Raw genomic sequence first — 72,089 nt, 5'->3', positions numbered from 1 at the left:
GGAGCACACAGCCGGGGACACCATCAGGTCCCATGGATGCTGTGTTTTTTGCTTTGGAGAGAGCAGTTCTCACTTGCGCGTTCGAGATGTTTGGGGGCTGCAATCGTTTGGTATAGATATCTCTCCTTTTGGGGAGGGGAGAAGTTTGCACTGAACCTGTCAGCCAGTATGTTGGCAATGTCTGTAGGATCAGTAATCTTCACATCATTTTGAACTAGTTCTGAGCATATCTGGGAGTTTCCTCCCAGGTTTCTAACGTAGCTAAAGAAGGCCTTATGATTGTCTTTTGAGTCTTTAGCTATTTTTCTCTCAAAATTTGCTTTGGATGATTTTATGAGAGCTCTTAGTTTTTTACTTATAGTGATCAAGGGTGTCTTACCTTTTAAGGATTTTGCTCTATCTTGTAGTAGCTTCCTCCTTTTGTTGTAGAGTTTGTTTATGGCTGGGGTCCACCAGACTGGACGCTTGCCTTTGGTACAAAGAGTCTTTGTTTTGCTTGGGATTGCCTTATCCATGCAGTCCTGCAGGTGCTGGTAGAAGGCATTTGTAAGTGATTCAGCGGCTTGGTGTTAGATTGGTCTTACCCTCCTATGGTCAGTTGCATATTACCCCTAGTGACTGTAAGTGAGATCATACCATAGATAATTTGAATGGACCCATGCATGAGACAACGCTTTTAGGAACTGCCATTGTCTATTGGTAGTAGTAGGGCAGACCTCGGGTACATTTTCTGTTTCCCATCCATAGATTCAAGTGCTTGAATATGGACAGCGAGGAGCTTTGTTTTATGTGGATATGGAGTCTGTTGCAGAGCAGCAGTATCCTCTGCAGGATAAACCATTCAGTTAATGTTGAACAACAGATTTAAATCCCTACACTGTGTGCTTCTGATGTCTTTTTACTTGCTGATGTGCAGTAAACCCATCAATATTGGATCAGAGGATACTTTGTATGGCAGACACATGCCACCTATTAGCAGTCTGTAGGATAGTATTGTATAGTGACTGGGCCTTGAGACGATTAATGTAGGACATGTTTATGCCTAATACCCTTCTATTAAGGTATCTTTGTGGTTGTTCCAGTTGTTGCATGTGTCTGGACAGATACTTGCCAAAGGGGATATTATATTCAGTGACTGGCCTAGTGAGATCTAATTAAAGCAGGACAATGACATCCATAAATCTAGACACATTCCGTTTGTTTATAAACTGCTCAATATAGTATAGCTTTCTTATGACAGTGGACACATGTTGGAATAAATTTAGGTTACTGCCCACGTAAGTTCACAAATCCCAAATATCTGTGTCATCGCTCAGGGATGTATTGTCAATGTGGTAGTTCTCCAATATATATGACTTCCCAAAGGATATGATAATGCATTTTTTTTGCATTTAGTTTCAGGTCATAATTTTGTCACCAGTCATTAATTTGGGCCAAACCTTCCTGTAGGATGGCTAAGCCAATGGGTATTTGATGACTGATCCTAGCTTGCAGTCATCTACAGACTTAGTCAAGTCAACCACAGCTCTTTGGTATTGACTTTAATGTCAGAAAAGTAGATGCCAAACAGGAGATGTCCCATAACAGAACACTGGTAACTGGTCTCTTTCAGGAGATGGCTTCCCCTATTTTGATTTCTTGAGTTGTATCTGCGAGCCAGTTGGCCATCCATCAAGTGACATTCCCAGTTTTAGCTTTTCTACTATGCCTATATTTATATCTGTCTGTCTGCATGTTTGTGTGTGTGTGTGTGTGTGTGTGTGTGTGTGTGTGTGTGTGTGTGTGTGTGTGTGTGTGTGTGTATATATATATATATATATATATATATATATATATATATATTATATGAAAGTTAGAGCAGAGGGGAAAGAGTACAGTGGCAGGGGCATCTATAGAGTCTTAGGTAGGCACTAGGCTAGCTGCTCTTGTAGGCTGTTTTAAACCTAGCCAGTTTTTCTTTCAAAGGTGAGAATCAAATGCTGTGCTTTTTGTCTGTCAGGTAAAGACCTTAACCATTATGGCAACCCCATTTATTATGAAATAATAAAATATCTGAACTTGTACAATGTCTCATACACATCTTTAAGAGGAGACCTTATTCGGGTATATAGGGTATTTAGGCACAACTACTTGAGGGAAAGCTTGGGGTTATCTGAAAGAAGTAGAGGATTATCAGACAAGTAGCGCAGGAGATTACATAACAATGAGAGATTTACTGATTGGTTCTCTGACAGAGAAGCAGACATCTGTAATAGACCATTAAATTCTGTTCAAGGAAGCACTAGCTTAGATATTTTAAAGAACATCTTGGAGAATTATAATGGGGATGACTGTTTTGGCATATTGTCAGGCTAGAAGGACATTATTGGCCATGCCTGAAATACTGGCATGTTCGTATGTATGTAGTGGAGCAGTGGTGCAGTGGTTAATATTGTTGCCTCACAGCAAGAGGTTCTCTGGTTTGATTCTCGGCCGGGATGCCATTTGTGCAGAGTCTGCATGTCCTCCCTGCCTTTGCATGGGGTGCTGTGGTTTCCTCCCACACTTGCTGACATAATGGTTAAGGTGTTTACCTTACAAACACAAGGTGCAGGGTTTGATTCTCACATGGGGTAATTGGCTAGGCTTAAAATGGCCCACAAAGGTAGTTAGCCTAGTACTAACCTATGAACTATGAACTCTAAATATGTGTATCTATAGCATTTCTCCCTGGGCCTCTGCTGAAAATGGGCTCTGTCCCAGTCAGACTTTCCCAGTAAACAAATGTTAAATAAATAAATAAAGTATCTTTTATAGGATTTTTTTGAACACTTAAATGAAGAACACTAAATGTACAGTGGATGAGGTAGTTATTTTTGCTATTTACAGAAAATATGGGCAGAGAAGTATATGGCTGTTTGCATAATAAAAATGACATACAAGATAATTATTTCAAGAAAGAGAAATGCTTTTTCAGTTTATTCTGAATTAATTTTTGTTATATATTTTGATTTTAAACTTTTTCTACTTTTTCTAAATGTTATGTTAGGAAAAATCCCTAATCTTCTAAAGTGCCTTGTGATCTTGTACTTCAACACGAACTACTACCAACTCAGAATGATAGATCCTCAGTTAGATAGGTCTCCTGAGCTTCTTAACCTAAATTCTTGTTGGCGGTGTTGGCGGTCAGCTGTTTTTGAGTGGTTTTTGTTTGTTCAATTTGAGCTTCATAGGTTTATAGGTGTGTACTAGGCTAATGACCCTGGAGCCTTTACAAGCCTAACCAATAGGATTACGCTGGCATCCTGCCACCCGACCTTAATTGCCAGTGCCTCTGTCGAGTAGAGCCACTGGAATGATCCCTGGGGTGAATTTTCTATTTCCCATCCACTCATCAAGATTTCTGTTGATGAGGGCCAGTGAGTTGCTCTGTTTGACATGTATGGGAAGTCTATTCCATAGCATGGGCAGTCTCTGAGTTATGAACCTGTCCCCACAGCTTGTTCTGTTGATTGTGGAAATGAGGTTGAGGTCTCTGGAGCGTGTGGTGTGGGGGATAGGGATTTCTTTAGATGTAGCATTTCTAACAGAGCGGGGTCAGACATGGCTTTGTAAGTCAAGCAGAGATCGCCTCTAAGTAGGTGATATGAGATAGAGAATAGTTGGAGTTTTTTGAGTCTGTCCATATAGGATAAGTGTTTAAGGCCTAGGATGCTCTTTGTGAGGTACTTGTGCGACCTCTCCAGTTGCAGGTGTCAAGTGAGGTACATGCCAAATGGGGCATTGTATTCAATGATTGGCCTAATGAGGGAAGAGTAGAGGAAGACAATGACCTCTTTCTTCCTGGATGCAAAACCCTTAGTAATGAGATGTGCCACATAGAAGGACTTTCTGACCACAGTGGCAATGTGGTGGTCAAAAGAAAGGTTGCTGTGAACCTTTGTTTCCAGATCTCTTGTAACGACGTCTGTGTTCAGTGGACTACCATTGATGTGGTAATACAGGGGAATCAGGTTTTTCCCAAAGGGGATGATGACACATTTTTTGTCATTGAGCTTAAGGCCATGGTTCTCACACCAGTCATTGGTCTCAGTGAGGCCTTTCTGTAGGATGTCAACATCACTTGGGGAGTTAATAGCTCCCAAATAGCAATCGTCTGCAAACGTTGTCAGCCATAGTCCCTTCGTGTTGGCCTGGATTTCAGAGAAGTAGATACCAAATAGGAGAGGACCCAGGACTGAACCCTGTGGGATTGCACTCGTGACTGGTTGGCAGTCTGACTTGGAGTCAGCTATTTTCACACTTTGGGTTCTATCTGTGAGCCAGTTTGCAACCCCCCTAGTGATAGAGGGGTTGATGCCTAGCTTAGTGAGTTTTTCTATGATTCCTGAGTGGGGAATAGTATCAAAGGCTTTGGCCAGATCAAGGTAGGCTGTATGAACCACCTTGCCTTCATCCACAGCTCTGGTGACTGACTCAAAGAAGACGACCAGGTTGAGCAGGCATGATCTACTCTTCACAAAACCAGACTGTGTGGGATCCAGAGTTTGGAGATTCCCTATATCCTTGTTTATTAGGCATGATGATGCATCCCATAGCTTTGCATATTAGACTTGTCAGACTAATGGGGTGATAGTTTCCAGGGTTTGTAGTTGCTCCTCCTTTGTGGAGAGGGTTAACTGTGGCAGTGTACCATTCGGTAGGGACAAAGCCTGAGTTGAGGCTGTAATTGAACAGGGCACACATGTGAGGTGCCATTTCACTCTATAGTTCATGTAGAACACAGCCGGGGATATTGTCAGATCCCATAGATGCTGTATTCTTGACCTTGGACAGTGCTGTTTTAACCTGTGCAGCAGTAATACTGGGTGCCTGGCAATCTACTGGTATTGTGATTGGTCCTTTGGTGGGGAAAGAGTGGTAAAGTTGGCACTGAATCTGTCGGCCAGTATATTGGCAATATCTGTTGGCTCGGTATAGGAGGTACCATTGTGCAGTAGCTCAGAGCAAATATGGGTATTGCCATGGAGATTCTTTACATAACTATAGAAGGCCTTGTGGTTGTCTTTACTATCTGCTGCAATTCTGTTTTCATAGCTAGCTTTAGAGGATTTGATGAAGGATCTCAACTTTTTGTTGAGGCTGTTAAGGGAGTTTTTACAATCTTGGGACTTCACCTTATTCTACATCATTTTCCTCCTTCTGTTGTAGAGTTTGTTTATGGCAGGGGACCACCAGATTGGCTTCCTTTTTTTGGACGAGAGCATCTTGGTTCTATTGGGTATGGCGAGATCCATGCATTTGTGTATGTGTTCGTACAGTGCATTAGTGTATGACTCGGCGGTCATGTAACTATTCTCCATTTGCATGGGTGCTGTGAAGTTAGCCACCTCTGTTTTTAGGAACCAAAAGTTAGCTTTGGAGAAGTTTTTCATGGTGGCTTCCTTTGAGGGGCAGGTAGTTGGGATGTGGATTTCCAAGGTGATTAGTTTGTGGTCCAATCTAACCAGGGAGGAGTTGATAACTGGTGTAGAGCAACTGTCACCCATGTTAGTAATGATCAGGTCAAGGATGTTGCTACCTCTTGTGGGGATAAGAATGAACTGGTCCAGGGCATTGGAATTAATGAATTCCAGGAAATGTTGGGCAAGTGTATTGGTACACGAGTAGTTTTCTCAGTTAATGGAGGGGTAGTTGAAGTCGTCCAGTATGAGAGTGTTAGGTTGGACCCTAATATTCTTCAGGGTGCTTAAGAATGTGGAGTGTGAGTCTTGGGACATGGTTGGGATCTATAGCAGGCTATGACCTGAATCGCTGTCTTACCCAGTGTTATCTGCATCTGAAGTATCTCTAAAGCATTATGTTGAGCTACCAGTCTGGAGGTGTGCTCAACCTTTATGAATATGGAAACACCACCACCTGTGGAGCTTCAATTCAAGTTCTGGGGCCGAAAGGTGTGGAATAAGTTATAGTCTAGTAGTGCAGGTGTGATTTCTGCTGCCTTGAACCGGGTCTCTGTTACAGCACAAATGTCAATGTTCTCCATTTTAAAGAGTGCTTCAAGCAAGTGCATTTTTAGATTTAGTCTTCTAGCATTGAGCAGCATGACCCTCCGATTGCATTTGTTTGTAGCTGTTACGGTGGTAATTTGGTCTTTGGAACACCACCTAAAAAAGGCACTATAGGGGTGGCAAGAGCCTTGGCTAGTATCCAGAAGCCCAGGGGTGACAGATGCAGGCCATCTCTGGCAAAGCATCGAGGTCTGTCAATCATGTTATCCCAGGCAGACAGATACTGGATCCCCTTAGAATGACACCAGAAACTAAGCCAGTTGTTGAAATCGATCATTTTCTGATTGTACTATGGTATCATTCTGGGTGATAGGTTCATAGGTGGGTACTAGGCTATTGGACCTGGGGCCTATATAAGCCTAGCCAAAAAATATTTTCCTGTGCCACTGTCAAGCAGTGCTGCAGAAGTGATCCCCGGGGTGAATTTTCTATTTCCCATCCAGTCGTCAAGATTTTTCTCAAAGAGGGCCAAGGAGGAGCTTTACTTGACATGAATGGCTAGTTTATTCCAGAGTATGGGAAGTTTCTGGGACAGCAATCTATTCCTCCAGCATGTTCTGTTTATTGTGGTGACAAGGTTTAGGTCCCTGGAGCATGTAGTTCAGAGAGATTGGGATTTCTTTAAGTGTAGCATGTCCAACAGCTCTGGGTTTGACATAGCTTTGTATGTTAGGCAGAGATCACCTCTGAGTAGCCGATATGTGACAGAGTAGAACTGAACTGGAGTTTTTTGAGACAGTCTGCATATGGCATCTGTTTGAGGCCGGTAATACTCTTAGTGAGGTATTTCTGTTGTCTTTCCAATTGTTGTAGGTGTCTTGTGAGATACATACCAAACAGGGCATTGTACTCTATAATGGGTTTGATGACGGATGAGTAGAGAGGAACAATGACCTCCTTTTTTCTAGCGGAAAACCCTTTTGTGATGAGGTGTGCCACATAGATGGATTTCTTCACTACTGCGGCGATGTGATTATCAAAGGAGAGACTACTGTCCATTTGTGTCCCGAGGTCTCTTATTACACTTTCAGTGTTTAGTGAGCTACTGCCTATGTGGTAGTTCATGGGTACCGAGTTTTTCCCAAAGGGGATAACAATGCACTTCTTGGCATTGAGCTTGAGGCCATGACTTTGACACTAAGCATCTGTCTCTGTGAGGTCCTTTTGTAGAATGTATACATCATTAGGTGATTCTATTATGGCTCCCAGTTTGCAGTCATCTGCGAACTTTGTTAGCCAAATACCTTCTGTGTTGACCTGCACTTCAGAGAAGTAGATGCCGAACAGGAGAGGACCCAGGACCAAACCCTGTGGTACTCCACTCGTCACTGGTTTGAAGTTGGACTTGGAGTTGGCTACTTTTACTGTGTGGGTTCTGTCAGTGAGCCAGTTGGCCACCCATCTTGTGATATAGGGATTTATGCCAAGTTTAGTGAATTTATCTATAATTCCAGAGTGGGGGATGGCATAGAAAACCTTGATGAGGTCAAGATAGGCTGTGTACACTACCTTGCCCTTGTCAATGGCTCTAGTGACTGCTTCAAAGAAGTCAATCAGGTTGAGTAGATATGATCTACCTTTTACATACCCAAACTGAGTGAGGTTCAGGGTTTGGAGGTTATCTATGTCTTTGTTTATAAGCTCCAAGATGATACATTCCATCACCTTGGAGACCAGGCTCATCAGGTTAATGGGGCAGTAGTTTCCAGGGTCCGTGATGACATCCCCTTTGTGGAGTGTGATAACCCTCGCTGTGAGCCATTCAATAGGCACATAGCCTGAGGTGAAGCTATGCTTGAACATGGTACTTAGGTGGGGTGCCAGTTCGTTCTGTAGTTCGTGCAGTATGCAGCCTGGAATGTTTTCTGGTCCCATGGATGCTGTGTTCTTAGCTTTTTGGAGAGTGCAGTCTTTACTTGTTCTTTTATGATTACAAGGGCTTTGCATTCTTCCAGTATTAAGATGGGCCCTTTGGAGGGTGAGGGGGGAGTAAAGTTAGCACTGAACCTCTCTGCCAAAATGTTAGCAATATCGGCTGGTTCTGTATATTTAGTGCCATTGTGCTGTAGTTCAGAGCAGATCTGAGTGTTGCCATTGAGATTTTTGACATAGCTGTAGAATGCTTTGTGGTTGTCTTTGGAATCAGTGGAAATTTTATTTTCATAACTGGCTTTGGAAGATTTTATAAGGGATCTCAGCTTCTTGCTGAGGCTGACCAGGGAGTTCCTCCAATCTTGGGATTTTACTCTTTTTTTGCAACAGCTTCTTCCTTCTGTTGTAGAGTTTGTTTATGGCAGGCGACCACCTGATTGGCTTCCTTTTTTTGGAGAATAGCATCTTGGTTCTGTTGGGGGTGGCACGATCCATGCACTCGTGTATGTGCGTTTACAGTGCATGTCTGTAAGATTCAGCAGTCATATCTCTATTTTCCATCTGCATGGTTGTCATGAAGTTTGCCACTTCTGTCTTAAGAAGCATGAAGTTGGCTTTGGAGTAGTTTTTGATGGTGGTTGCCTTAATGGGGAGTGGGGGTGGGATATGGATGTCTAGGGTGATTAGCTTGTGGTCGGATCTGACCAGCAAGGAATTGACTTCTGATGTGGAACACCGGTTACCCATATTGGTAATGACCAGGTCAAGGATATTGCTGCCCCTTTTGGGGATGTGGACAAGCTGATCCAAGGCATTGGAATGTATGAATTCCAGAAAATGTTGAGCGAATGAGTTGGTACATGATAGTTTTCCGAATTGATGGTGGGGTAGTTGAAATCACCCGTAATTAAGGTATTGGGTTATACCTTAATATTTTCCAGTATCTTAAGAAATGAAGAGTGGAAATCCTGGGGTATGGTATGGGATCTGTAACAAGCTACAACCTGAATTGCAGTCTTATGCAGTGTTAGTTGCACTTGGATAATTATGGATGCATTATGTTGAGCAACTAGCCTGGAGGTGTGGATATCCTTAATGAATATGGACACGCCTCCGCCTTTAGTGTTTCCGTCCAGGTTAGGTGGCTGAAAGGTATGAATTATAGCCTGGTAATGCAGGGGTGCTCTCTGGAGCCTTGAAGCAGGTCTCTGTCACTGCACAGATGTGAATGTTCTCCATTTTAAGGAATGCCTCGAGTGAGTGCATTTTGAGGTTGGGACTTCTAGCATTGAGTAGAGTTACCCTCAGAGTTTGCTTGCTTGTACCTGTTATGGTGGTGAATTTAGCATTTGAACCTTGCCTAAAAAAGCCAGTATAGGGGTGGCAAGTGCCTTAGCTGGTATCCGAAATCCCATGGGCGACAGGTGCAGGTCATCTCTGGCCATCGTGGTCTGTCGACCATGTCGTCCCAGGCAGACACTGTATCCCCTTAGAATGACACCAGAAGCTTAGCCAATTGTTGAAGTCAGTCATTTTGCCCTTGTACTGTGGTATCATTCTGGGTGATGGCAGGATGCTACTCAGGGCTAGGGTCATACCTGCCTGGGCTACAAGATCCAAGAGCTCCTTCATGTCTCTTTTCATGTAGTCCAGAGAGGTACGTCTCAGGTCATTCCCACCAACATGGGCAATGACAGAGTCATATTTGTACTTGTTGTGGAGTGACCTGAGTGCGTGCATTATGTGGCGGATCCTTGCACCCAACAGGCAGCTGACAGTAACTTTCTCCTTGTTTAGGCTGGTGAGTGCAACATCAGTGTGCCTGACTATAGAGTCACCTATGGCTAGTGTGTTGGGTATGTTGTTTTACCTTACGGGCTGAGGTTGAGTGGCACACTGATTTTGTGGGCTATGTGTCATTTGGATAGTGTTTGGGGGTGGTGGCTGTTTGCGTTTCAGCTTGGGAGGTCTCTGTTGCTTGGGAAGATTTTTATTGAGAGCCTCCATGAATGGGAGTGTGTGCTTTGTGTTTCTATGTGTGGATTTTGGTAGTGTGTGGGTTTTCAAGGAATATGTGTTGAGTGTGGTGTGGTGCAGGTGTTAACCATCTTCTCTTGACTGTCTAGTCCTGTCTTGGCTGGAGTGAGCTTGGCTTCCAGTTTGGCTATATAAGTGCATCTCTCACAGGTTGTAGTTTTGGGTGGTAGGAGGAGAGGGTTGTCAGTATGCATGAGGTAATTGCTACATTGCCCTAAGATGCCCATATTCATCAGGTGGACAGGAGAAATCACCAGGAGCTGACCCATGGACATGCCTGGATCAGTGCTTATTAATTTAAGTGCTAAGAACTGTTTTCCTCTTGATAAGTGAGGAAAGTTGAGTACTGTAGTAATTTATAGTTTAGTTGGTGCTTACAACGAGTTCTGAGCAAGTGCTGAGCACAAGGAAACAGTTTTGAGTGCTGAAAATAGAAACACTGGCTAGGTCTAGCTAAAACTAGCTAGTTTTAGCCCCAATCCCAAGAACAGAAGCAGGCCATGACCTGTTTGGTGATCCACAGCCTTGTCCCAGATGATGCAAGGGTCTGCAGGCTTGTAGCCTTTTTCTGGTAGATGCCTCGAATAGCAACCAGACCAGTCAGGTATGTTAAGCACATACACACTCTCCAACCAGAAAGAGCCAGGAATCAATGCACTGTGCTCCTACTCTCACCAGGATCCGAATATAAGCACAGATTCTAAGCTGTCAACTATAAAGCAGTTATTAAGCTTTCTGGTGATCAACAGTCTCCAGGAAATGATGGTAGGAGGCTGCTCAGGGCTAGGGTCATACCCGCCTGGGCTACATAATCCGAGAGCTCCTCCATGTCTCTTTTCATCTAGTCCAGGGAGATACGTCTCAGTTCCATTCACACCCACATGTACAATGACAGAGTCATATTTGTACCTTTTGTTGAGGGACCTGTGTGCGTGCGGTGGATCCTGGCACCTGACAGGCAGCTGACTGTTACTTTCTCCTTATTCACCTTAGTGAGTGGTACATCAGTGTGCCTCACTATTGAGTCACCTATGACTAGTGTGTTGGGCATGCTACTTTGGCTTAAGGGCTTTGGTTGAGTGGCACACTGTTTAGGAGATTTATGTGTCTCGTGATTATTGTTGTGTTGTTGTGGTTGATTGCGTTTCTGCCTTGGAGGTCTCTGCTGTTTGGGTAGATTTTTATTGTGAACCTCTGCGAAGGTGGCACTCTAGTCATGCAAAGTGTTTTTTAGTTTTGTTTTCTAAAGCATGACACCTCAGGGGTAAGAATGTAGCATTCATATTACTGCACAATGATACCAGATTGGTTAAATTAGTTAATGGCAAACCATGTGAACTTTGCTCGTTAGTGTCATACTAAGAACACATTTTTACAATCAGTGAATATTTGTGTAGGCTGGGGTCTTCTCTTTAAAATGTTTTTCTTATGCTTTATGTGATGCATCTTTAGCCATATACTACGAGAAATGGATAACATACCAGGAATTATATTACACTGTAACATAAGGACTTTGTTTTCTTCTAAAATTATTTTAGACAAATTCTAAATTTTCCTGAAATGCACCACTGTTCCCACCGTGTGTGTGAAGGCCATGCAATGCCTCTATCACTCTTTCGCTTAAGAAGTGTTGCTCTACATCTCCCAGCATTCTCTACTTCCAGATTCACTTCACAATCCTTATTCTTGACAATAGCCTCTCAGAAATCATATTTCTCTCCTACCTTATTTGTTCGATTGAACCATTTATAGGTTTCTGTAATGTGATTTTTTTCCTCTTCTATATCTGAAATAAGATTACCTGGTTTCTCCTTACAGAATTTCTCATGCAGTCCTTTACAGTTCCCTTTCTTTCTTCTGGGCAGCATTATCTCATTTTACAGTGTTTCTAAAATCTGACCATCAAAATGTGTACAATAAGGCTGATAGACTGTGAGTGATAAATTAACTGTCTAAATATTGATAAACAGCCTCTGATAGATATTCCTTTCACTGAACTGCTAGTGTTTCTCTATCTCATATTATATATTTCCATAAATCAGTCAGATAACCCAGCATGTGTTGTATAGGTAGAGGTGCAAGTTTTAATACTACTTTATATTTTCTCTAGAATAGAGAGATTAATTCAGAATTCTATCTTGCAAAAGTAAACAGTATTTGGTATTTACATAACTCAGTTTGCCCTCAAGCAGAACATAGTTCTATGCCCAACATAAAATAAATATCTGTCTATATCTATCTATCTATCTATCTATCTATCTATCTATCTATCTATCTATCTATCTATCTATCTATCTATCTATCCGTCTCATAATGTTGTTCCGCTCTCTGGACAGTTATTACATATTCTTGCGCTGGAAGTAACTAAAAAAGGTAGCATATTGTGGCTGCTGTAAACAACAAAATAACAACAGACTACTGATTTCCTATTAAAAGAAAACTGTTAATACAAAGTTTTAGTAATTCTGTTTCTAGTCACATACTATAATCATATTTTGTACCAACTTCAATTGATAATTAGAAAAAAAGAAGGGACACTCTAAGCTAAATATGATGCTACTTCAAGGACTGATGCATTCTGTTTGCTACTGGCAGATTTCCTGGACAGAACCCTTCTAAGGACATCCCATCTGGTATTCAGAGCAAACTGACTGTCTCAGAATACATATATGTCCTGTGATGTCTTCACCTCTGTGTATTATGGCTGTTCTCTGGCTCCCCCACTGTGCAGCTCATTGTTGCTAAGGCTTTAGTATTGACTTACAGAGCACCATGTAATAAAGGCTTGTCCTGCCTTACTGAGTTGCTGGTCACTTGTATTCATTCCACACTTAGCATCCTTCTGATGTCAGTCATTGGTAGCTGCCCTGTGAGGGACATACAACTGCCAGTGTTCCGGCTTTCATTAACAGTGTCCCGAGGCAATAGAATGTGCTTCCTGCTGTGGCTTGAACTGCAAAAAATGAAGCTGTTTTTAAACAAAAGGTTAACCTTCATCTGCACAGGCATACGATTGATTTACTGTAGCAGGACATGTTTTGATTTTATACAGAGTAGAATGTCATTATAAACTATGTTATTCATAGCTAATGGCAACAGTACAAAACACTGCAGCATAGTGAAGTATGCCATTTAACATGGGAAAGAATAGTGTAGAACCATAACAAATAGAAATGTGTGATACAAAGGTGCTTAGAGAACTTAAAATAGTATCTTACAAGCAGTAAGCTTTACATATAATACAAAACAAGACTGAGAGAAGATGACGGTATAGAATGCTACAATACAGCCACAGGAGAGATGGAATTTGCAACAGACAAAGAAAAACAAATAAGCAAACAAACAAATAAATAAGGTAAATGAAACATGTAAATTGTAATAGTGGATTTTCAACTCTTTCAGCAATTTTTAACATCAGAGTTTCTAACAGAGATATGGAAATTACTTTTTGAAAGCAGAGATGAATGTCTCAACGGGCACAGAATAGTTTTTTATGATATATAATACATTTGCTTCAAAACAAGCTCATTCTAATACATGGCAATCTTTTAAATCTTTTTATAGCAAAATATTAATATGCTAGTGTACGTAAGATTGTGTTTTTTTTCATAATTGCAACTACCAGACATATCAAGATGCTGTATCCTATGTAGTACACTTCAGATCTGTGTGCTTTGTATTATTGTTGGTATTTTTTACACCCATTCAGGAATTAGGCAATTTGTTTTGCACATTATTGCTAGTGCGAGGTGATAAATAATGATTAAATATTAAAACTCTTAAGGCTTAGGTGCGTGCAATATTTTTGCAATGTAATTTCATGAGTAATGATTGCATCCCATGACAAGAGAATGGGAAAGGTAAGAGATCTGTTCACAACTGGCATTGCTAAGGGAAACTTCCAGTGAAAATGGGCATGATAAAAGATAAAGATATGAAGAACCTAACAGAAAAAGAAGATATTAAGAACAAGTGACAGGAAAACGAATGAGAGCTATATAAGAAAGACCCTAACATCAGATATGCATGATGGCGTATTCTCTGATCTACAGACAGATGTCCTGCTGAGTAAAGTTAAATGGGTCCTAGAAGGTCTTTCTAATAACAGGACCACAAGAAATTAACAAATTCCAGCTGAATTGCTTAAAATCCTACAAAATGATGCTGTTACAGGGCTGCTTGGAATTTCCCAGCAAATTAAAAAACAATGGTCATTAGATTGCAAAAAAGTCGATGTACATTTCAGTCCTAAAAAATGGCAATGCCAAAGAATGCTCAGATTACTGAAGAATTGAACTTGTTTCATGTGATAATAAGGTAATGCTTGAGATCTTGCAAGCTAGACTCCAGCAATATATGGGTGGAGAAATGCCAGATTTACCAGACGAGGAAAAAGTAGCAAAGATCAAGTCGCAAACATATGCTGGATAAAGAAAAAAACAAGGGAGTTCCACAAAAGATGTATGACTGCCTAAAGCATTTGATTATGTGGGCCATAACAAACTGTGACAACTTCTTAGAGAAATGCAGATGCCAGGTTATATTATTTGCCTCCTGATTAATCTATATTCAGAAAAAGAAACAACAGTTAGAACTGAATGTGGAAAAAAACTGACTAGTTCAAGGCTCTGAAGGTAATACTACAAGGAAGAATATTGTTACCCTACTTATTCAGTGTATATGCAGAATATCTCAAATGAAGTGTAGGGCTAGACAAATCCAATGCTGGTGTCAGAATAGCTTGGAGAAATATTAGTAGCCTCCACTATGCAGATAATTTCACTCTGATGGCTGAAAGCAAAGATCCTGCTGATGAATGTAAAAGTATGAAGTGAAACAGCTAGCTTGTTGCTCAAAAATAAGTAAATAAAAATCAGGTAAACATAAAATTATGGCATCAGAAATATTCTACCTAGGGATCTAAACCTCTTTTGCAACATCAACAGAATGGTTTTGAGGGATAGATATATTTCGTAGAGGATACCACTGCTATGGAACAGACTCTGCATCCACATAAAACAAAGTGTTTGCAACTTAGATCTATGGATGGGAAACAGATCATTTTCCTTAGGACTGCTCCCTGTAGTACTAATAGACAAAGGCAGTTCCTAAATGCTTAAGCCCATGCATGAGTCTCTCCTCAAATATCTGGGGTATAATCTCCGTTGTTTTCATTAGGGGTAATATACAATTATCAACCATGGGATGCATAAGGCCAAGCTCTAACCAAATGGGATAGGTTATTTTAAGCACAAAAAGGGAACTAGGCTAGGCTTAACATGGGTCCACAAGGACAGCTGGCCTAGTACTTACCTATGAAGCTGTGAACCTTTGTGATGTAACCATATCAGTGCTTTTGCACCTCCATAGGAAGCGGCAGAGGCAGTGACAAATGTTATTGTCCTGGGCGCTCAGATCTATGCAGGTCATGATTGCAGCCATGAAATTGACACTTATTTTTAGAAAATCTTTGGTAATTCTGGATTAGATTTTTAAAGAGTAAAGGGTACTTACGTATTATCGCAACCAGATTGTAAATCAATTCATAATACGCAAGTACCAATGTCTTTACTGTCGATACACTTCAAGGTGCCTTTGAAAGTCCTTACTACTGGCCCAAACATTTACATTCCTTTCAGGAACAGGAACAAATTAAGAAATCCTGTACCTGTTTGCTGTGCAGTACAGACGCACGCTTGCCTTTTCATGGCTGCTGTCCTACTGTTGCATTATTAAGAGAAGGAAAATACAGACACAGAGAAAGTGGCTGTGCTGAACCTTGTATGTATATGCAAGCTTTTAATCCATATGAAAAATAATCAAGCATTGCATTGGTAATGAATTGAAATGATGATGGTTGCATGCTGTTGACAGATGATTTCAGGTTCATTTTTCAATGACAAAGTTGGGAAAAGGGGCATGTTCCAAAAAACACAGATTGTGTTGCAGCGGTCATTGAGTTTTTCCCTGTTGGGTGTGGATGTGGATTGCTCCGTGGATCAGCTTGCTCATTCTGCAGGTTTGACCCAAAAAAGCATACGGTTATTCACAGTCAGCATTTTCTTTCTGTTACATGCTTCACCCTGCCTCCAGCGCCAACGTGCATTTCATGCCATTTATTTCCTTCTGCCGTCTGTGTTCTATGTTAGCATACAAAACGCCATGTTATTAAACTAATTTGGATTTGTTACACACACACTGACTCCCTTTGCGCTCTGCTGTTTAGAAATAATAATCCACGTTGGTGGAAAGTGACCGACAAAATTGGGACAGATTTTCCACATTGCTTTTACAAACTGTTTCGACAGTAAAGACATTGGTACTTGCATATTATCCATTGATTTACAATCTGGTTGTGATAATACGTACGTACCGAGTAAAGACATTACATTGTCATCAAAGGTCCATATAGTGAAAGCTATGTTTTTCCAGTAAAAGCATATGCCTGTGAGAGATGGATTATAAGCAAGTCTATGTGCTGAAAAATTGATGCTTTTAAATTGTGGTGCTGGATAAAACATTTAAGAATTCCATGAGCTACAAGATTATTGAATCAGTCAGTACATAAGGAAATAAATCCAGAGAGTTCACTGGAAGGCCTAATTGTAAAACTAAAACTAAAACATATCTGACCATATGATAAAAATACAGTATTTGTAATATATTCTGTTAGCTAGGTAAACCTCTTGGACAATGGTAACCCATTTCAGGGGCAATCAAAGAGCACTGACTGGTTAAATGATTTGTTTAGAATCACACAGTAGGCAAATAGACATGGAAGGAATCAAACCCTGTACACTATACTAAAGGAAGCATCATGTTAACAGCTCAGAGCATTAATCCCTTGCACTAATTGACAGGATTTACTGTTGAAGACATTGGTGCTGTGAAAGATCAAATGCCAAATTAGAAGGGGGTGTAAAAGGTTTAGGCAGATGTGCAGCATTACTGAAGTAATGAATATGAATTTGCAAGAACTTAGAGAAGCAGTTTTAGACAGGCCTGGTGGGCTAAATTCTTTGATGTCACAATGAATTAGGTTTGATGAAATGACTCAATAACAGTCCTTGAGTTTGAATGCCTACATTATGGATTTGTATAATGCTGGATTTGAATAAGATACTGAGAGTGCCTGAATGAGGTCAGAAAAGTTTTTTCCATTGGGGGCGGAGCCTGAATGGCCAACAAGTAGCAGCATTTTTTTAGAACTCCACAAAACCAGTTTAAGAAACAGGAAAATAATTAATTTCATCAAACAAAAATATCTAATTACTATTGATAAACCTATGATCTAAGTGTGAAATAATTTTGGAAACATTTCATCAATATGTTCCTATCAAATTAATTTGGAGACTACTATCACCACGTGGAAATGAGTAACTCAAAGAACTCACAATTTGAAACAGCCTTGAAGAAGGCAATCCAATTGATGTCCTCTACGCTGCAGGAGCTATTATTGAAAATGGATAGTTTTAAAGACAATCTTGAAAATCTAAAGAAGAACTGCCAAAAACAAACAGATGTCTTTAAAAATTATTACAACAACAACAAATAAAAATAACAGACATTGAAACATCTCTCTCAGATATAGATGGAAGGCTGAAGGAAAAAGAAAATCAAAGTGAATTCCTCCTACAACAAAATAGCTGGTTGATCAACAAGATAGATGATTTAGAAAATAGAGAAAGGCAAACAAATATTAAAATATTTGGTCTCCCAGAGAAAGCTGTGGGTGAGGACATTATTTTATTTTTAAATTCCTGGTTACCTGAAATCTTAGATTTAAAAGAAGGACTATCAAGTGGCATAGAAAGGACTCACAGAGCTATAGGAAAACCTATACCCTCCTCTATTAATACTTCTCCCAGATCCATTGTAGTAAAGTTTTTATCATACATTGACAAAGAACTTATACTGAAGTCAGCATGGAGGAAAAGTCCTTTAAAGTACAAACAACACTAAATAAGATTTGATAATGACTATTCAACTAGAGTTCTGGGCTTAAGGAAAAAGACCCGGCCACTTGTGAAATTTCTTAAAAGAAATAAAATCAAAGTTCAACTTGCATATCCTGCGAATATCAAGATCTTCCACTCAAATTAAATGAGGAGCTTCAACAACATAGATGAGGCATCTTCTTTCATCAAGAACAATAATATCATCACAATTCCAGAAGAAATGGACTGATCATCATCTACTTAATTGAAAAGGTCTACAGAAAAAAATTCATGGACTGATGTAAAGAAAAAGAAACAAAGAACTGAAGTAAAAAATGTACCAAGTTTAACTACTCTCAAAGAATCTACTAAAAAGTGAAATACACACTAAAAGAAACTGAAACTAAAATGTATGTACAATTACTTATTTTAGTTGTCTCACTACCTATAATCTTTCTTCCTGTTCTCTTACTCTCTTTTTATAACATAACGCTGCATCTTTCTCTTCTTACTACACAATTAATTTGTTTATATTAATTAATTAGTTTCATAGCAATTATAGATGTGATACACAATAAGAAATATTTATTTTAAAGAACTTTATCTTCCTTTAATTGATAAATTTGATGGGATATAGTTAAAAATAGAAAGTAGAGTGGGGGAGGGGAGGAATGGAGACTGAATTGAATACTTCCACTAGGAAACTGCTAGCATGAAATTCATATAAGTGATATGCGACTATCAAATGCCATCTAAATACAAAGAAAATATGCAAGAAGCCAGATATTAATAATTGGGAAGTATGGATGTTGTTTTCTAGTTGATTGGGATAACGACAGGAGGATGGTTTTGCAGATGCAAACAATGATTGTCAGTTTTTTTTATTTTATTTATTTATTTTTTGAGATTGTACACATCATCATTTAGATTAAATGCATCATTTTTTCCCTTTTTTTTTTTGCATCAAAAACAAACTGTTCGACGAGGCTGCGAGTAACAATTGTCTGCAAGAAGCCGTGAGCACACTGCAGTGCCAAACTCACTTATGGACACACAAGCAGCCTTCTCTCAAGCATTCAACATTACAAGCATATTGCTGGGTATTGTTTACACTCTCTGAGGGCAGAATGATACAAGCGAGAGAAAGAGAGCAGAATATAGTGTAGTATACTGCAGAGAGGAGAAAGAAAAATAGCATGAGCACATTCTGCTTCTATCAGAGATCAGTAATCATAAAATGTGAAATGAACCCTTTATTCCTAGTACTCAGCCTAATCCACTAACTTAGATGCATAAATAAAAACAATTTATCTTTACAGGATGGTAGGTAGCTGGGATTCAGTGTACAAATTTACAAGTCATGTTATCAAGGAAATTATATGTCAATACATATTCCAGTTGCTTTTAAAGTGACAAGCACCCTCTAAAAGGTTCAGAAGCATAATTACAATATTAACAGAAGAAACTGCTAAATTGCATATTTAAAAAGACAATATAAAAAGTATGTGATCTCTACATAAGACTCATTTTGTCAAATAATATATATTTAGATCTCTGTTTCTAGAAAATGAGAAACTGAGAAGTATTAATATAAAAGCAGAGACAATAGTTCAATATTCCCTGTTGTCAGGAAGTTAAACCTGTTACATTTGCATTTACTTAGAAAATTTCTTTAATTTATAGTGAAACTTGTATACTAAACTAACAAATTAAATAAAAGACTCATGATTACTAATAATAATAAAACTTTAATATACATTATAAGTTAGGGTTTGAAGTATATAGTTAAATAGTCAAAGAAACATTAGATATATTAAGTTATGCACAAGTCCAGAATTACTTCTAGCACAATACCTAATTTGTAGAGTCTTGCCTTATGTATGCACTAACAACAACTGTGTCTTTTTGTGAAAAACAATGTTACAAGTATGTTCATGTAATAAAATTCTTGTTACATGGGAAAACTATGCATAAACTAATCAATGGATTCTTTTAAATTTTAATTTATTTATGTGACATTTGATTTCATTGCAATGAATATACATTTGAAAAATAATTTCTTTTTAACATCTTCTTCTTTAGATGATTACACTTGAATCTTTGATGCATACAATTAGGATTTATGAAGTTCCTGCATACTAAACCACAAACAGTCAATTTATTACTATGTTAATAGTTGTGCCATGTACCTGTACAGAAAAATCTGTGACTACATTAGATCTAGTGATGCTTTAAAGAGTTGATGTCAGACAGTCATTTTAAATGGTACAATGACAAAGTATCTACAAAATACATATCTATGTCTTTACAACTTGTTCTATTACATGAGGGGGAGAGGGGAAGGGGAGGGAAAAGCGGAAGGACAATGGGGAAAGTGGGAGAAAAGGAAAAAAGGGAAAGAAGAAAAAAAGAAAGAATGAAAAATAAACAATTTCATGTTAATATTAAATGTTTATGTTGACATTGGAACAATTTGATAATGGGTTCAACTGCTTTGGTGAATTGTGTGTTATTATGTATTCATAATAAGGAATGTATTTAAATACATGTACATAAGCTACAATTAGTTATATGTTTCACTATGTTCATAAATATTTAGAGTTATAAATATTCAATATATACTAGTTCATTTTTGTTTGGTCTGAAATAAAAAAAGGAGGGGGGGTTACTCAATATCCAGACATTCACATAATAAGAGTTAAAACTCACAAAGTATAAATAGTATAGATCATAATTTCAGTTATAATATGGATAAAGAATCAATTGGTATTATTATTGTGATTCATTTTCACACACTGTCATCATATATCTGAGAAAAGGTAAACATATACTTGTACCCAAGAAAAAAAAATTAAAAGCTAACATGAATTAATCGAAAAGCTAAAAGATTAGAATGTTTAACAAAGGTTGATATATTTTTATAACTTTAAAGGTCTCTAATAATATAGGAATGGAGCATAAAGAAATATGTCTATCAAAACATGAGGGTTAATCTGATAGATATTTTTTTTTTATCTATCAGATTAGGAATGGATATCATTCCATGTGTGATGGAGGAATTTTGAAATTTAGGATTATATTAATTAAAATAATTCTGTTTAACTTATTTCTTTCTTTTTTATTATGGCCTGAAATGAACATCAACATAAATGTATTACAAAAGAGATTCAGTCTATTTATGATACATAAAATGAGGATAAACTCTTTCCAAATACAATGCTATGAAATATGCTTGAGCATCACTATAAATATTAACAAGCATGAAACCCAACAAGAAACATGGACTTAACACTACTCTCCTTAAACACAAATGGTTTAAATAATCCAAAGAAAAGATCAAACCTACTAAAATATTTTAAATTAAACAAAGTGCAAGTAATATTTCTTCAAGAGACTCACTTTAAATCTAATGAAAAACATTTATGGAATCCAAAGGAGTATTCAACATTAGCACACTCATCATATAAAACTAAACCTAGAGGAGTTATGATACTAAGGAGAAAAAATATTATTAATCCCCAAATTCTTTACAGCTATGAAGACAAAGAGGGACTTATAACACTTGTCATAATAAAATTCAGTAACAGAATCTGGACATTAGTGAACCTTTATTGGTTTCCAGGAATAGGAAAATGTACGGCAAGGAAACATCTAGACTTTATTGGTAAAACATATAAAGATAACTTGATAATAGGTGGTGACCTTAATTGTATTCTTGATAATTCTGAGACCAGCAATAAAATAGATTTATGTCTAATCCCTATAGTAAAATTACTCTCAAAAAGTGGATTGAAAATAATATTTTAATAGACACATTCAAATTTAAAGAGAGTAACTCACTACTTTCTTTACAACAAGATCAAAAATTTACTACTCAAACAAGAATAGATAAAATGCATGTCTCAAAAGACCTTGATGAAAAAGTAAATAATTTTTCAATAATACCATGTCCACTTTCAGATCATAGAGCAATTCTTCTTAAAATTCAAGCAAACTTTAAGAAGTTAATACAAATGACAAGAATTCCAGCATACATCACAAAATTAAAATAATTTAAACATTGGCTACTCACAGAGTTAAAATTCTTCCTAGACACTAATTTCTCTAATGAACGCAACATAGTTATGATATGGGACACTTTAAAAGTTTATATCTATGGTAAAATTATCACATGGTACAAAAATAAGCTAAAAGAATGGGAATCAGATTTACTTAACATACAAAACCAAATTACAAAAATAAATAATAATAATCCAATTACTAATAAAAAGAAAATTAATGAATTACATGAGAAATTTAATGAAATATTTACTCATAAAACTAATTTAGCACTAGAAAGATTAAAGTTAAACTCATATGCTGTCTCTCCTAAACATATGCACAATCTGGCGATAAGAGTCAGAGTACAATCTAAAACAAATAACATTACTAATATTATTCATGAAGGAAGGAAGAACAAAAAGGTATCAAATATAAGTGATATACTAGATGCTTTCAAACACCATTATACCAAGCATTATAAAATGGAAGGAAATCAAACAAAAAACTTTAATTTAGACTTGAAACCTGACTCGATTAAAAAAATCAAGAGAACTTAAAATTAGAGCTTTAAAAACAAATAACTCATAAAGAAGTTTTAGAGAAAATTAAAGAAAGCAAAAATAATAAAGCTCCAAGAATGGATGATATTATAGCTGAAATATATAAAATCTTTCCACCATCCATAATCTCAGTCTTCCAAAAAACCTTAATAGAAATATAAACACAAAGTCTCATACCACCATTCTGGAGATACTTATTAATTACTCCTATAATAAAAGAAAATAAAGACACATCAAAATGTAGTTCCTATAGACCAATTTCATTACTCAACAATGATTACAAAATCTTTATGGCCATTTTAGTCAGTAGAAGTAAAAAAATCTATGACAAAAATGATAAATGAAGATTAAACAAGTTTCATACATAATAGGTGCACCTATGATAATATACAAAGAATATTAACTATTATTGACTATTTAAATAGAGAAAAACAAGAAGCTTTAATAATTGCCTTGGATATAGAGAAAGCTTTTGACTCTCTAAAGTGAGATTTCTTGTTTAAAGTATTAGAACTCTATGAGTTTCCTTACTCCTTCATTTCATTGATAAAGAACATATACAAAAAAACAATTTAACATATGTAAAATTAGGTCCTTACACCTCTAAATCAATAATATTAACAAAAGGTACAAAACAAGGTTGTCCCATGTCTCCTATATTATTTGCATTAGCCATTGAATTATTTGCCATCTCGATAAGAAACAATCCCAAAAATAGAGGGCATAAACTTGTATAATCAATCCAATTCAAAAATCATGTTATTTGCAGATGATATACTTCTTACTACAACCACTTCTAAGAAATCATTAAAAGAATTAGACATACAAGTTGAAAAATGTTATTTGATTTCAGGACTGCATTTTAATAAAACAAAATCAAATTTCATGATATTGAATAAAAAATTGATTCCCAAATAGATGAAAATCAAATAATGGGTAAACAAACTCTCACCTTAAACTGTTTATGTATAACACTAAGTACAATATTAGAAGAAATCTTAAATACAAATTATAGAAAAATTATAAACACAATAAAGTCAAATGTAGAAAAATGGAATAAAATATATGCAACATTTGAAGACAGACTGCAAGTAATAAAAATATTATTATTGCCAAAAATCCTATACATAGCACAAGCCATTCCAGTAATACCAGACAAGCATTTTTTTAAAAGAAATTAATACATTATTATTAAGATTTCTCTGGTATCCTAATAAAAACAGAGCTCTTACACACCACATTAGACCCTGGAAACTAGGAGGAATCAACTTTCCAGATGTTGAAACTTATGTTAGAGCCTCCATTTTTAGAATAATTATAAATTGGATAGATCTGAACTATTCTTCTAACTGGAAAACTCTACACACTGTTATTTACTCAAATGAAAATACCATTCTAAAGAATTTAATGATAGATAATCATATTAATAAACTATGGCATATCTTATGCACTAGCCTTCAATATAATGTAACAAAACCTACCAAACTAAAATACTTAAATGACATGTATAATTCATTTAGAAGATTTGTAACTTCTAATAGAGATATAAAGTTATGGCTTGAACTTTTATATCATTTCAATGTAACAAGAAATTTTCAAAACAAAATGCATAGTACGGTTTACATTACTTGGGAAATTAAATATTTTATTTGTTGGCAACACTGCATTAACAAACAAAAGGTTATGGATAGCCAAAATATAATAAAAACATACGACCTCCCTGCATCAGATTGGATCTTATTACAAAGTGTATTGCTATATTCACAAGATCTATGCAGAATAATTAACAATTCTTCCTTCAGAGATAGACCTGCATTTATAACTCGTCTAAATGAATTAGTATACAATAATCAAAATTGGGAAAATTTAACATCAAAATTATATATTTTAATAAACTATAGAGTTAAAATCAATCAAAAATTTTGGAATCATAGGTGGTGGTGCTGCGGTAGCGTTGTCACCTCACAGTAAGACGTCCTGTTCAATTCTCAGCTAGAGGATCTTATGTGTGGAGACATGCGTGAATGGGCGTCACTTCGTTGAAGGTTGTACGTCAGAGCTGGCAACTCGGCATGTAAAAATCGACTGCCAATCATTAGTGGACCGGAGTTCTGCTGTGGTGACCCCTAATTGGGAAAAGCCAAAAGACACAAGACACAACAATTACAAAAGGACATTCAATAAATGTATCCTTTGAAAATAAAACCAAAATACTAAATTCTATTAAATTGACATCTAACATGCAATTTTGGAGAATTTACACATGGAAATTTCTGCATAGATCTTTTTATACTTCCAATAGATTACAAAAAATTAATACTTCTAATAATGTTACATGTTGGAGATGTTTACAAATTTGTAAAGCAGATTGAATACATGTATTTCATGACTGTATTAAAGTTAAAAAAATTTGGGAAGATGTCAGCAACTTTATGCAAGCCATATTTTCAGATACATTTGTAGTAAATAGGTCTTTAATTTTGTTGAATGTTAATGAGAATCTAGAATTAAATAACAACAATCTTTACTTACTATGGAACATATTAACGAATGCTAGAAAATGTATTTCCAGAAAGTGGAAGTCAAACCTTGAACCATCCTTTAAAGAATTCCTGTCACTATTGAAGGAAACTGTGTTGATGGAAACCAGAGTAAAAGAATGAAGAATAGCACCAAAACAACGGAGTAAGAATTCATGGGAAAAAATATTATCTCTTATTGAGACATTAAACTTGAACTTAGACTCTCCATAAGGATGAAAGGAAAGAGGAATAAATGATCTCCCATTGATATGATGTTACTCTGATTGGACTGGTCAATTCAATAATTAATTTTCAGGCCAATTGTAAATATTGTATATAGTTAGTAATTCTGTTTTATTTATTAGAAAATGTATTAAGAGTATTATACAACAAAACTATTTGAAAAATTTATAAAAATCATTTGAGAAAAAAAAAAAAGAAAAGTTTTTCCTTCCTTATCACACAGAAAGCCTTTGTTATATGCTCTACCTGTTTCCAGTATGAGCAGTCATTACTGGTGATGAAGCATCACTAACATGCTGATTGAATCTTGGGAAAATTAATTGTGAGTGTTGAAGCTTTTCCAATGATTTGGGTGGACAAAACACACCAATCCAACCTTCAAGTTGACAAAACCACAAGAAGTCTATTGTTTGCTTGGGAAATTAGGTGTTTTGCTATCCCCCTTGTAGGTGTCAATCCCCCATAGTCCCTTACTTATATACACTACCTGTACAGAATCTATATGTGCATACAACCACCAGAAAAAGAGAAATAAAACATCCATGGAACTACTACAAGTACACAAACAGAAGAACATTTTGCTGTGATTTCCTATATGAAAAGGTTTAAACCTCATTCTCTTTATACACAAGTAAGTGAAGACTATGGGATGGGGATGCTAGGATATCTTTAAGCAAGTGTGAGGGATATAATATAGAAAACCTTTGTAAGGCAGGAGCTGTAAGCATGTAGTGATATGCAAGTGAATTCTTTTTTAGGTATGGTGCAGCAGCTATTTTTATCTATATGTTGTTTAGTAACCAAATTTTAGTACTTTAGGAAATGACCAGAGACACAGCATTCCTTTATTGGTTTTATATATATATATATATATATATATATATATATATATATATATGTGTGTGTGTGTGTGTATATATATATATATATATATATATATATATATATATATCTACAGCATTCTGATGAGACAGAATATCCACATCTTCATAACATATTCTCTTCAGAACTGTGAGACAGTTGTATTTATCAAAATGCTTTGTAAAAATACATAACATTAAAGTTGTAGGTTATCTGTATTTAGTTCTGAGGCTTAATATAAATATGACTAAACTGATGGCTATGTTGTAGTTAGTTGCATGTGTAATATCAGAATAAATAAAAATGGATATTTTCTGAAACATCCCGGTCTCCACGTATTATGTACTGTCATTTTTGCACAATAAAAAGTACGCTTTATTAGTTGTATCAAAGTAGTACATCTTCAAATAAAAACAACTAACTGAATAAATAAATAAAGTGGAACAAAAGAATAACAGAAAATAGCCCAAATGGAAGAAAATCCAAAGAAAAAAGTGTTCTAGCTGATACAAAACATATATAATTGTCATTAATAAATGCTTAATTTGTAAGTGCCCGAGCAAATAAATACCTTAAATAGAATGAATGCCAGTCATTCACCTCAGTTTGAGGCAATGGTGACACTGTTTAGTTATTCAAAAATAAATATTTTTGTTACGGTTGTTTCCATTGAAAACTTACTGCATACCTCTTTAGATAAGCCATATATCATATAAAGTAACAACATTTCAGGTATAAATGGAATATTAATAGTATTTATAATACTAACCCATTAAATGATTTGTTCCAGCATTCATAACCTTGTGGACATGCCCACCAACAATGGTACAGATGTGCAAGAAAATCATTATTGAAAGATGAAAATAGTGAAAGCTATTTCATCAGCCCCAAAACATCTAAACATAAAAATATCGAACATTCAGAACACTCCGAAACACATACAACAAAAGCACATCAAACAAACAGCAACCACATACATACACTTAAATTCCTGCATCTAACACTACACTAAACTAAACATACACTACTATCTACCCACTTACCTTAACCCAAACCGTAATCCTAAGGTACGTCACTATCGCACACTCACCTAACCGACTCCGTAACCCTAACTCACTTAAACCGCCCCTAACCCTAAAGCCTGTCACTGCCGCACACACACCTAAGCCGCACCCTAACCCTAACTCACTTAACCTGCCCCTAACCTAATGTACAAACAATGGCACACTTACCTGAACCCAACCTGTGACTTTCCACCACAGCACTAAGAATAGCGAAGCCATAGAAACGGCCAACCAAATTCTTTCCCGAGGAAAGAATTCGCTGTTCTGCAGCTTCGCTATTCTTAGCGTTCGCTGAACAGTGTTCAATATCAGAACATTCGAAGTTTTAATACTTCGATGTTCTGATATAAACCCTCTGATTTTGGACTGTCTAGGTAATTAATTAGTTATAATCTATGAAATGGAACCAGATAAGATGTTATACTCAGTATACAAATTTTGTATGGAAGAATAAGATATTAGTTTTCCTTAAACAGTAAATTCATTTTTTTGTTACTAAACTCAGCATTTAAGGCTATTTCCATTTTAGATTTACCAGGGTACACCTTAATTATGTTCTCATTATATATTTGTTTACATACCACAAAAACCTGTTCTTTTAACATTTAATTAATCTTTCCAAGCATTTCATATCAATAAAAATGCAATACAACAGAGGAAGTTAAGTAACTGATTGTATGTAATTTCTATGTTAATAGAAATATGCAAACTAAAGAGCAGATTTTTAGTTGAAAGTGAAAAAAGTAATGAGGACATTAGTTTCTTCTAAAGGATAAATCAGTCATATTATACAAGGACTATAAGTTTTTAATAACCATCTAATTCTCCTTTATGCAAAGTCATCTTCATATTGAATAATAATTATATTTTTAAAAACACATGCCGTAATATAGTCAGACATATTTGTGAGTCTTAACACTCCCTGTTCAGTTGATGTACACAAAACTGACCAAGGTATTCTGGGAGACTCTTCCATCTAAAAGATTTTCGAATGGCTTTTTTTCTTTGTTATACCAAATCAATTGAAGGTGGAGTTAAGTTTAGTAATATAAATAGAGGAAATATTACCATTCTGATAACATTAATCGAAATAGCAATGGAAGAGTTTTTACCTCTTCTTGATTTTAATCTAGCATTTAACTGTTTGAAGCAATTATATGCTATTGCTATTAACTGGTCAAAGTTTTGTACATATGTCACTCCATGAAAAGCAATTCCATTAATAATTCACATAGTATTATGTATCTGAGGAGCATTAGAACTATCAGAATTATGAAGCCTCATTCCTTCTGATAGCTCTAAACTAACTTTTTCTAGCTCAGCAAATACTGTACCAACCTGACAAAACTCCAGCCTTACAAGACCTGATCACCCTCTACTCCAATATCCGTGAACTTAGATCCACTAACAAGGCACTAGTCGCAATCTCCAAAAGCCATTACAGCTCTGGTGACTCCCTGTATTCTAGCAACGTTGCCAAGACCTGGAACCCCCTACCGCTACAAATCAAGGTCCAACCTAACAAAACCATCTTCAAACAACAGCTAATTTCCCACTTAAACAACTCCTGGACAAGCAATTGCCTAGCACCTGCTGACATATTCTAACACCTTTCCCCTACCCACTATCCAACCTCCTCTTTAAAACTCCCAGAATGCACTATATATTATCACACGCTACTTGTAACTGCCTAGCACCTGGCTGACATATTCTAACTCCTTTCCCTTACCCACTACCCAACCTCTTTAAAACTCCCACTGATGCACTATGTATTATCACACATTACTTGTAACTGCCTAGCACCTGGCTGACATATTCTAACTCCTTTCCCTTACCCACTACCCAACCTCTTTAAAACTCCCACAGATGGACTATATATTATCACACATTACATGTAACTGTCTAATACCTGGCTGACATATTCTAACTCCTTTCCCATACCCACTATCCAACCTCTTTAAAACTCCCACAGATGCACCATATATTATCACATTTCTTGTAACTGCCTAGCACCTGGCTGACATAGTCTAACTCCTTTCCCCTACCCACTAACCAACCTCTTTAAAACTCCCAGAATGCACTATATATTATCACACGTTACTTGTAACTGCCTAGCACCTGGCTGACATATTCTAACTCCTTTCCCTTACCCACTACCCAACCTCTTTAAAACTCCCACAGATGCACTATGTATTATCACACGTTACTTGTAACTGCCTAGCATCCGGCTGACATATTCTAACTCCTTTCCCCTACCCACTATCCAACCTCTTTAAAACTCCCACAGATGCACTATATATTATCTCATTTCTTGTAACTGCCTAGCACCTGGCTGACATAGTCTAACTCCTTTCCCCTACCCACTATCCAACCTCTTTAAAACTCTCACAGAAGCATTATATATTATCACACATTACATGTAACTGCCTAGCATCCGGCTGACATATTCTAACTCCTTTCCCCTACCCACTATCCAACCTCTTTAAAACTCCCACAGATGCACTATATATTATCACATTTCTTGTAACTGCCTAGCACCTGGCTGACATAGTCTAACTCCTTTCCCCTACCCACTACCCAACCTCTTTAAAACTCCCAGAATGCACTATATATTATCACACGTTACTTGTAACTGCCTAGCACCTGGCTGACATATTCTAACTCCTTTCCCTTACCCACTACCCAACCTCTTTAAAACTCCCACAGATGCACTATGTATTATCACACGTTACTTGTAACTGCCTAGCATCCGGCTGACATATTCTAACTCCTTTCCCCTACCCACTATCCAACCTCTTTAAAACTCCCACAGATGCACTATATATTATCTCATTTCTTGTAACTGCCTAGCACCTGGCTGACATAGTCTAACTCCTTTCCCCTACCCACTATCCAACCTCTTTAAAACTCTCACAGATGCATTATATATTATCACACATTACATGTAACTGCCTAGCACCTGGCTGACATATTCTAACTCCTTTCCCCTACACACTATCCAACCTCTTTAAAACTCCCATAGATGCACTATATATTAAAACACGTTACTTAACAACTTAACGCCTGCGGTGGTGGTGCTGCGGTAGCTTTGTCGCCTCACAGTAAGACGCTGTCCTGTTCAATTTTCAGCTAAAGCGTCTTCTGTGTGGAGACATGCGTGAATGGGCGTACCTTCATTGAAGGTTGTACGAAAGAGCTGGCAACTTGGCACTAAAAAATCTATTGCCAATCATTAGCGGACCGGAGTTCCGCTGTGGCGACCCCTAAACGGGAAAAGCCGAAAGACACAACAACTTAACAACTTAATGCCACCTACTCCCCACTGTCCCATCTTTACCCACTAACTCTCCCTTAGACTAAATTGAAAAGCTTTCCCTTAAAATGTCAGTGAACCTCATATGAACTTGTCTATATTCTCCTCCTTTGACAAACTGGCTAGTATTTTTTTAGTTTTTCCTTTCTTGTCTTATCTTCAGTACATCTTCAAGATTATCTGCACTAAACATACTGTATGAACAACCATCATATGTTACTACCTGCTATACTTTTAATTGTATGTCTAAACCACTATGCTTATGTAAATATCTTATGTAATCATATGTTATTATCTGTTATATTTTATAACTGTATGTGTAAGCCACTATGCTCATGTAAATATCTTATGCATAGTATATTAGCAATTGTTCTGGAGCTTTTCTCCCAGGGCCTCCGCTGAAAACATACAGCTCTGTCCAGTCAGACCTCCACAATAAACAAATGTAAAATAAATAAATAAATAAATAAAATTATAATTGCTAGCATAACCTACAACATTATATATTTTAAGAGGAATGCATGTAACTTTACTATATCATTTTCATAATCTGAAGTAGTGATTACAAAATTATATGTGTAAGCTATACTATAACCAATCATAGTGGGGATTCCATTGACAATTATTTTATAATAATGGATTTAGAATTAACACAAAAAGAAGATATAGGGCATCCCTAACAAATTCTTGCAAATAACTGAAATTTCTTTAACTGAATATTTGTTTTGCATAGGTGTTTAAACATAATTTTTGTATTAATGTAAAACATTATATGGAAATGAATAATACTCTAAAACTCTTCATATGAGTTTTCTATTCAAAAGATCAAAAGCCTTAGAGGTATCACGTTTCAAGAGACCAATCTTAATAGGAAATTTCTGTTGGATATTAAATAAAGTGGCTTCTAACAATTTGTTAGCCTTCTGTACTGTCCTACCAGGACAAAAAACAAACTGAGGATGTATTATTATTATTATTATTATTATTATTATATCCATTTTTTATTAATACCTGTAATGAGTATGTGATGATATGTTTAAAATTGAAATGGGCCTATAATGAACATGTAGAGTGCAGTCTTTATCTTTTTTAATTAATAAAATGGTTGCTTCTTGCACAGAAGCTGGAATTTCACAAGTAGGTATATATAAAAATTGTACTGAGTATAGTAGATAAAGCGCAAGCTTATGCATATAAGTAAAGCAGAATTCTGCAAGACCATCAGGACCAGGCCCTTCCTTTTTTTTCAGTGCATCAGTACTGTTTATTATATCTTCAAGGTTAATTTGAAAACTAGAAAATTCCACGGTAGGAAATTTGATAATCAACTCATCCAAAGTTCCCTCATCCTAAATCCAATTAGAACTACATACTATTCCTTTAGTACGTGTTAAGTGTTTTATAGTATTTTTAATGACAATGTTTCTACACTGAGAGGCTAAGTCTTTAACACTCATCACTGTATAAGTATGCATTCTTACTTTTTGAGTTAGACTGGAACTTGTTAAATTGACACTAATATTTCTTTTTCTTTCTTCTTTATTTTTCCATGTATCTATATATGCATTACAATTCAGTGCAACTGGGTACGTTCATCCAGATCTGTCTTACTGCCATTTTCCGGTAACTGACCACTCTGAGTTTCCTTTTGCTCTTCTAAACGATTTATACACTGCTGCATCTGTGCAATATTATTAAAAGTGACTTCCAGATTTTCTAATATAACACATGTATATTGCAATGAATTTATTAATATCAGTAAAAACCATCATGGTTTTAGACACTGGTTCAGTGGCTGCAGAGTTCCATGGTAGGGAGAAGGTGCAAAGAATACAGTGTTATGCCTTTCTGCATTTATGTGTTCTTCAGCGCTTTCACTTGTCTTTGTTCTGATGGAAACCATGGAAGTAGTATAATTTACAAAATTCTGTTTACCACGGATATTTATATCCATAACTTCATTATTTTATGCATATCATTATTTTTGGAAGATGCAGTCTTGCTATCTGGTTTTACAATTGCCTCATTATAATTTACTATTTTATTGTGGAGTTTCATAGTTTTTGTAGCATTTGGTTTAAAGTACTTCGTATTCACTAGTCTCCGAACACAGATTTAGCAGAAAACAGATGTAGTTAGGTGCAGGTAAAGAACCTGAGTTGAACAGGATTTCTGTGTTAAAGTTGGATTAGCATTCTTTCTTCTGGCTTCTCAACATGTCTGCCAGAATCACACCCAGCCCAGGACGTGCATATTATTTATCATAAATACCTCACATTCTCCACCTCCCCAAAAAATAAACTTTGTCTTGCTGATTATTTCCAAACACACATTTGTGAAAGAACTTTTCAGAACTGGAGTTTTCAGATTAGTCAAATAACTGCTACAGGTTTTGGTGGTAATTTTTATTATATCATTATTTACTATATTGCAGAGGTAGATGTAGTCCTTTAACTAATTAGGGCAGTAACATTCTTCTGTTTGGGGATATATAAACATATGCATAGCTGTTGTTTGTCTTTCGGCTTTTTCCCGATAAAGGGTCACCACAGCGGAACTCTGGTCTGCTAATGATTGGCAGTAGATTTTTTACGAAATGCCAAGGTGCCAGCTTGATGCCCAACCTTCAACGAAGGCACGCCCATTTACGCATGCATGCCTTTCAAATGCTACCCAACCGTGGGGAGAACATGCAGACTCCACACAGAAGGCACTCCCAAGCCAAGCTGAGAATCGAACGGGAGAACCTCTTGCTGTGAGGTAACAACGCTACCGCCATACCACCGTGGCAACCCAAAAAAAAAAAAAAAAATAAATAAATCATTCAGCCAAAACATTGTATATTGTGATGATTGTTTGACCTTACGTGGTATGTGCTAAATTAAAACAAAACTCATAATAAGACATCATGATTCCTAGTTTTATATTACGTTTGGTGTATGGCTTCTTCTGTTCTAGAAGGTAACAGTAGGCTGTCACTTAAGTCCTTGGCTACAATTAATGTTCTACTAAATGGAAGTCAGGCTTATGGGGCGATAGTTTCCAGGATCTGTTGAGGCACCACCTTTATGGAGAGGGACCACTGTTGCTGTACGCCACTCTTTGGGCACATATCCTGTAGTAAGGCTGAGATTGAACAGTAGTTTTATGTTTGGGTTTAGCTCTTTTTGGAGTTCATGTAGGACGCAGCCTGGGACACCGTCTGGTCCCATTGATGCTGTGTTTTTTGCTTTGGAGAGGGCAGCTCTTACCTGAGCATCTGAGATGTCAGGGGGGCAGCACTCTGCTGGGATAGATATTTGCCCTTTGGTGGGAGAAGTTTGCGCTGAACCTGTCAGCTAGGATGTTGGCAATGTCTGTGGGTTTGGTGTATTTTTGTCATTTTGGACTAATTCTGAGCATATCTGGGAATTACCACCCAGGTTCCTAACATAACTAAAGAAAGCCTTGTGATTATCCTTAGTGTCCTGTGCAATTTTTCTCTCGAAGCTGGCCTTAGACAATTTTATGAGTGCCCGTAGTTTTTTGCTAATACTGATCAGTGATGCCTTCCCTTTTTGGGATTTTGCTCGATCATTTAGTAGCTTCCTCCTTCTATTGTATAGTTTGTTTATGGCTGGGGTCCACCAGACAGGACGTCTGCCTTTGGAGGATTGGGTCTTGGTTTTATTTGGGATTGCATGATCCATACATTCCTGAAGGTGTTCATAGAATGAATTTATAAAGGATTCTGCGGTCTGGGCCGTATTTTGCACAGGCCCGGGGGCTTTGAAGGATTCCACCTCAGTTTTGAGGAGTGTGAAATTTGCTTTAGAGAAGTTTTTCACTGTGGTTTTCTGGTCAGGGGGTGGGGTCGGGATGTGAATATCCAGTGAGATTAGTTTATGGTCTGATCTTACCAGTGAGGGATGCACTTCTGGTCTGGAGCATAGAGTCCCCATGTTGGTGATGATCAGGTCCAGTATGTTTTCCCCTCTTGTGGGAGTGGTAACAAGTTGTTCCATAACATTTGAGTTTATAAATTCTAGGAACCTTTGGGCTAGGGTGTTGGAGCTAGAGTAATGCTCCTAGTCTATGTTTGGGTAGTTGAAGTCACCCAATATCATGGTGTTTGGAGAGACCTTCATATTTTCCAGTGTTCTCAGGAAGGTCGAGTGGGGTTCCTGGGTTTGGGAGGGTGGTCTGTAGCAGGCTATAAACTGGAAGGCAGTTTTACCTACTGTTAAGTTGCACATGGATAGTCTCTGATGCTTTGTGCTTTGCCACCAACCTGGAGGTGTGGGTATCTTTGATGAATATCGATACTCCCCCTCCTTTTGTGGTTCGGTCCAAGTTTTGGGGCCAAAAAGCATGGTATGAGGTATAACCTGGTAGTGCTCGGTTGCTCTCGGGAGCCTTGAACCAGGTTTCTGTTACTGCACAGATATTGATGTTCTCCATGCTGAGGAGAGTTTCGAGTGCATGCATCTTGAGGTTTAGACTTCTGGCGTTGAGTAGCATTACTCTTAGTTTCTTATCCCTTGTGATACCTATGGAGGTGGGTTTGTCTTTTGAGCCTTGCCTAAAAAAGGCACTATGGGGGTAGCAAGAGCCTTTGCCAATATCTGAAAGCCCAGGGGTGACCGGTGCAAGCCGTCCCTAGCGAAGCATCATGGCTTGTCAAGCATATCATCTCAAGCTGACAGGCATTGGATCCCCTTTGAATGACACCAGTACTTAAGCCAATTGTTGAAATTGATCATCTTGTCTTCATATTGTGGCATCATTCTTGGTGAGGGTAACATGCTACTCAAGGTCAGGGTCATACTGGCCTGGGCTACATGCTCAGAGAGCTCCTCTATGTCTCTTTTCATGTAGTCCAGGGAGGTACATCTCAGGTCATTCACACCAGCATGGACAATGACTGAGTCATATTTGTACTTGCCTTGGAGTGACCTGAGTGCTTGTGTTATGTGGCGGATTCTAGCACCCGACAGGCTGCTCACCGTGACCCTCTCCTTGTTCAGCCTGGTGAGCGGGACGTCAGTGTGCCTGACAATAGAGTCACCTATTACAAGTGTATCAGGTGTGTTGTTTAGTCTTAAGGGCTGTGACTGTTCGGCACACTGGCTTTGTGAGATTTGTGTTGCACGTGTTTTGTTTTGGGGTAGCGGTTGCTTGGGTGTCTGCTTTGGAGGTCTCTGCTGCTTAGGCAGATCTTTATTTAGAGCCTCCGAGTATGTTTTTGTGTGATTATGTGTTTGGTTTGCTGTCGTGGTAGGTCTATGTGAGACTGGAATTGTAGTGAGTGTGGTTTCCTTCTCCTCCTGACTGGTTATGCCAGTACTGAGCTGAGAGAGCTTAGCCTCCAATTTGGCTATATGGTTGCATCTCTCACATGTGTTGGAATTTGTTGGGAGGAGGAGAGGGTTGTCTGTGTACATGAGGCAGTTGTAACATTGCCTCAAGATTCCCAGATTCACCAGCTGGACCGGAGAGGAGATTGACAACTGACCTTTGGACATGCTAGAATAATATTGGGAATTCCTTTATAATTGAAAACAAGGGCCAGTGGGGAGTGAGGGTGTAGTGCTTTTAATTTTTAGTGCTGACTTATATAATTGCTTTAGTGAGCAAGTGCCAGGTAACTTAAGTGCAATGTGTTACAGGTAACTTAAATGCAAAACGACAAACAGTAACTTTCTTTCAAGTGAAACAAGGAAATAAGTACAGTAAGCAATGCAGATATCACTAGTGATCCACAGAAGCTCTGAGAAGCCGCGTATTAGGTGGAATTAGCGTTCCAGGAAATAACAAGCAAACAAACAACAAGCATATAAACAAAGCTAGATTCAGCAGGCCTGGATCTAGTCTATGCTACAGCAAACAAGGTGTACCAATTTCAGTAAGATACAGTTCAAATATTCAGGCATTATAAACCTTTAACCAGAAATTCCCAGCTCAGAAGGGCAGAGTCCAGCCTCTTCTCCCACAAGAGTGCAGACCACGAACCTTCTTAATGTAAAATAACTGGCCTGAAGCCGAAGTGCTTAAACCAGAACTAATACACTTTAAGAATAACAGACACTGGGCTCTCAATCAGCAGTTCCCAACTTAGAAGGATGAAAGCTACCTGTCTTGCCACCACAATGCATGCCACAAACCTTCATAATGTAAAACAACTGGTCTGAAGCCCAAGTGCTTAATCCAAAAGACTTAGAATGATAGCTATACTTTAATCAAGTTACTACCAAGCAGTAATAAATACAATTGAATACTTTAGAGAATGCCTAGATTAGTGCTCAAGTTACACAAACAAAGCTAGATCCAGCAGGCCCGAATCCAGTCTATGCCACAGCATAAAAAATGCTGATAAAAGCAAACAATAGTAAATCTGTAAAAGCCTAGTAATACTTTAGCTAGATACGGGATGTAAATTTACATTAAATACATTTAAAAACATTAAAAACATTAAAAAACATTTAAAACTTTCATATAAAAATACTGATAAAAGCAAACAAAAGTAAATCTGTAAAAGCCTGCTGTGTAGAAATCTTAATGAAACAGTGACATCTACTGGCCAAAAGTTTTAGAGCAATAATAAAAATCAAAGTGTACAGCTCTTAATTTTAAGACTGGTTTCAAAGAAACCATGTCATTTAAACCAGAGTGTTTGTTTGCTTCTAACACCAACCGCCAGTACAACTCTCTGTACTCCAAGCGTGTCTCCCAGGGACCACCCCTGGGATCAATTGGTAGTACCTTAATCACAAAAAAAAAAAAAATCTCTTCCTGAACAGTCTAAGGTGTGTTTATATAAAGCATTATTTAAGTTCATCTTTTTTATATCATACCTGTGCTCATACATTCTGGATTTTAATTTTCTTTCAGTTTTGCCAGTGTAAAATGGTTCCCACATAAGGCTAAATAAATCAAACCATTTGTATTACAGTTGGCAAAACCTAAGGTTTTAATAGATCTATTTCTGGCTTTCAAAAAGCATGTATCCTCTGTTTTAACATAGGGGCATTGGGTACAGCTCCCACACTTGTGTACCCCTTTTACTGGAATTATAATTACAGCCTTGCTAGGCACATTCTCCAGTATGTTTTTAATAGTGTGCCCTTTTCTATATACTCATTTAAATGGTCTATTAAAAATATATTCCAAGTCAGAAGTACTAGCAAACCTACTCAATTCATCCTTTATAATACTTCTGACCATTCTAGCTTCTCCTTCATAAGTTAGTACCAAAGCACTGTTGTACGCATTCTCTACATTAGCCTTTGTTGAATGGGTACTGCTCCGATTCACAGTGTCATTGACAAAAATAGGGGCAAATTTAGTTTTCCTAGCTGGAGACACTTCTTCAAGCACCTCTGTAAGTAATGATTCTGGGTAACCCCTAGCTTTAGACAACTTAAAAAGATATTTACTTTCATTTAAAAAATCATTATCATCAGATGTCATTCTACTGATGCGCACAAACTGGCCTTTTACCACCCCTTTCTTCTGGTGGTACGGGTGTGCACTAGTATAATACAGGTATGAATTTGAAAATGTCATTTTTCTATACACTCTGGTTTTAAAACAACCATTAATTTTATTAATGCAGGCATCCAGATATCTCATTTCATCTTGATCCATTACATAAGTAAATCTTAAAAATTTAGTAGAATTTGATAAATATCTAAAAAATTCCAAGAACCTGTCCACCGACTCTCTCCAAAACAAACAAATATCATCCAAAAACCGACCATAAAAGCCCCAACACTTATTAAAATCACTATTAAAAACATATTTCTTTTCCCAATAAGATAATATGATGTTAGCATATGTTGGGGCACAATGGGCCCCCATAGCTACACCTCTTAGCTGTTTAAAAATTCACCCTAAAAAAAAATAAAATTGTTCTTCAAAATCATATCCATCGATATTAAACACACTCGACAGTCATTATAAGTAATGTCCTTACTGTCGAATAAAACTTCCTCCAACCATTCTAAACCCATATCATTACAGAAGAAAACAAATCAACCACATCCACAGAAATAAAAAGCAAACTATCTGAATAAAGGCCAGAATTTAGTTTCTTCAATAAGTCCCAAGAAACTTTTAACACATTTTCACCCCCCATAGCTATTTTTTCAGCTTTGAATCCACATATTTTGCTAAAGGGGCAGTTACTGAGTCTTCTGCCAAAACAATTGGCCGTAAAGGTGGGTTGTCTATATCCTTATGAACGTTGGGGATAACAAAATAGATGGAACTCTGGATGTATCTACATGTAAGAAATTGTATGTGTCACTAACAGTAAGTCCTTCTAATAGTAAACCATTAAGGCATAACTGTATTTTTTTGTATGCTATATTCATTTCATTTAGTGACACCCTTACATATTGTTTATCATCCCCCAGGATATCCATCATTTTCCCCTCATATACTATTTTGTCCATCAACACAATACTCCCACCTTTATCTGGTTTCATCACCCTCAGGTTTTTATTGTTTCTACATTCCTTTCTTTCTTACTTAGGTTGGAATGCATCTTATTGTTAGCTACTGCTTGACATAGATTATTCTCTGCCATGTTTTCAAAATTCCTAAGTTGCGGATGCAAGGGTGGGTTGAAGGTGCTTTTTCTGCTTAACGTATTGTCTGTGTTGGGCTTAAATTGGCCGTTAAACAATTCCAAGCTTTATATAAACACACCTTAGACTGTTCAGGAAGAGATTTTTTATTTTTTTTGTGATTGAGGTACTACCAATTGACCCCAGGGGTGGTCCCTGGTAGACACGGTTGGAGTACAGAGAGTTGTACTGGCAGTTGGTGTTAGAAGCAAACAAACACCCTGGGTTAAATGACATGGTTTCTTTGAATCCAGTCTTAAAATTAAGAGCTGTGAGCCAGTAGGTGCCACTGTTTCATTAAGATCTCTACACAGCAGTCTTTTACAGATTTACTATTGTTTGCTTTTATTAGTTTTTTTATATGAAAGTTTTAAATGTTTTTTAATGTTTTCAATGTTTTTAAATTTATTTGATGTGAATTTGCATCCCACATCTAGCTAAAGTATTACTTATTATTTTTACACTTGTACTGAATGGTAGTTCTATTCAGACAGGATCTGCATGCATTGTTTCCTATGACACCTTTTAAACATTTTAGTTTGTTAATATGTCTTTAATTGTGGATTGGTTACTTAATAGACCTATTAAGGACTATATATAAAGGACTCATTTTTGTTAGTATGTTCATTTGATGAAGTTGCTGACGAAAACGCTGTGGTCCAGTTTAAGGTGTTTTGTTGTGTTTTGTGCGTTCATTAAAGTTGGTTTGCTACCTGGTGAACCTTCCAGTGCCTTATTTTTTTGGTTATTTGTTTGTATTTGGGCACTTTTTTCCATTCTTTTCATTTATTAGCTTGTTTTTATGGATTTGGAAGGGCAACCAGATATGCAGTGTGAGGACCGGAGAAGAGGCGGAGAAATTGGGGGAAATTCGAAAACTGATTGGCCAGTTGACCCAGTTTGTGGGACTACTCACTCCTGTCAGTCAATCTTTGCTGGTGATGACGACACAATTTACTTTGTCTGGAAATCAGGAAGTAAATCAGAATTCAAACAGCAAAAATGGCCAGGATGAACAAACTGAGGTAAATTACCTTGCTGGGACTGGTAACAGAAATAGCGGTTTGGATGATTTCCCCAATGTTTTTATGTCTGAACCAACTGAAAGTCAAAATGGAAGTGGAAAAACTGTTCAACAAGAAGGACTTAATAAGGGACTTGGACACAGCAACACAAACAACAGCCAAGGTACTAAGAGACTTTTAAAGACATTTTAGACCGTAAATTTACTTTTGTGGGTGATATTTCCAGTTACAACAATAACAATGACTCTTATGTAAAAAGTCTTGAAAAACTGGATATATGGTTAACTAAATACAAAATGTATGAGATGGACAACGATTATTTAAAACAGTGTTTGCATTTAAATATGATCCCTATGGGACTCAGGGTATGTAAATATCCTAATAATGTTTATAATGGTACTGATTTTCACAACGATAGATATGGATTTGATATTATGAAAACCATTATTAGAAACAATGAGAATGAGATGCAAATAATCTATGAACTTGTAGAGCATACCAACAATAAAAAGGTGAGTGATTTGTTGTTTACTGTTGAAAGTGAAAAAAACAAATACCATGAATTATTGAAGGATATAGATTTGAAATGCACGGATGTGCATGTCAGAAAAATGAAAAATATAGAAAGGAATGTTAATGAGTATAAAGATAACGTACAGTACCCCAAACCAAAACAGTTTAGGAGGTACTACATTTACAATGAGAGTTTGATAAATATTGAGGGGTATAATGGGCAACAAGTGGATGAGAATTTAAACTTACACGACCCTTTAGAATACCCTTCCCCCAGGAGGTCTGAGAGGTTGAGGAAGAAAGGCCCAGTGAATTACAGATACAATGCATGGGCTGGACCGAGGGGGTGACAGCAAAGATAGATAGCAAATTTAGAATAATTAAAAATGGTCCAAGATGCACTTTTAATGGTTTTAGTAATTTTTGACTATAGTGATACTAATATTGAAAAAAGTCATTTTAACTTGTTTTTAAAAGGTTTTACTTTTATTCCAAGAACTAAGACTGATATTTTCAAGCTACTAGTTGATTTTAAGTTGTTTGTACGTAAGAAAAACTTGGAATTGTTTTTATAACAGCCAATTTAAGCCCAACACAGACAATAAGTTAAGCAGAAAAAGTACCTTCAACCCACCCTTGCATCCACAACTTAGGAATTTTGAAAACATGGTAGAGAATAAATTGCGTCAAGCAGTAGCTAACAATAAGGTGTTTTCCAACCTAAGTAAGGAAGAAAGGAATGTTCTAGAGGAATGTAGAAACAATAAAAACCTGAGGGTGAAAAAAACAGATAAATGTGGGGGTATTGTGTTGATGGACAAAATAGTATATGAGGGAAAAATGATGGATATCCTGGGGGATGATAAACAATATGTAAGGGTGTCACTAAATGAAGTGAATATAGCATACAAAAAATAGTTATGCCTTAATGATTTACTATTAGAAGGACTTATTGATAATGACACATACAATTTCTTACATGTAGATAAACTCAGAGTTTCATCTATTTTTGGTATCCCCAAGGTTCATAAGGATATAGACAACACACCTTTAAGGCCAATTGTTTTAGCAGAAGGCTCAGTAACTGCCCCATTAGCAAAATATGTGGATTCAAAACTGAAAAAAATAGCTATGGGGGGGGGGGTGAAAATGTGTTAAAAGATTCTTGGGACTTGTTGAAGAAACTAAATTCTGGCCTTTATTCAGATAGTTTGCTTTTTATTTCTGTGGATGTGGTTGATTTGTTTTCTTCTATCCCTCATGATACGGGTTTAGAATGGTTGGAAGAAGTTTTATTCAACAGTAAGGACATTACTTATAATGACTGACGAGTGTGTCTAATATTGATGGATGTGATTTTAAAGAACAATTTTATTTTTTTTGAGGGTGAATTTTTTAAACAGCTAAGAGGTGTAGCTATGGGGGCCCATTCTGCCCCAACTTATGCTAACATCATATTATCTTATTGGGAAAAGAAATATGCTTTTAATAGTGATTTTAATAAGTTTTGGAGCTTTTATGGTCGTTTTTTGGATGATATTTGTTTGTTTTGGAGAGAGAAGATGGATAGGTTCTTGGAATTTTTTAGACATTTATCAAATTCTACTGAATATTTAAGATTTACATATGTAATGGATCAAGATGAAATGAGATACCTGGAAGTCTGCATTAATAAAATTAATGGTGGTTTTTAAACCAGGGTGTATAGAAAAATGACATTTTCAAATTCATACCTGTATTATACTAGTGCATACCCATACCACCAGAAGAAAGGGATGGTAAAAGGCCAGTTTGTGAGCATCAGTAGAATGACATCTGATGATGATGATTTTTTAAATGAAAGTAAATATCTTTTTGAGTTGTTTAAAGCTAGAGGTCACCCAGAATCATTACTTACAGAGGTGCTTGAAAAAGTGTCTGCAGCTAGGAAAACTAAATTTGCCCCTATTTTTGGCAATTACACTGTGGATCTGAGCAGTACCCATTCAACAAAGGCTAATGTAGAGAATGCGTACAACAGTGCTTTGGTACTAACTTATGATGGAGAAACTAGAATGGTCAGAAGTATTGTAGAGGATGAATTGAGTATGTTTGCTAGTACTTCTGACTTGCAATATATTTTTAATAGACCACTTAAATGTGTATATAGAAAAGGGCACACTATTAAAAACATTCTGGAGAATGGGCCTAGCAAGTCTGGTAATTATAATCCTAGCAAAAGGGGTACACATAAGTGTGGGAGCTGTACCCAGTGCCCCTATGTTAAAACGGGATACATGCTTTTTGAAAGCCAGAAATAGATCTATTAAAAACTTAGGTTTTGCCAACTGTAATACAAATGGTTTGATTTATTTAGCCTTATGTGGGAACTGTGAGGCATTTTACATTGGCAAAACTGAAAGAAAATTAAAATCCAGAATGTATGAGCACAGATATGATATAAAAAAGATGAACTTAAACAATGCTTTATATGAACACACCTTAGACTGTTCAGGAAGAGATTTTTATTTTTTTGTGATTGAGGTACTACCAGTTGATCCCAGGGGTGGTCCCTGAGAGACACGCTTGGAGTACTGAGAGTTGTACTAGCAGTTGGTGTAAGAAGCAAGCAAACACCCTGGGTTAAAATTAAGAGCTGTACACTTTGATTTTTATTATTGCTCTAAAACTTTTGGCCAGTAGGTGTCACTGTTTCATTAAGATCTGTACACAGCAGGCTTTTACAGATTTACTTTTGTTTGCTTTTATCAGTATTTTTTATATGAAAGTTTTAAATGTTTTTTAATGTTTTCAATGTTTTTAAATGTATTTGATGTGAATTTCCATCCCGTATCTAGCTAAAGTATTACTTATTATTTTTACACTTGTACTGAATGGTAGTTCTGTTCAGACAGGATCTGCATGCATTGTTTCCTATGACACCTTTTAAACATATTATAGGTTCATAGATTCATAGGTTTATACTAGGCTATCTGCCCTAAGACATTTATAAGCCTAGCCCAAAGTTTTGTGGCTTACGCCACCCCTTATGTTAAAAAATACTGTGCCCATTAGTTTGTTGTGCCTCTGTCCAGCAGTGACGCAGAGATGATTCCCGGGGTAAACCTACGATCTCCCATCCACCGGTCAAGATTTCTCTTGAACAGAGCCAGCGAGGTGCTCTGCCTCACATGGACCGGGATTTTATTCCACAGCATAGGGAGTCACTGGGTGACAAATCTATCCCTCCAGCATGTCCTATTTATATCCGTGCTAAGGTTTAAGTTGCTTGCTCTAGTGGATTTGGTAGATTTGGATTTTTTGAGGTGGAGCATGTCCATTAATTCCAGGTTGGACATGGCCTTGTATGTCAGGCACAGGTCACCTCTGAGCAGGCGGTATGCAACTGAATAGAGCTGGAGTTTCTTCAGTCTGGCAGCATATGACAGGTTTTGGAATCCCTTTATCCTTTTGGTGAGGAACTTTTGGGGTCTCTCCAATTGCTGCAGGTGTCGGGTGAGATACATCCCGAATGGGGCATTGTACTCGATCATTGGTCTGATAAGTGAAGAGTAAAGGGGAACAATGACCTCACTTGATCTGGATGTGAATCCCTTCATGATCAGGTGGGCAATGTAGAAGGTCTTTCTAACCACTTTAGCAATGTGAGTGTCAAAAGAAAGGCCACTGTCATCCTGGGTCCCTAGGTCCCTGATAACCTCTTCTGTGCTTAATGGATTGCCACCTATATGGTAGCTTGGGGTTACCTTGTTTTTCCCAAAGGATATGACTATACATTTTTTGGCATTTAACTTCAGGCCATGGCTTTGGCACCAGTTATCAGTTTCCGTGAGACTCCTCTGAAGGATATCTGTGTCTGATGTACTTTCTACTATGGCGCCCAGTTTGCAGTAATCTGCAAACTTTGTCAGCCATAGTCCTCCTATGTTTGCCTGTACTTCTGAGAAGTAGATGCCAAACAACAGGGGGCCAAGGACTGAGCCCTGTGGGACACCTCTTGTGACCGGCTTGGAGTCTGACATGGTGCCAGCAACTCTAACCCTGTGGGTTCTGTCCTTTAGCCAGTTTGCAACCCATCTTGTGACATATGGGTTTACATTTAAGCTGGTAAGTTTCTCTATAATACCCGAGTGGGGTATTGTGTCGAAAGCTTTTGCAAGGTCAAGGTAGGCTGTATGGACTGATTTTCCCTCATCAATGGCCTTGGTGATTGTTTCAAAGAAGTCGACCAAGTTCAAAAGGCATGATCTGCCCTTGACAAAGCCAAACTGGGTTGGGTCCAATGTCTGCAAGTCCTCTATGTCTTTGTTTATGAGTTCCATTATGATCCTCTCCATAGCTTTGCAGACCAGGCTTGTTAAGCTTATGGGGCGGTAATTACCAGGGTCTGTAGAGGTACTGCCTTTGTGGAGTGGGACCACAGTTGCTGTATGCCACTCCTTGGGCATGTATCCTGTGGTAAGGCTAAGATTAAACAGCTGCTTTATATGCGGGTTTAGTTCCTCGTTGAGTTCGTGTAGCACACAGCCGGGGACACCATCCGGTCCCATTGATGCTGTGTTTTTAGCTTTAGAGAGAGCAGCTTTCACCTGCTCATTTGAGATGTCTGGGAGGCTACACTCCGCTGGGATAGTTATCTCTCCTTTTGGGGGGGAGAGGGGGGTGAAGTTTGCACTGAACCTATCTGCCAGTATGTTGGCAATGTCTGTGGGTTCAGTGATTTTTGTATCATTTTGGACTAATTCTGCGCATATCTGGGAGTTTCCACCCAGGTTTCTAACATAGCTGAAGAAGGCCTTATGATTGTCTTTTGAATCTATTGCAATTTTTCTCTCAAAGTTGGCCTTGGATGATTTTATGAGTGAGAAACAGAATCCACGGAGACCTTGTCCGGAACCACAAAGCCGCACCAAACTGATCTTAACGCAATTTTATTAGATAAAGCGTTTTCGCCACAACGCTGTTATGGCTTCATCAGAGAAGTTAAAACAACTGGGAAAAAAAAAACATAAATATGCAAAAGCAGGAAATGACATGTAATCAACTTCCTGAATCCAGGATATTGCAAAACACTGGCGTATCACATCAATTACACAAGCTAAAACCCATACAAGAACAACAGCTGAATTTAAAATTAAAACCTGAGTTGTTTACTTACACATAAAAAAAAAAAAAATATATATATATATATATATATATATATATATATATATATATAATTTTATAATTTTATAAAATAAGTTATGATAAGTGCCCAACCTTCCATAAAATGACAAACATGAGTCCTAAGTAATACAACTATAAACAATGCAGCATAAAAATGTGAATATGTGTAAAACACATATTTAAAAAAATATAAAAGTGTGCCTATCTTAAGTAACTCCTTAATTTCAAAACAAGAGATATGTTACAGTTGACATTAAGCCCAGGGTGCCGGAAGGCATCTAATCTCAGTTGCCATTCCAGTTCGCGATTCTCCAATATAAGTGAGAATGGACCCCCCCTGACTTTTAATGGAACATGATCTATGGCCATAAAGTGAAAGCTGTGACCTGGATGAAGGTCAATATGCTTGGCCAATGCATTGTCACCCTTTATATTTTTAATAGCATACATGTGTTTGTATATCCGGTCGCGGACCCTACGGTCCGTTTTACCGATATAGAAAGCATGACAACAATCACACAAAGCTATGTAAATAATGGACTTACTCTCACAGTTCAATGGGAAACAGATGGTATATTTCTTTCCCCTTACGGTGAATGTTTTGCCTGATTTTACCCTATTGCACCAGTTGCAAAATCCACATGGGTACATACCTTTCTGTTTATTGAAGTTTTATTACAACTTTCAGTAAAAACTCCAAAGGTATTTTATCGATAATACGTAAAAACTGGCATTTTATAGCTAATAATACCTTTTTAGTGGAAAAGCTTGGAAGTTCACCTAAATTTGTGTTTAAAAGGGCTAGTAATCTTAAGGAATTGTTGCAAAGGGATATGTCCCAACATACCTTCAATAAACAGAAAGGTATGTACCCATTTGGATTTTGCAACTGGTGCAATAGGGTAAAATCAGGCAAAACGTTCACCGTAAGGGGAAAGAAATATACCATCTGTTTCCCATTGAACTGTGAGAGTAAGTCCATTATTTACATAGCTTTGTGTGATTGTTGTCATGCTTTCTATATCGGTAAAACGGACCGTAGGGTCCGCGACCGGATATACGAACACATGTATGCTATTAAAAATAGAAAGGGTGACAATGCAGTGGCCAAGAATATTCACCTTCATCCAGGTCACAGCTTTCACTTTATGGCCATAGATCATGTTCCATTAAAAGTCAAGGGGGGGCCCATTCTCACTTATATTGGGGAATCACGAACTGGAATGGCAACTGAGATTAGATGCCTTCCGGCACCCTGGGCTTAATGTCAACTGTAACATATCTCCTATTTTGAAATTAAGGAGTTACTTAAGATAGGCACACTTTTATATTTTTTTAAACATGTGTTTTACACATATTCACATTTTTATGCTGCATTGTTTATAGTTGTATTACTTAGGACTCATGTTTGTCATTTTATGGAAGGTTGGGCACTTATCACAACTTATTTTATAAAATTATAAAATTATATATATATATATATATATATATTTTTTTTTTATGTGTAAGTAAACAACTCAGGTTTTAATTTTAAATTCAACTGTTGTTCTTGTATGGGTTTTAGCCTGTGTTATTGATGTGATACGCCAGTGTGTTGCAATATCCTGGATTCAGGAAGTTGATTACATGTCATTTCCTGCTTTTACATATTTATGGGTTTTTTTTCCCAGTTGTTTTAACTTCTCTGATGAAGCCATAACAGCGTTGTGGCGAAAACGCTTTATCTAATAAAATTGCGTTAAGATCAGTTTGGTGCGGCTTTGTGGTTCCGGACAAGGTCTCCGTGGATTCTGTTTCTCACTGGTTTATTTTATTTTTATTTTGGTTCGTTGTTATATGGCCACGAGAGGTCCTGTTAGTCCTGGGAGCCCTCAGCTGTTCAACATGATGGAAACCGCTAACGAGGATAATAATGTAGATGTTGCTGGCTTGCTGGCCAGCCTTTCTCGTAGGCTGGACCAGCTAAATTCTCGTACGGATGCAATGCAGCATGGTGTGCATTTCGGGACAACAATGGTGTCATCTGGCTCTACCTGCTTTAACGGACGTAATCAAGACAGCCCTGAAGTGCTTATTCCGGCTGGGCAACTGGCTGTACAACTTCAATCTGGTAGTACCAATCCAGGTTTACCAGGTACATCAGGTGGCGATGGGCTACGTTTCAGTAGTGAAACGGGACTTGTTGGTGGAACAGCACGTCCTCTAAGTTATTCAACAGCTGTTGCAACTAACAGAAACGATGGCGTTTCTAATGCGAGAGCCGACTTTCCTGGCATTGCAGTTCCAACTTTAAATGTTGGTATTGGAGCTGGGAATAACTGTATACCTAATCTGACTGACTGGATTTCGAATACCGCTCACTTCTCATTTGTTCAACAGGTAACATATTCAGCTAATGGTGAGCGGAATAGTGATACTAATGAGGGTTTAGCGGACAAGTTGAAAACTTTTGATATTAAATTACTCAAGTTGAAAAAGTTGCAACTTGAATCAGCATATTTTAAACAATGTATTGTCGAGAACCTTATTCCTAAGGGACTGCAGAATAATTTTTCACCCTCAGGGTTATTAGTGGGCCAGTCATTTTTTGCAGATTTAAAGGCTCTTTTCCAGCAACAGGGCGTACAGCTCTTAAAGTTGATTACTAAGCACTATGCTTTACATACTGACTTGCTAATTGGAGAAATCAATAATTTGGATAATGAGATCAAAGCGGACTTGGACTTTTTCAGGTACAAATTTGATTACAGTCGCATATTGACTAGTATTGATGCACTGTTATCCAAATTAAAGGTGAATAAATCCAAAAAATTGACAAGAGATAGGCTTGCCTATCAAAATGATAGTGCATACCCCAGACTAGAGTTGACTAATAGCAGGTCGGCCAATGTAGTAAGTAACGCTCGACCGACCGACTTTGAGGATGACAACTCTGGTGTAGTTGACATCACTGGGGAGAACAATTCGGGTGAAGCTGATATTGGTCCTAGACGGAGTAACAGAATTAAAGGCTTTTCCAGGGATAATGGCGGGTCTAGCAACTCCAATATTAATCAAAGCAATAAAAAAGTTGACAATGGCCATTTTTTAGGTCAACGCAACAACAAGTCTTACACGAACAGGAGGAAGAACAGGAACAACTAGACTCTAACCTGAGTGTACACTTGTTTGATGAACCAAGTGTACTGGACCGACCTCCCAGGACTATCTTCCCAATGATATCCACTAACAGGAAAGGAGACTTTAAGATCTATAATTTTTCTGATATCCTACTGGATGATGAGTTGATTGAGCTTTTGGCTTTTGGTAACACATTTGTCCCTAGTAGATACAGTAATATTTCTAGGGACATTATTGAGCTTAAATGCTTTGTACGAAAGTTAAATTTAAAATTATTGTTCAACAATCATTGTGATACATCCAGATCAGGTTTTAATAATGATGTGGATACTAACATGACATCGCTTAAATTGCCTAGTGTGTTTAACCCCCCACTGCATGCTCACCTCCATTTGTTTGAGAGCATTTGTGAGGTAGATTTTAGATACCAACTTAATAACACATAAAACCATGTAGATGGGGGTGATTTCAATATTACTAAGGAACAACTCTCCCTGTTGGACGACTTTTGCCGTTTACCTGTAAGGCTGATTAAACCAGACAAAGGAGGTGGTCTCGTTTTATTCGATGACCCCACCTATAATGAAAAAATGTCAAATGTATTGAATTCTACAGCCTACATTAAGTCCTCCAAGAGTGAGGTTACCGGAGCGTACCACAGGATTAGGGGTTACTTTCGCGATTTACTTCTTGAAGGGAAAATTGATACCGATACATTTAATTACATTGATATCACCCTACCTAAAATTCCCGTCATGTTCGGAATCCCTAAGATTCACAAAGATATCAACAATCCACCTATGAGGGCTCTGATTGACGGGAGGTCATCCATTACGTATCCTTGTTCCAAACTTATCGACAACATCTTGTCCAAATACATTAAATCCATTTCTAGTATTTGTAAGGACTCTTGGTCCTTCTTAGGTAATATTAATGGCATACCCTTTGATGATGAAAACAACTTTTTAACTATTGATGTGGTAGATTTATATACATCGATCCCACATCAGGAGGCCATCGAGTGGATAGGCCTATTACTTAAGGATATCGGAGCCTCTAGGTTGGAAGTGGATCTGGTTACTGAACTACTTGACATAGTCCTTTCTTCCAACTACTTCATCTTTAATGGTGACTACTTTCCTCAAAAACAAGGTGTCGCCATGGGCTCGCCCTGTGGGGCGAGCGTTGCTAACTATTTTATGGGCTACTGGGAGATTAATTTCTTACATAAGATACCTGAGTTGATGAGCTCCGTGAAATATTACACCAGGTTTCTTGACGACATTTTTATTATGTTCAAGGGTTCTAGGATAGAGGCTGAAGCTTTTGTAAACTTACTGAACTCATCAACAGAATTCTTGAAATTCACATTTAATTTTTCACCGTCCGAGATAGACTACCTGGACGTTAAGTTAGTGAAGGACGTAGAAAATAAGGTTTTCACATCAACAGTATATAGGAAACCTACGTACTGCAATTCTTTCCTGCATTATTCTAGCTTCCATCCGTACCAACAGAAACGTTCCATAGTAAAGGGACAGTTGGTAAGGGCAGGGAGAATGTGCAGTACAATTGGTGACTTTAGAAAAGAATGTGAACTTTTGAGAGAAATGTTCGCAAATCGAGGCTATCCTGCTTCACTATTGGATGATTTGAATCAAGAAATTGATAGTAAAAGAGTTAATGGCTTCTATAAACCTCTATTGGCTCAATCTTACCCTATCTCCCAGTACCCCATTGACCCCGGGTGCACTACTGTTTTGAGCACAAGTACTGACCTAATAGCGAAGTTATCTTCACCGGGTGAAGAATGTGACTTTTCCCTAAGTTTTATTACAACTTTCAGTAAAAACTCCAAAGGTATTTTATCGATAATACGTAAAAAACTGGCATTTTATAGCTAATAATACCTTTTTATTGGAAAAGCTTGGAAGTTCACCTAAATTTGTGTTTAAAAGGGCTAGTAATCTTAAGGAATTGTTGCAAAGGGATATGTCCCAACATACCTTCAATTAACAGAAAGGTATGTACCCATGTGGATTTTGCAACTGGTGCAATAGGGTAAAATCAGGCGAAATGTTCACCGTAAGGGGAAAGAAATATACCATCTGTTTCCCATTGAACTGTGAGAGTAAGTCCATTATTTACATAGCTTTGTGTGATTGTTGTCATGCTTTCTATATCGGTAAAACGGACCGTAGGATATACGAACACATGTATGCTATTAAAAATAGAAAGGGTGACAATGCATTGGCCAAGCATATTGACCTTCATCCAGGTCACAGCTTTCACTTTATGGCCATAGATCATGTTCCATTAAAAGTCAGGGGGGGCCCATTCTCACTTATATTGGAGAATCGCGAACTGGAATGGCAACTGAGATTAGATGCCTTCCGGCACCCTAGGCTTAATGTCAACTGTAACATATCTCCTGTTTTGAAATTAAGGAGTTACTTAAGATAGGCACACTTTTATATTTTTTTAAACATGTGTTTTACACATATTCACATTTTTATGCTGCATTGTTTATAGTTGTATTACTTAGGACTCATGTTTGTCATTTTATGGAAGGTTGGGCACTTATCACAACTTATTTTATAAAATTATAAAATTATATATATATATATATATATATATATATATATATATATATATTTTTTTTTTTATGTGTAAGTAAACAACTCAGGTTTTAATTTTAAATTCAACTGTTGTTCTTGTATGGGTTTTAGCCTGTGTAATTGATGTGATACGCCAGTGTTTTGCAATATCCTGGATTCAGGAAGTTGATTACATGTCATTTTCTGCTTTTGCATATTTATGTTTTTTTTTTTCCCAGTTGTTTTAACTTCTCTGATGAAGCCATAACAGCATTGTGGTGAAAACGCTTTATCTAATAAAATTGCGTTAAGATCAGTTTGGTGCGGCTTTGTGGTTCTGGACAAGGTCTCCGTGGATTCTGTTTCTCACTGGTTTATTTTATTTTTATTTTGATTTTATGAGTGCTCGTATTTTTTTACTAATAATGATCAAGGGTGTCTTCTCTTTTATGGATTTTGCTCTATCATGTAACAGCTTTCTCCTCTTATTGTAAAGTTTGTTTATGGCTGTGGTCCACCAGACTGGACATTTGCCCTTGGTGGAAAGAGTCTTGGTTTTATTAGGGATTGCCTGATCCCTGCAGTCCTGGAGGTGTTCGTAGAAGGCATTTGTAAGGGCTTCCGCAGCTTGGGTTGTGGTTTCCACTGGCTCAGGGGCCTTGAAGGATACCACACCAGTCTTGAGTAGTGTGAAGTTTGCTTTAGAGAAGTTCTTCACTGTGGTCTTTTTTGTTTGGGGTGGGGGCGGGATGTGGATTTCCAGTGAGATAAGTTTGTGATCTAATCTCACCAATGAGGGATATACTTCCGGTGTGGAGCATTTTGTCCCCATGTTTGTGATGATGAGATCTAGTATATTTTCTCCTCTTGTGGGAATGGTGACTAGTTGTTCCACGGCATTTGAATTTATGAACTCCAGGAACCTTTGGGCTAGAAAGTTGGGGCTTGAGTAATGTTCCCAGTCTATATTCGGGTAGTTGAAGTCACCCAATATAATGGTGTTTGGAGATACATTTATACCCTCCAGTGTCTTCAGGAAGGCTGTGTGGGGTTCCTGAGTTTGAGAGGGTGGCCTGTAGCATGTTACAAATTGTAGAGCAGTTTTGCCTATGGTTAATTGCACCTGGATGGTTTCCGATGCTTCGTGCGTTGCCACCAACCTGGAGGTGTGGGTATCCTTATATATTAGTATAGGGTATATTAGTTTGTTAATATGTCTTTAATTGTGGATTGGTTACTTAATGGACCTATTAAGGACTGTATATAAAGGACTCATTTTTGTTGGTATGCTCATCTGATGAAGTTGCTGACGAAAACGCTGTGGTCCAGTTTAAGGTGTATTGTTGTTCTTTGTGTGTTCATTAAAGTTGGTTTGCTACCTGGTGAACCCTCTAGTGCCTTATTTTTTTGGTTATTTGTTTGTATTTGGGCACTTTTTTCCATTCTTTACGTTTATTGACTACATATATTCCTCAGTTAACACCTCTAAAATTTAGGCTGAAACTCCAGTTTTTTTGTGTCAAACATTATAGTGTATTAAGTAAAACCATCCTGATCATACTTTTTTTCTGATACTCCATATAAGTACTTTGAAATAACAAATACAGCAATGAGGCCTTCTGACAATTCACTCAAGAATTCAGAAATGCCTATGCAGAGAAATAGCAAATTTTTCTTTCTTTACACTTACAATACTAATCTGACAATGGGATGGTGAAATAATCCATGTATGCGTCCCTGGGAAAAGGATTGTGTGTATGTCTGTGCATGCATGTGTGTGTGTAAAGTCATATATTTAACCACATCACTGAATCATTTTATATATATATATATATATATATATATATATTTAATGAGAGAGAGAGATTGTATATTTATATATGAATCTATTATTGTTTATCAAATAATCTAATACACTTTTCACCAAATCACAAAATATTTAGAATGTTCATCTAATATACATTTAATCTAACAGACTTAGTCATATCATATTACATCTTACACTTCTTATACAGCAAATATTTCTCCAGAATGTCTTTTTTCAGGGGTCAAGCCTCCCTGCACCCCACATGTGGACAGTAACTTCTTGTAATAAAAAAATAATATAATAGTAGTAGTCATTAGGAAGGTACAAATATTGATCAACTCTGTTTTGCATTGTAATTCCCATTGTCCAAAAAACACACCAGCAGTGATTTTCTGTAGCTGTATGCTCTTTTCCATCAAATATGATTCAGTCATTTGTGTATTTGATGAAATGTATTTTAGATCAGTTGTGACACTGTTTCTGTAAACAAACTATCATAGAGCAAATGTTACATGTCCGTATATGAATGTACATTTCGTGAACATTTAAGCTGCATCTTGAACTAAGACTGAATACAGAAATGTGTTTTGCATTTTTTTCTTGCAAGTAAGCAATAATTTTCAAATAAATAAGATCCTTTATTACCACTAAATAAATGTTAGGAGAACTGCTGGGATGATATTGAATATGTACTTAACTAAAAAATAAGTATAGAATGGACTTTCTTAGTTGGAGATCCAGTGTGTTTTCTATGCTATTCTTTTTTTTTTTTTTTCAATAATAATTCTTTATTTTATTTTTTCCAAACAACTAATACAGTACTACCAACTACTTACAATATGTACATGAATGCTTCCAACAGTTACATAGAATCATTATACATACCTATACACTTCTAAAAAAAAAAAATAATGAAGAAAAAAGAACTAGTAACCATATAAGACTTATCTCAATAAAATTCAACAGTTATTCAGTTTTTCCCAGCGAATAGTGGAATGGAACTTTAAGCTAATACAATGTTAAAGATTTGTTCCCATATTTTTGTATTGTTTACATTTTTCTTATGATCACTAATTAGAAATTTATGTGCTAGAATATGTTTGGTGGCTACTATCTTGAAATTTTGCCATGATGTCTGTAAAGGGTTCAACCAATTGGAAGCTATATATAACTTCATCAACAAAAAATATTGACTAGTATAATTCTTTGGGTTCTTTCCAAGTTGGGTGGTGGAATATGTAAAATCGTAAATTCCCAGGAGAGTGTGGAATGTTGATATCCCATTTTTTGTAGTTGAAGTTTCAAGGAATTCCAGAGTTTGAAAATACATTTACAACTCCAAAACATATGTAGGAGGTCGGCTGTTTGATCTATACAATATGGGCATTTTGGTGAGTTCTTTGAGTTAAATTTGTGTAGAGTGAGACAAAAATAATACGCGTTATTAAATATCATCAATTGGGTAAATAATAGCTTCTGAAGGGACACAGATTTTATGGTTAAGTGAATTGCTTTTAGTATTTTACTTTCTTCAGTTGTCAACAATTTCTCTCTCCAGTATTTGGAAATTAATATTTGATTATTATATTTTATTTCTTTAATCAAACCATATGCTGCAGTTATATATTTACATTCCTGTGTAAGGGTTTGCCATAAGTTCAGACACATGTTTAAATCTTCTTCTTTAATTATGTCATTCCCTTTACTAAGGTAACTTATTGATAGGTCTTTTAATTGTCTTATTATAATTAGATACGATTTGGGGAGATTCAACTCTTCTAAAATATTGTGAATCGGGATACCTAAAAAGGATATAAATCAAGTAGGGTTAAATTAATTATAAGTGGGAATTTCTTAAGGTCTATCAGCTGGTTACCAATTTTCAGATTTGGATTTTTGTGAAATGGTTGAAGAATTATCATACTTTGCAAAAGATTTAATGAGTTAAAGAGATTTTGTACTGAAACTATATATGTTTTGATATGTTCCAACACGAAGTACACTTTAAGAGTATTTTTGTTTAAAAAGGTAATGCCTTGCAGTTAATATCCAATTCCTTGACATGTTTATGATTAAGAACCAGCCATTTGGGAACCCATTTCGAGTTACACCCATCAAAGTTAATTATTCTTAAAAGTCTATTGGTGTTTATTATTAAATAATATGTTTCAAATTAGGTAGATCCAACCCTCCCTATTTTTGGAGCCATCAATTTATCATACGATATCCTAACTTTTCTAGGTTCCCATAGAAATCTAGCTAGTTCTGTATGAAGCTGTTTGAAGAATTTTTGGAGATTTGAACTTGTGATGCTCTAAAATATATAGTAATCTAGGAAGTATATTCATTTTAATAATTGAAGTCTTCGCCATTATTGGTAATTTCAGATTATCCCATCTTTTCAAGTCAGATACTATCTGCTCCCAAATAACCTTAACATTATTGAGATAAAAATCTCTGTTGTCTGTTGAGAAAACCACTCCTAAGTATTTTATTTTTTCTTCTGATTTTACCTGCCCTACTAATGGTAATAGTGAAAAGGTGTAGGTGTCTTTAATGGGAATATCTTAGTTCTTTAAATTTAATTTATAATTGGAAATTTTTGCAAATTCTTCTACTGCCTTTAATATTTTATTAGTATCCGAAACAGGTGTTGTGCAATAAATACTCAAATCATCTGCAAAAGCAGCCATTGTGATCTTCGTACCATAGATCCTTGGAGCATTATGATAGATATTTTGTTTAATGTGCAAAAATAGAGGTTCCAAATACAAATTGAATAACAAGGGAGATAAAGGACAGCCTTGACGTGTACCATTTTTAATTTGAATTCTTTTGAAAGATTCCTGTTAATGACTAGATTTGTATAAGGATTGGTATATAATTTTTAAAGTTGAAGTGAATTCTTGCGGTATGTTAAAACATGTTAAAATGTCAAATAAATATTCTAAGTTCACTCTGTCAAATGCTTTTGTGCATCAATTATAAGTGCGTAAAGATTATGGTTTTATGGGTGGCATGAGAAATCATTGTATGCAGTGTTAATGTATTATCTATAGTTTGTCTGCTATTTATAAAACCGCTTGTTCATCAGATATTATAGGGTTAATTACCATTTTCAACCTGTTAGCCAAAATCGATGTCATAATTTTCATATCTATGTTTAAAAGTGAGATGGGTCTATAATTATCCGGGTTTTGTCGATCAGTATTTTCTTTTGGTATGAGAATAGTTTTCGATGCATTAAAGTGTGGGTCAGTAATTTTATTGTTAATAATATAGTTAAAGACCACTGACAGTATTTTCCCAGAATATCACTAAAAGTTTTATAAAATTCTGTAGTCAAACCATCCGGTCCCGGAGCTTTGTATGGCTTCAATTTCTTGATAACATCAGTTATTTCCTCTGAAGAAATAGGTTTAATCAGGTTCATATGAAGCTCATCATTAATCTTTGGAAATATAATTTTCTGAAGAAAATCAGTATTATTCTTATTTGGATTTACATCCTGTTGTTCACCATATAGTTCTGAAAATATTAGTTCAAAAACATTTATGATATCTTCCGTATTGGTGTATGTTTTATTGTTGAAGTATATTTCAGGGATTTGGGAAGGTGACTTCGATTGATTAATAATACGTGCTAGTGCTTTTGACGGGGTCTGTATGTGATTAGCGTATTTTACCAGCATTTTCTGTTCATGGAATGATAATTTACTGTTTTGTAATAAAAAAAGTTTCTTCTGACAATTTAATAATTCCGCTTCGGTTTGTTTACTATAATTTCTAATTAATTCCTGATCTAATAATTCAATTTTTGATTCCAAGTCATGCATATCTTTCACTTGTAATTTCTTGTAGAAAGTAGCTTTTGGATAAACATTCCTCTAATTTGCACTTTGATAGTTGCCCATTCTATGTCTGATGGATGTCGGTTTTCTAAAAGCTTATTTAATAATTGATTAAAAACTCCTGAGCTTCTTTTAATACATCCTCTTTATGCAATAGATATGGATTTAATGTCCAATTATAACCCCTAGCATGCAATTTATGACAAGTATCTTTCTTAAAGGTTAATGTGATCCGGGAGTGATCCGACAAATAACGAGCTTGTATGTATATATAGGGATCAAAACACATTAGTGTATCTGATATTAAAAGAAATCGATCCTGGACCACATTTTATGACAGCTCGAATAAAATGTGAAGTTATTTGGATTCATTTGGTCCTTATTATATTTAAATGGATCATAAAGTTTAAAATCTGCTTTAAGTTCCTGCAGTGCTATCACTGCCTGATTATTATAAGATCTATGGGGACTTGTTTTATCTAGTTTAGGGTCTTGGTATGTATTCCAGTCACCTCCTATTATTATATAATAATTGTTATATTGGTTTAAAATAAAGTAAAGTGATGTTATGAAGGTTTGCTGATTGGTACATGGGGCATATATATTAAGAAGAATCACCGGTTTATCGTAAAATTTTGTTATAAAATTACATAACACCATCTTCCTTCTTTATCCATTTTAAAATCTAAAATTCTCTCTTGGAACTGAGTTTTGATGATTATTGCTACACCTGCACTATTAGTTGTCCCTTCCAAGCTATTACCCCTGATCCATTTTTATTTTTAATGGCAGTCCATTGATCATTAGCCAAGTGGGTTTCTTGTAACAATATAAATTGTGCTTTTGACTGAAGAAGTAAATGAAAAATAGTTTCCTTTTTTCAGATTCTGGAAACCTTTAACATTCCATGAGTCTATTATCCACATAAAAATACTTTTAAAATGTTAGTGTATATGTTGAATTTGAAAACGATACTAGATTCGGTATAATATCAGATTTTGAAATATCTGGAAGCAAACTAAATGCCCCATCCCTAACCAGTGCCTATCCACTATTCTCCTGGACCAGGACAAACATAGGTTTTAACACTGTTTATACTTCTATTGGTATACATCAATCCTAAATGACTATTATATAATAACACCCTAACAAGATATACAAAACCTATGATAACTACAACTAACCCTACAAAACTAACCTACACATTCCCCATTAAACACTAGTACCTATCTACAGCTCTTGAACATATTAGTTAGTTAACACACTGTTATGTCTTACATACCAATTTCTTATTCTACCCTGTAATGATTTACATACATTATTAATTAAATAATTGGTTATATTATCCTAGAATAACTAACTGTCTTATCTAACTTTGCCTAGGTAAGTATAACATGTTAACAGCAGCATTGATAAAAACAACATCAGTAACATTTTTTTTTTTTCACCATTAATGTATTAATACTGTAAGAAATATATAGCTAACATAATGCACAGAATCTCTAGAACCACATAAAATATATATCCTTCCATTCCCTTAGGAATAGGAGAGTGAATTATACATGTTAACACATATAGATTATCATAGCATTAATAAGGAGAAAGTTTTTTTTTTTTTTTTTTTTTTTTTTTGTAGTAACATAAACAATATAACAGTCATTTCAAAGGCAGAAAAGCAAAAATATCAATAGTATATAATTATAACTGCATTTCTATCTTCAGGCACACTATCTAGATCCAAAATAGAATAACTGTAGTAACTTTATATTGTTTCTAACATTGTAGTTAAATTACTCTATTTAACCATATGTTACAGCCCAGTTTAAATCCTTACCTGAATAAGCTGACATTTCTTTATACAAAATAAAAGTCAAACCTCTCTAAAATAGTCCAGGAGCCTCATTTTGCCATTCTAAAAGCTTCCCCTGGCTCCACAGAGCTCTGGCTACTTCCTGGTATAAAAATCTTGATTTTGAGTTCTCGAAGGGGGACCCATTATGTGGACAGATTTCGAAGTGCCACAACAAAAGCTGACCCTCTGGAGCATTTCTAGGACTTCCTGTTGACTCACAGACACACACAGTTCATCAAGGCTGCAGGAGTTCATGAAATCTTTAGATTTAAGCTGGACCTGTAAGAAAATACTGGTTAATGATTAAACAGGGGGCCTGGTGAGAAAAAGAAGCAAACAAAGGATTTTGAAGCCTTGAGGTATAGTAGCCATGGAATCCCAGAATCTGTATTGCTGTACACAGACTGAATGTTCCAGTTAAGCTTCTGAAGTTGGAAGGATTTAAAAGTCTTCAAAAGGTGAGTTTTGCTTCCTTTTTGTAGAAACAGAATATTTGGCTCCATCAAATGTAAAGATTAATGTACTTGGATACTTCATCTGGAATTTTATATTTTTATCAATAAGAAATTTGCAGTAAGGGGCTAATGCTTGTCTGGCTTGTCTGATTTGCATTGGTAGATCTTGACCCATAGAAACTCTGTTATTTTGCCACATTACAAAACCTCCTTTCTTTTCATAGTTAGAATTATTTTATTTACATCCTGGTAATTCAGAATTTTGACATAAACCGGTCTAGGAATATTTGATGCTTGTGATTCCCTGAGAGCTCTGTGTGCTCTTTCTATGACTATTTGCTTAGCCATACCCGAGTCCTCGAACAATATTTCCAGTATCTGTGTAATGGTAGGCATTAGATCATTATATTGAATATTTTCCGAGATTCCTCTAATAATTATGTTGTTTCTTCTGGATCTTGCCTCTAAATCCAGGATCTTGGTCTGCATAGTTTGAATGTCCAGGTCATGAATATCTGTTTTTTGTAAGAAATGTTATTCTGTCCTCATTATCAGATATTCTAGCCTCAGATTTATCTATTCTGTCGAGAATTTGACTGCATGTGGCATTAAAAGCAAGTATCTGGTTTGAAAGTGCATTTAAAGATTCTTGTATGGGTAACAGTGCTGTTTTAATGTCCTCCATGTTAGCTAGCTGATCCGGTTGGTTTGTTCCTCCTGTTTTTAAAAGATCTTGTGGTTTTACAGTTTTCTGTCTTTTAAATGTAGAGTCTTTCTCTGGTGACATCAGCATTGATAATTTAGTTTTAGTTGTTGTTGTGTCCATATTTTTGTCCAGTTTTGACATCTTGAAACAGAAATCAGATAGATCCTTTGTTTATAGCTCTATTCAGAGTCAGGCAGACAATCAGCTTTAATCCTGTGAAATTAATTAGTTTTTCCTTCGTTCTTTTGATTCTCAGTCGTAGTTTGGTTGTAGTAGAATAGTTATATCCGGTAATTAATGCAAAAAGACTTGTAGTATATCCTCAGTGTTACTTATTCTTGCGAGTAACTGGAGAGCTGTAGATGTACAGTGTCTACAGAAAGGCGGCCATCTTTGTCCTTCTATATGCTATTCTTGAGATAGGAAATGAAAATGCTTTTCAGTAAGAATTTAAACCTATCTTATTAACGTCCTTGTGTATATTGCATGTGAATGCAACATACATGGCTATATTCATAGAACATGTTCTACAACTGAGTTTTGAAATTCTGTATCTTTTTTTTTTTTTTTTTGGTCGAAAGATGTGACATGATCATAAATTCTGTACAAATCCGTACCCAACAAATGCACTCATCCGATAAGTGAAAGAGATTTTGAAGAGTTGACTCTTACATAACTGCAGAATGAAAGGCAACATTTCTTTATTACAAAAACATGCTTTATTATGAATACGCCACGTGTCAGATGTCTAACAATTTAAAGTTAGCCTGATTAAAAATCCTTTTAACACTTGAACAACAGAGCTGATCATGTACCACACACATATGATAACTTTATATGGTAAACACATTTAAGTAGTTTCAGAACACAAAATTATGTTGAACAAAAGGCAAACAACACTAATTAATCACACAGTCTAATGTGCAAATTAGAAACAAGTCATGCTTGAAAAATATAGAAAAATCAACATGACTGACTAACATGGCTAAAATCATATATTTATTATAAAACTATAAGCACTTTCACACACTAGGCGCGTCTTCAGAACTAAATACAAAGTAACAAAACCACACATTTAAAAAACAAAATATCTAATAGCTTTACTCAACCAAATGGAATGCTGTTCTTACTTTCAAAACAGGCTTTAAAGATACAGGGCCATTTAAACCTGGTATGTTATATACTTGCAGGTTAACTGTCCGCTTCATCTCTGTAAGTTCTGTAGCATTCACTATGTCTGCGCCTCTTATATTATCAGGAGTCAGCTGTAGAACCATAAAATTAAAAGTGTGGCCTGGAAATGTTGTAATATGCTTTGCAAGGGCATTCTGCAAATCCATATTTTGAATATCACTAAGATGTTTGAATATAGGTTGTTTAAACATACATTTGGTTTTCCCAACTTAAAAATTGGTACACAGGGGAGTTCAAGATGGCTACCGTCCTGTGAACAGGGTAGGAACTCAGCTCTGCATAACATCAACATCTTTAACCAACATTTTGTGAAGAAAACAACTCTATCCCAGAAAAAAAACGTACCTTTGATCGGAGGTTATCATTCTATCTTTGTATTTTTCTTGGATTGCATCTTCTGTTTGCATAAAAATAGAAGATTACCTTGGATTAGTTTGGGCCTCCGGCTGTTTCTCATACATGTGCTTCTGGTGTGCAGTTTGTCTCTGTGCTACAAATTCTACCTGTAACAAATATTTCAGCTTTTAAATACTTGGATTACTTGGAAAAATAACTAAATACTCTTGGTATGTCTCATGCTTGGATTTGATGGACTTACAAACTACAAAAGCGAAGTTTTCTGCAATCTCTTCTCCTGAAAAGAAGTTAATACCAAAAGGGCCAGGACAGGCAAACAACAACAGCATCCACAAGACATGTCTAAATCTTCAGTGAACTCTACTTCTTCTAAAAATAAAACGACCCTAATAACATGGAAGAGTTAAAAATAGCTCTACAGCCTATCCAAGAGGCTATTCAAAGTTTCTCCACACAATTTAAATCCTTCGGTGACTCTCTAGACAGATTGTTAACCAGAATTTCTGATACTGAGTTAAAAGTCTCAAACAATGAACTTAAAATTGATCAATTACAAAAAAGCTGTGACTCCAATTGCTCTATCATTCAGGATTTACAGGACAAAATATTAGATCTTGAGGCAAGATCAAGACGCATAACATCATCATAAGAGGAATACCGAATCTATCTCACACAGTTCTCTACCTGAATGCATCACTGAGATTTTTCCCTTTTACTGGACAATCCTGCTCTAACTGCTCAAATATCAATTGAAAGAGCTCACAGAGCCCTTAGACAAGTTGCAGACAATACATTAAATAAGTATCCCAGGAATGTTTATGTGAAGATCTTAAACTACCAGCATGCTGCCTCAATCTTACTTTCAGCCAGATCTAAGAAATCTATTACTTGGAGAGAATCTAAAATTACTTTCTCTCCGGATTTGCCAGCCCTATCAAACTGGAAAGAAGAAAATTATCTCCTTACTGTGGTTTCCTCATCAAAAAAAGCATCAGATTCCAGATGAAATATCCAAACACATTATTATTTAACTTCAAAGATTCAAAATATGAAGCAAAAATAGTAAAGAAGCTAAAGAAGTGTTCTCCAAAGTTTTTAATGTTTGTCCTGAACTGATATAAGCTATTCTACTCTTACCTTTGTGTCCTGGAGGATTTCAGATGTATTTCCATGGCATGGTAGTGCTCGATCCGTGTTTTAATGCTCCGACGACGAGAACAGGTATTTTGTACTCCCAGGATGAAGGCCTGCTTCAGCATGGTGGATGGGCCACAGAGAACTTCATTTCCCATCATGCTAGGGCTCATAGTCTCCTCTAAACGTGTCACATCATGGCGCCCGCCGCTGATTGGCTGTGCAGTTTTTCTTCTTTCATTTCTTAAAGTGGCGATTCCGCTCAGAAATGAGTAAATCAGTACTCTGTCCATAGAGTGGATGTTGCCCTTTTAAATAATAGTGAAAGCAAGCTACATGCAGTCTGTTAAGGCTGTTTCTCTTTTTTGTTTTTTTAATGGCTTCAACCGGTCTTGGAACTTGGATTACTGCTGGACTTGACTGTGCAAGATTTGGAAGTTATGGTTCACATTTTTCCTGGTCGCTGTTTGGGACTTTCATGTTTATTGATTTTGATATGGCAAGTATTCCTGTTTTGTAAAATGTATATAGTGTTAGCTTACTCTAGTAGTATACTTCATTAAGTAATGTTTAACTTTTAATTCCTTGTTAATCTGTAATTATTAGGCATTGGTTTAGACTATAGTGGAGTTACAACTGGCAGGTCTTTGGTTCTTTGACAAATGTTGGAATAATGTCAGTGTGCAAGATTTCACATTAGTAATCAGAGGGCTGTAATGCTTGAGGTCTCTGAAATACCATGACAGATGTCCTCATTTTATTTATTTATTTTTTACTCTTTGAGCTAATGCTGTAGTATATGCAAGCTGTTTTCATAAATATTATATACAAAGTGTATAGGCAGTCAACCAAAACTGTCACCTGAGGTCTTGGTATGGGAAGTTTTCCTGTTCTGTTAAATTGGTATAATGTTAGTTTATTTTAGTAGTACACCACATTAAGAAATGCTTAACACTTAATACCTTATTAATATGTATTAATCAAGCAATGTATTTACTTATAATGGGGTTGCTGCTGTCAGGTCTCTAGTCCCATGCCAAATATTAGAAATGTCAGTGTACAGGATTGCTTATCAGTATTCAGAGGAGTTGTAGTGCTTGAGGTCTCTGAAATGTCATGTCAGATGTGCTCATTTTTTTATTTTTTACTCTTTGAGCAAGTTCTGTACAATTAATTGGGTGATGAAGATTTGTTAAGGCTTCTGTTTTTATATGTACTTATATGCTAAATAGGTGAAGCATGAAACAAGGTTGTACTACAATTTAAAATATTTTCTGTAGCATTGTGTCAGATGTTACTGCTGGTTGATATGTCAAACAAGACAGAACTTGTAGCTCCTTGTTTGGAAAATGTTTCCTAATTCTTAAATTGTATGTTTGGGACCGGATTTCTTCTTGTTTGACTCATTGAATAATCTGTCCCTGGGTTTCCTACTAGTTTAAATACATTGTAGAAGGTATTGTTCATGCATTTTCCTAAAAGTCTATTGGTGTTTATTATTAAATAATATGTTTCAAATTAGGTAGATCCAACCCTCCCTATTTTTGGAGCCATCAATTTATCATACGATATCCTAACTTTCTAGGGTCCCATAGAAATCTAGCTAGTTCTGTATGAAGCTGTTTGAAGAATTTTTTGGAGATTTGAACTTGTGATGCTCTAAAAATATATAGTAATCTAGGAAGTATATTCATTTTAATAATTGAAGTCTTCGCCATTATTGGTAATTTCAGATTATCCCATCTTTTCAAGTCAGATACTATCTGCTCCCAAATAACCTTAACATTATTGAGATAAAATCTCTGTTGTCTGTTGAGAAAACCACTCCTAAGTATTTTATTTTTTCTTCTGATTTTACCTGCCCTACTAATGGTAATAGTGAAAAAGGTGTAGGTGTCTTTAATGGGAATATCTTAGTTTTTTAAATTTAATTTATAATTGGAAATTTTGCAAATTCTTCTACTGCCTTTAATATTTTATTAGTATCCGAAACAGGTGTTGTGCAATAAATACTCAAATCATCTGCAAAAGCAGCCATTGTGATCTTCGTACCATAGATCCTTGGAGCATTATGATAGATATTTTGTTTAATGTGCAAAAATAGAGGTTCAAATACAAATTGAATAACAAGGAGATAAAGGACAGCCTTGACGTGTACCATTTTTAATTTGAATTCTTTTTGAAAGATTCCTGTTAATGACTAGATTTGTATAAGGATTGGTATATAATTTTTTAAAGTTGAAGTGAATTCTTGCGGTATGTTAAAACATGTTAAAATGTCAAATAAATATTCTAAGTTCACTCTGTCAAATGCTTTTTGTGCATCAATTATAAGTGCGTAAAGATTATGGTTTTATGGGTGGCATGAGAAATCATTGTATGCAGTGTTAATGTATTATCTATAGTTTGTCTGCTATTTATAAAACCGCTTGTTCATCAGATATTATAGGTTAATTACCATTTTCAACCTGTTAGCCAAAATCGATGTCATAATTTTCATATCTATGTTTAAAAGTGAGATGGGTCTATAATTATCCGGTTTTGTCGATCAGTATTTTCTTTTGGTATGAGAATAGTTTTCATGCATTAAAGTGTGGGTCAGTAATTTTATTGTTAATAATATAGTTAAAGACCACTGACAGTATTTTCCCAGAATATCACTAAAAGTTTTATAAAATTCTGTAGTCAAACCATCCGGTCCCGGAGCTTTGTATGGCTTCAATTTCTTGATAACATCAGTTATTTCCTCTGAAGAAATAGGTTTAATCAGGTTCATATGAAGCTCATCATTAATCTTTGTAAATATAATTTTCTGAAGAAAATCAGTATTATTCTTATTTGGATTTACATCCTGTTGTTCACCATATAGTTCTGAAAATATTAGTTCAAAAACATTTATGATATCTTCCGTATTGGTGTATGTTTTATTGTTGAAGTATATTTCAGGGATTTGGGAAGGTGACTTCGATTGATTAATAATACGTGCTAGTGCTTTTGACGGGTCTGTATGTGATTAGCGTATTTTACCAGCATTTTCTGTTCATGGAATGATAATTTACTGTTTTGTAATAAAAAAAGTTTCTTCTGACAATTTAATAATTCCGTTTCGGTTTGTTTACTATAATTTCTAATTAATTCCTGATCTAATAATTCAATATTTGATTCCAAGTCATGGATATCTTTCACTTGTAATTTCTTGTAGAAAGTAGCTTTAAGGATAAACATTCCTCTAATTTGCACTTTGATAGTTGCCCATTCTATGTCTGATGGATGTCGGTTTTCTAAAAGCTTATTTAATAATTGATTAAAAAACTCCTGAGCTTCTTTTAATACATCCTCTTTATGCAATAGATATGGATTTAATGTCCAATTATAACCCTAGCATGCAATTTATGACAAGTATCTTTCTTAAAGGTTAATGTGATCCGGGAGTGATCCGACAAATAACGAGCTTGTATGTATATATAGGGATCAAAACACATTAGTGTATCTGATATTAAAAGAAATCGATCCTGGACCACATTTTATGACAGCTCGAATAAAATGTGAAGTTATTTGGATTCATTTGGTCCTTATTATATTTAAATGGATCATAAAGTTTAAAATCTGCTTTAAGTTCCTGCAGTGCTATCACTGCCTGATTATTATAAGATCTATGGGGACTTGTTTTATCTAGTTTAGGGTCTTGGTATGTATTCCAGTCACCTCCTATTATTATATAATAATTGTTATATTGGTTTAAAATAAAGTAAAGTGATGTTATGAAGGTTTGCTGATTGGTACATGGGGCATATATATTAAGAAGAATCACCGGTTTATCGTAAAATTTTGTTATAAAATTACATAACACCATCTTCCTTCTTTATCCATTTTAAAATCTAAAATTCTCTCTTGGAACTGAGTTTTGATGATTATTGCTACACCTGCACTATTAGTTGTCCCTTCCAAGCTATTACCCCTGATCCATTTTTTATTTTTAATGGCAGTCCATTGATCATTAGCCAAGTGGGTTTCTTGTAACAATATAAATTGTGCTTTTGACTGAAGAAGTAAATGAAAAATAGTTTCCTTTTTTCAGATTCTGGAAACCTTTAACATTCCATGAGTCTATTATCCACATAAAAATACTTTTAAAATGTTAGTGTATATGTTGAATTTGAAAACGATACTAGATTCGGTATAATATCAGATTATGAAATATCTGGAAGCAAACTAAATGCCCCATCCCTAACCAGTGCCTATGCACTATTCTCCTGGACGAGGACATACATAGGTTTTAACACTGTTTATACTTCTATTGGTATACATCAATCCTAAATGACTATTATATAATAACACCCTAACAAGATATACAAAACCTATGATAACTACAACTAACCCTACAAAAACTAACCTACACATTCCCCATTAAACACTAGTACCTATCTACAGCTCTTGAACATATTAGTTAGTTAACACACTGTTATGTCTTACATACCAATTTCTTATTCTACCCTGTAATGATTTACATACATTATTAATTAAATAATTGGTTATATTATCCTAGAATAACTAACTGTCTTATCTAACTTTGCCTAGGTAAGTATAACATGTTAACAGCAGCATTGATAAAAACAACATCAGTAACATTTTTTTTTTTCACCATTAATGTATTAATACTGTAAGAAATATATAGCTAACATAATGCACAGAATCTCTAGAACCACATAAAATATATATCCTTCCATTCCCTTAGGAATAGGAGAGTGAATTATACATGTTAACACATATAGATTATCATAGCATTAATAAGGAGAAAGTTTTTTTTTTTTTTTTTTTTTGTAGTAACATAAACAATATAACAGTCATTTCAAAGGCAGAAAAGCAAAAATATCAATAGTATATAATTATAACTGCATTTCTATCTTCAGGCACACTATCTAGATCCAAAATAGAATAACTGTAGTAACTTTATATTGTTTCTAACATTGTAGTTAAATTACTCTATTTAACCATATGTTACAGCCCAGTTTAAATCCTTACCTGAATAAGCTGACATTTCTTTATACAAAATAAAAGTCAAACCTCTCTAAAATAGTCCAGGAGCCTCATTTTGCCATTCTAAAAGCTTCCCTGGCTCCACAGAGCTCTGGCTACTTCCTGGTATAAAAATCTTGATTTTGAGTTCTCGAAGGGGACCCATTATGTGGACAGATTTCGGAAGTGCCACAACAAAAGCTGACCCTCTGGAGCATTTCTAGGACTTCCTGTTGACTCACAGACACACACAGTTCATCAAGGCTGCAGGAGTTCATGAAATCTTTAGATTTAAGCTGGACCTGTAAGAAAATACTGGTTAATGATTAAACAGGGGCCTGGTGAGAAAAAGAAGCAAACAAAGGATTTTGAAGCCTTGAGGTATAGTAGCCATGGAATCCCAGAATCTGTATTGCTGTACACAGACTGAATGTTCCAGTTAAGCTTCTGAAGTTGGAAGGAATTTAAAAGTCTTCAAAAGGTGAGTTTTGCTTCCTTTTTGTAGAAACAGAATATTTGGCTCCATCAAATGTAAAGATTAATGTACTTGGATACTTCATCTGGAATTTTATATTTTTATCAATAAGAAATTTGCAGTAAGGGGCTAATGCTTGTCTGGCTTGTCTGATTTGCATTGGTAGATCTTGACCCATAGAAACTCTGTTATTTTGCCACATTACAAAACCTCCTTTCTTTTCATAGTTAGAATTATTTTATTTACATCCTGGTAATTCAGAATTTTGACATAAACCGGTCTAGGAATATTTGATGCTTGTGATTCCCTGAGAGCTCTGTGTGCTCTTTCTATGACTATTTGCTTAGCCATACCCGAGTCCTCTAACAATATTTCCAGTATCTGTGTAATGGTAGGCATTAGATCATTATATTGAATATTTTCCGAGATTCCTCTAATAATTATGTTGTTTCTTCTGGATCTTGCCTCTAAATCCAGGATCTTGGTCTGCATAGTTTGAATGTCCAGGTCATGAATATCTGTTTTTTTTTAAGAAATGTTATTCTGTCCTCATTATCAGATATTCTAGCCTCAGATTTATCTATTCTGTCGAGAATTTGACTGCATGTGGCATTAAAAGCAAGTATCTGGTTTGAAAGTGCATTTAAAGATTCTTGTATGGGTAACAGTGCTGTTTTAATGTCCTCCATGTTAGCTAGCTGATCCGGTTGGTTTGTTCCTCCTGTTTTTAAAAGATCTTGTGGTTTTACAGTTTTCTGTCTTTTAAATGTAGAGTCTTTCTCTGGTGACATCAGCATTGATAATTTAGTTTTAGTTGTTGTTGTGTCCATATTTTTGTCCAGTTTTGACATCTTGAAACAGAAATCAGATAGATCCTTTGTTTATAGCTCTATTCAGAGTCAGGCAGACAATCAGCTTTAATCCTGTGAAATTAATTAGTTTTTCCTTCGCTCTTTGATTCTCAGTCGTAGTTTGGTTGTAGTAGAATAGTTATATCCGGTAATTAATGCAAAAAGACTTGTAGTATATCCTCAGTGTTACTTATTCTTGCGAGTAACTGGAGAGCTGTAGATGTACAGTGTCTACAGAAAGGCGGCCATCTTTGTCCTTCTATATGCTATTCTTGAGATAGGAAATGAAAATGCTTTTCAGTAAGAATTTAAACCTATCTTATTAACGTCCTTGTGTATATTGCATGTGAATGCAACATACATGGCTATATTCATAGAACATGTTCTACAACTGAGTTTTGAAATTCTGTATCTTTTTTTTTTTTTTTTTTTTTTTTTTGGTCGAAAGATGTGACATGATCATAAATTCTGTACAAATCCGTACCCAACAAATGCACTCATCCGATAAGTGAAAGAGATTTTGAAGAGTTGACTCTTACATAACTGCAGAATGAAAGGCAACATTTCTTTATTACAAAAACATGCTTTATTATGAATACGTCACGTGTCAGATGTCTAACAATTTAAAGTTAGCCTGATTAAAAATCCTTTTAACACTTGAACAACAGAGCTGATCATGTACCACACACATATGATAACTTTATATGGTAAACACATTTAAGTAGTTTCAGAACACAAAATTATGTTGAACAAAAGGCAAACAACACTAATTAATCACACAGTCTAATGTGCAAATTAGAAACAAGTCATGCTTGAAAAAATATAGAAAAATCAACATGACTGACTAACATGGCTAAAATCATATATTTATTATAAAACTATAAGCACTTTCACACACTAGGCGCGTCTTCAGAACTAAATACAAAGTAACAAAACCACACATTTAAAAAACAAAATATCTAATAGCTTTACTCAACCAAATGGAATGCTGTTCTTACTTTCAAAACAGGCTTTAAAGATACAGGGCCATTTAAACCTGGTATGTTATATACTTGCAGGTTAACTGTCCGCTTCATCTCTGTAAGTTCTGTAGCATTCACTATGTCTGCGCCTCTTATATTATCAGGAGTCAGCTGTAGAACCATAAAATTAAAAGTGTGGCCTGGAAATGTTGTAATATGCTTTGCAAGGGCATTCTGCAAATCCATATTTTGAATATCACTAAGATGTTTGAATATAGGTTGTTTAAACATACATTTGGTTTTCCCAACTTAAAAATTGGTACACAAATTACAAAATGCAATATATACCAAATTAAGACTGTTTATAGTTTTGTTTCAAATTTTCTGCCTGTAATAGGATGAACAAAATAATTATGTTTAGCAATGAAATTACACGCTTTACAGGATCAACATGGAAAAGTACCTATACTGCTGGATCAGACAACTGTTTTCACCCTAGGGCCATAGCGTAATTGTCTCTTGAGTGATAGACTGTTTTATTAGTCATAAACCGTCTTTTAGCCACTTGTTTTACTTTGTTTTTTTACCCTTGAAAAATGTCAAAAGCACATGCAGCAGTGGGAGTGACCACAGATGTTCCTCTCCAGGAGAATCCAAAAATGTACCATACATAGATAGGCTAAAAGCCATATCTCAATACTCAGTTTCATACAGACTCTCAGAGGTGACCTCTGTCTGGCATATAAGGCGATCTTGGACCCTGCCTTGGTGGAACTGCTGTATTTATGCAAGTCAAGCTCCACTCAAGTAACCAGAACGCATGGCCTCAACCTGGTCTGTGACATCAATAGGACTTGTTGGTGGGACAGATTTGTGTCCCAGAGCAGGGGTGTAGCCAGGATTTTCAAATTTGTACTCACAATTCCCAGACTGCTGCCCCCTCAATAAACCACACCCACATTAACACTGCTGACCAAGCCACGCTCCCTTTATATTGTTGATCAATGAACAGATCACTTGGAAGTATATGCCAGGGTAGTAATTACACGATGCATGAACATTTTCATTCCAAAGGTACATCTTCCGTAAGTCAAAAAACAAAATACCTTTCCATTTACACTAGGACAGATCAGTTTACCCCCCCCCCCAGATTACTCTACTTCCCCTTGCAGCCCCTAACCCCTGTAGTGGCTCATTACACCTCCAGTGATGCTGCTGACTAAAGGACTGTCAGGGTCTAGGCATCACATGCTCCTCAGTGTTGTGGTCTGTAGGTACAACATATAGTGCTCTCCCTAGGTAACATCCAAGCTATGAGCCACAACTACCTCCCTTTCACCAGCATGAGTCACCTGGCAATGCATGGTTCACCTGGCAATGCATGATCACTCCTATGGCCTATAGTCACACTAAGCCTTTTGGATTGGTAAACCTTACATTCCCAACAGCAAATACATTTTAGCTGGGCTAAGTCATACTGCCACTGACAATTAATGAAGATGTGTACCCATGGGGAGTCAGTCAAGCAAAAAGTAAAGCAGTTGAAATTTACATCCTTACTACCCTGCTTACATTCTGCGAATCTCAAGCCTGTGCTGAATGGAAATTTGTTAAAGCAAGAAAATTACCCTAGGCGCCAGAACTGGTGGGACTGTTAACTGTCACATGCTCTAGGCACTTGTTTGGAGCTTTTTCTAGTCTTATGATCCAGTGATAGCCTGAACAAAATTAATGAAAAGAAAAGAAATTCAAGGAAGAAATACCATGGCCAATACTAGGAACTACAATACGCAGAAGGGTATGAAACCCCTCAAACTAAATAAGCAACTCAGAAATCTTATCAAGCCCACCAAAGCCAGATTTGAGGCAGAAATATCCTCAAAGATAAAAGATAATGACA

Source organism: Protopterus annectens, chromosome 14.part0 (genome assembly GCF_019279795.1).
Source record: "Protopterus annectens isolate FY-2018-M chromosome 14.part0, PAN1.0, whole genome shotgun sequence".
Lineage (NCBI taxonomy): Eukaryota > Metazoa > Chordata > Ceratodontiformes > Protopteridae > Protopterus > Protopterus annectens.
The sequence above is the reverse complement of the archived record's forward strand: the minus strand, read 5'-3'. Positions refer to the sequence as shown.